The 72089-nt window shown below is 36.7% G+C and overlaps 2 protein-coding genes and 1 long non-coding RNA gene across 3 annotated transcripts; 1 reads left to right on the forward strand and 2 right to left on the reverse strand.

The window, feature by feature from the left end:
- Positions 1-19789: 19789 nt before the first annotated feature.
- On the reverse strand, positions 19790-22680 carry LOC117340359 (circumsporozoite protein-like). Its single transcript, XM_033902120.1, has 4 exons — positions 22626-22680; positions 21337-21515; positions 20620-21101; positions 19790-19796 (listed from the first exon to the last, which is right to left on the reverse strand). The coding sequence occupies exons 1-4, from the start codon at positions 22678-22680 to the stop codon at positions 19790-19792; spliced, it is 723 nt and encodes a 240-aa protein (XP_033758011.1).
- A 1664-nt stretch (positions 22681-24344) lies between these two features.
- On the forward strand, positions 24345-29359 carry LOC117340847. Its single transcript, XR_004535485.1, has 3 exons — positions 24345-24555; positions 28014-28130; positions 29088-29359. It is a non-coding gene; the product is annotated as an uncharacterized LOC117340847 (long non-coding RNA).
- Positions 29360-40075: 10716 nt separating this feature from the next.
- On the reverse strand, positions 40076-57444 carry LOC117340848. Its single transcript, XM_033902623.1, has 7 exons — positions 56937-57444; positions 50339-50500; positions 49571-49713; positions 49255-49323; positions 48546-48656; positions 47572-47643; positions 40076-41938 (listed from the first exon to the last, which is right to left on the reverse strand). The coding sequence occupies exons 2-7, from the start codon at positions 50496-50498 to the stop codon at positions 40823-40825; spliced, it is 1671 nt and encodes a 556-aa protein (XP_033758514.1). The 5' UTR covers positions 50499-50500; positions 56937-57444; the 3' UTR covers positions 40076-40822.
- Positions 57445-72089: the final 14645 nt, after the last annotated feature.

Raw genomic sequence — 72089 nt, forward strand, 5'->3', positions numbered from 1 at the left:
AATGACTAGAACAAAATTCAAAATCACATTGCTATATAGTATTGCAAGAAAAATACTGTAAGTGCAATATATTGCCCACCCCTACTAAGTATTGATACTGTGTATGTTACTATGTATCTGTTATACAATATTTCATAAACAGACAAATTGTCATTAATACAAAATTAACAAAAGGACAGGTCAGGGTGGACATGATCTGCTCGACTGAATTCAACCAGTGGTACCGAGTGGTACTATATAAAGGCGAGTCTGTAGTCGAGGACTCTGTCAGACAAAATCGTTAGAATGGGGTTTCAACTTCCTGCCCCCTCGCCTGCATCTGCCAGGTTTGCATCTCCGCAACATGCCAGGCGGAACGGTCTACCTGCCTATCTGAATATTTCAATTTTTTATTGGATTCCTTTTCACACTGTCTTTGCCTGCCAATAAACAATCCGCACAAACAGGCAGAACAACACGATACTGTTTGAGCAAGTTGGCATCTCGCTGTACTCCATCAACAGCGCAGTGACAACACACGTCTTTCCTTGTGGCAAATCCTGTAGCATAGTATGCAAATTCGATGTGGGTGTTGCAGGCTAGTTGCAACTTGACGAACACCATACCTTGCAAAGCATCACCTGAAATTAAATAATGATGGATACTTCACAGTGAAATAATTTGCAAATGCATACTATTAAAGATGAAATCCTTTTACAATACATTTAATTTATTAATTTTGAGCTTAAAATTAACATATACCTACTAAGTATTAAAGTATTAAATTTTGATTATTAAATATACTTCAACTTGTCTGCCAGTTTCCTGCAGGAGGTAATTTGGGATTAAATATTTACCATCTGGTGTCAGTAATGCCCCACACGAATAATCATGCCTTTCTAGAAGTCTCGTCAGGCTCCTGGACTCCCTCAGTGATAGCTGCTTTTTTGCATAAATGCAGCGGGGCTTTCTGCAGTCAGTGCAGGTGACGGTACGCCGTACATTCTGTGCAGTTAGCTGACTGTTCTTGGTTCCCTTTTTAAAACAACATGCATATATTTATTATAATACACTTACATTATACATACCAGTATATCAAATGCATATATTTATTAATTAAATTCAATTAAAAAAAAAAAAAAATTACTGCTTAAAGATTTTTTTAAACATTCTTTAATTTGTACATTATGTCCAGACATTCTATTTCAAAAATAAAATATTAAATATTGATTTTTCTTTCTGCATCAAAACAAATACTACATAATAATTATATTCTTACACCATTAAAACAGATTTAATATTATCACTCAGTGTATAAAGGCTTTAGGTAACTTTATTAAAATAAATATAACACATTGTCGAACAAATACCTGAAGCTCCTCTGCCACTGCAGCTACAGTTTTGTTTAAGGCAGATGGACGATCCTCATCTGTGGTTGCCTGGCCAATCACTGCCTCCAAAGGCTTGAAGTGGGCTTTGTCCTGGGACAGGACAGGGTCTGGCACTGCAGGTATTTCGGTCTGGGGACATCGTTTTGGTGTACAGCATGTAGGGTTTTCACACTTTCGTATTTGAAACAAATACTGTCGCTGGATGCAGTGGGTTTTCAGGAACTGTTGATAGTCTAAAATATATAAAGATTTTATATGTACAGTACAGATCTATACCAAAATGTTTTTATTTATAAATAAAGCAACAAAATGGGGAAAAATTACCTTTAACAATTTGAATTAATACTTTTAAAAACATAAATCGACGTCATAGTATTAAAAGGTCGTAAGTCAATCCCACTGGTGGAACTTGAGAAGTTCAAAATGTGAAAAGTTTACGCACGACAGACGACGCACGACGACGGACGAAACACGATGACAATAAATGTTAAGTATTCTTGCCAACAAAAATAAAAATTTCACACATTTAACCATATTATTAGGTCATCTGACCTGAAAGGTCAACCTAATAATATGTGTGAATGTGAAATGTGTGAAATTTTTATTTTTGTTGGCAAGAATACTTAACTTTTCAGATATACAATGTACCTTGTTTGGGAGACAGGTCCTTCTGTGTGTATTTTCCAGTCATATCTGCTGGTCTATATCATCCCGGATCTGGTGCTCCACCGCTTTAACTAGTTCGTCACTAGAGGCATCCCGACATTGGAATGGTGTTCCTTTTAGTGATAACCTCTCAGTACGTTCTCGCAAGACCGAGATAATCGGTTGCAGTGATTCCAGCCATGCCGGTTTCAGAGCTGGGACTTTCTCAGATTTCTTTCTTATCTCCGCCATCGAGTTCGCGCTTCTCAGAACTTGTTCAATGTCCCCATCACATTCTTCTCTTGCAATGGCTGCATTTTGGAAAGCCAGGTTCAAGGTAGACATGATCCGCTCGACTGGATTCAACCAGGAATGGCCTGGGGCTGTTCTCCCTGCCACAAGCAGGTCCAGATCTAGATTTTTGAATAAAACTATTAGTGACAGCTTGACTGAGTGGTAGGTGAGTCTGTGGTCGGGGCCTCCGTCAGAGAAGATCATAAGAATTGGGTTTACCTCCTGTCCCCTCGACTGTAACATGGTTTGCATCTCCGCAACATGGCGGAACGGGCTACTTGCCTGAAAAATTGCGTCCTTGTATGTCACCGTCACCGAACCTGTGTAGAATGACCCATCCCTTTCCTCTGGAATCGCTACATTCAAACACACGGATGGTGTGATGGACCCTTTGCTTGAAATGTCGTGATCAAGGGCAGAGAGCTGGGAAGCAGCGGGCACAATGCTCTTTTTCCCTCGGACGCCAGTAGTCACATGCTGCCCGGGCTCTCCCAAGTCAATCTTTGATTTATCATCGATGCTGAGGAAAGTCACGTGGTCTCTAAACTGGTGTGCAAAGTGACGCATGTATTAGTACTGTGCTGCGCAGTAGTGATCATCTTGGTGTGAAAGTCTCGGTTGTCGCGTCTGTATCTTAAACTGTAATGGCACCTTGGACTTGTATAGCTTTGCTGTGTGGAGATATGCATTTTTTGGTGCAAAAGCAAACAATACGGAAGACTCGCTGGGAATGGGAGTGTCTGGTTCCAGCACCTTCTTCACATCTTCAATGAGGTCCCTGACTGAGATGTATGCTGACATGTGCTCAATATTATGTCGGCGCTCGTCTGCAGCACACATTTCTTCAACTTTTGCTGCAAGGATGTCATAAAAAACCTGAAACGTATCACCAGGTCGTCCTTTATTCAAGTGGCGCATATCCAAAACAAGATCAGAATTCTCAGAGAGCAATGCTTGTCTCACCCTTGCATCCATTGCGGGATTTTGGTCTGAAGTGGCATCCAACGTAGTCTCGGCATATATGGCACGAAGTACATGCTTTGGAATTGTGACATCGTGAAGATTGCAGTACCTGTGAACAAAATCCGTCCTCATCCTCCTTGTGTGGTATTCCGGTAACCTTGGTTTTAAGTGATGTACAACTTTAATTGCCTCATTCATCACCCGACTCAGACCCCTGTCTTTAGACACTTTCCAAAGAAATATGGTGGCACTACAAGAACCTCCTGGATCATACCGCAGAATGTTAATAGGGAAGGATAGTTGGATGTGCCGTGTAAAGATAAGGCGCTCGAACGTGTTCCGGAAGGAGACTGAAGCGTGAATTTCCTCGTCAAAGTAGAGATACTCATAAAAACCAAGCTGGCCAAGGATAGAATCCAGCTGACGGTACTGATTTGGAACTGTGTCGACTGCTTCTACTTCCTGTAAGAATGCATGCTGCGCTACTTCCCTGACCGGATGATCCAACCGTTGCCTGTGCTTTTGTTCTTCATTGGACTTCAATAAAAAATCAATGTATGAACTCATACATAGGGCAAATTTACTGAGGGTGTCCTTCATCTTTCCCCATTGTGCTGTATATGGAGATGCCAAAACTCCAAATAGTATGGAGCTGTGCAACCTTAGGGATTCTGCAGATAGCATTTGGACCTTCTGCTTCTTCCGTTTGGGGTCATTATAGCCCGTGAAAGTGGTCAGGAAGCTGTAAATTAATTTGAAAACATATTTACTGGTTTTGACAATTTAGAAATTAAGAAAATTCGGTTTAAAACAACATTTTTTTTGTAAAATATTTATATGTTTCGGTCTGACACATATTATATTGTATTAGTTTTAAATTTCTGTTTTTAAAACTCCTAATTCTTCTTGGTTAAATATTTATTAAGTAAATAAACTCAGTGTTCTACGACATTACTAGTAGATATTCGTTGACTTGCATCTAATATTTCCAGTTGGTAATCAAAGATTTTAGTGTATATGAAGTCAAGTGACCTTTAGAGGGGGAAATTAAAATAATAACTTCTGGCAAAAAGGGGTCGATCCCTCTAAAACTTGAACTTGAGTAAGTCCTTATGACAAAGTCACATACCAATTTGCAGCTCAATATCTTTAAGCACAACGAAAATAAGTCCGGGAAACTGTTGTGTGACAGGACAGACAGACGGACGGAGAGGAAACCTATAGTCCCCCCGTTTTCCAAACAGTGGGAGACTAATAATCTTGAGTTGCAATTAGGAAACGATGGTAAAAAAGCCAATGTACCCTTTGAACATTTTCTTTTGAAAGTCTGAGTCAATTAAGATTAATAGTATTTGTATAATACGCCCGTCGATACACATCAGACCACAAATTGTCAAATTAAAGTACAGAATTTAATTAATAATTAAGTCGTAAATTTTAAAACAATCGGTCGACATAGAGATCCAAATCTTCAGACAAGGTACCTTCACTATATTCAAATTAAAGTCCATTTATCATTTTAATATGTGCATCTCGGTTTCTTCATAGGTTCTTATAATTATATATTAAAAAGGACCTCTCTTTACACGATACATTGTACACCCCCCACCCACCCTTCGCATGTTAAACCTTTAAACAAAGGACGAAAAAATTCTAAAACTCCGACACAGTAGATACACATTAATATTAAAGTTGATGCTTCAATATATTGATTCAAACTACTTTTTAAAAAAAAATATCAGAGAACAATAATACACTGAGGTTAGTCTTTTGCATGTTTACATTTTGTAGGCTAACCTCTACCACAAAATGTGACTTACCTGTGAATTTTTGCCCTGTAGCATCCTTGTGTTTCGCAAATTTCGACAATTCGGTCGCTGACGACATCAGGACACTGAAGGCGTTCCTTTTACTAGTACTAGTCGGGTTACTCTCGGATTCTGTTGTTGTGGTAGATTTGATCACTTTAAAAGTCGCATATTTCAAAGTGTTGTCGAGGTTTTGGGCTACCTCGATAGCCTCATCCATATGGGGGTGGAAGACAGTGATCGAGTTTTTTGCCGCAAGAGATAACTCAACCACATCTGTTTTCCCCGGCAGTGACGGCGAGTGTGTGCCGGTATGTAATAGCTCATCAAGCACTTCATTCCACGTGTCCCCGACACCAAACTCCATAATATAGTTGTTCTTGTTATGTTTATGCATATCTGGTTCTCCTTCATACACCAAACTACAGCACAGCGATACGTAATCATTGCTGACTGCAGCCAACTTTCGTTTTAGCGTAGCGACGTCCATGGCGGCTCCGAGCCCACAACGTGAGCAAGGTGCTTTGCACGCTTTAACAACTCGCTATTATAAAGCGTTTGAGCGACGAAGAGTCAAAACTAAAACCGAAACGAATCCGGTAAATCCGGAATCCGGAAATGACGATTTATAAAAAAAAAAATGACCGAAAAAAACGTAAAAAAATAATTCCAGCGGGACCATTTTTTTTGGGTAGGGCGGCAGCAGCAAACAATTTTTTATTTTAGGCCTAGCAAGTATTTAGTGGCACTGTTGGCCATTGTGGCCATCTTGGATTTCTGACCGACCCAATAAATAACAACACTTGGTCTGGACCATCTAAGGATAATTTCTGGTAAGTTAGAGCTGAATCCCACCGGTGGAATTTGAGAAGAAGTTTGAAATAGGTGTTGTTCAGGAAAACCATGATTGCGCAATCATGTTACAAAATGACCGCCATTGCTGATGTCAAAGTTTTTACGAGGCCGAAAAAATAACAACACTTTGTTGGCCCTCCTTCCTTGACAACCTCACCCATTTCCAGCTCAATGGCACCAATGGAACTGGAGAAGAAGTTTAAAACGTGTTTTCAAGATGGTTGTTATGGCGGCCATCTTGGATTTCAGACCAATCTAAAAAATAACAACACTTGGTCGGGATCATCTCAGGCAAGTTTCAGCCCAACAGCACTGGTGGAACTTGAGAAGAAGTTTAAAATTTGTTTTTCAATATGGTGGTTATGACGGCCATCTTGGATTTTTGACCGACCCGAAAAATAACAAACAAGAGGCCCAGGGGCCTTAACGGTCATCTGACTCTAAATTAAAACCCTTATATTATTGTAGTATGTATTCTCTGTAGCAAGTATATAGTGGCACTGTTGGCCATGGTGGCCATCTTGGATTACCTGACCGACCCAATAAATAAAAACACTTGGTCTGGACCATCTAAGGATAATTTCTGGTAAGTTAGAGCTGAATCCCACTGGTGGAATTTGAGAAGAAGTTTGAAATAGGTGTTGTTCAGGAAAACCATGATTGCACAATCATGTTACAAAATGGCCGCCATTGCTGCCATTTCAAGGTTTTTACGAGGCCGAAAAATAACAACACAATGTTGGCTCGCCTTCTTTGACATCCTCACCCATTTCCAGCGCAATGGCACCAATGGAACTGGAGAAGAAGTTTAAAATGTGTTTTTCAGATGGCGGCCATGGCGGCCATGTTGGATTTCAGACCAATCAAAAAAATAACAACACTTGGTCAGGATCCTCTCAGAAACATTTCAGGCAAGTTTCAGCTCAATAGCACTGGTGGAACTTGAGAAGACGTTTAAAATGTGTTTTTCAAGATGGCGACTTTGGCGGCCATCTTGGATTTCGGACCGACCCGAAAAATAACAACACTTGGTCGAGATCATATCAGGATCATTTCAGGCAAGTTTCAGCTCAATAGCACTGGTGAAACTTGAGAAGTTTTAAATGTGTTTTTCAAGATGGCGGCTATGTCGGCCATCTTGGATTTCGGACCGACCCGAAAAATAACAACACTTGATCGGGATCATATCAGGAACATTTCTGGCAAGTTTCAGCTCAATAGCACTGGTGGAACTTTAAAATGTGTTTTTCAAGATGGCGGCTATGGCGGCCATCTTGGATTTCGGACCGACCCGAAAAATAATAACACTTGGTCGAGATCATATCAGGATCATTTGAGGCAGGTTTCAGCTCAATAGCACTGGTGGAACTTAAGAAGTTTAAAATGTTTTTTTTTTAAAGATGGCGGCCTTAGCGGCCATCTTGGATTACGGACCGACCCGAAAAAATAACTACACTTAGTCGGGATCATATCAGGATCATTTCAGGCAAGTTTCAGCTCAATAGCACTAGTGGAACTGGAGAAGAAGTTTTAAATGTGTTTTTCAAGATGGCGGCTATGGCGGCCATCTTGGATTTCGGACCGACCCGAAAAATAACAACACTTGATCGGGATCATATCAGGAACATTTCAGGCAAGTTTCAGCTCAATAGCACTGGTGGAACTTGAGAAGAAGTTTAAAATGTGTTTTTCAATATGGCGGCCATCTTGGATTTCGGACCGACCCGAAAAATAATAACACTTGGTCGAGATCATATCAGGATCATTTCAGGCAAGTTTCAGCTCAATAGCACTGGTGAAACTTGAGAAGTTTTAAATGTGTTTTTCAAGATGGCGGCTATGTCGGCCATCTTGGATTTCGGACCGACCCGAAAAATAACAACACTTGATCGGGATCATATCAGGAACATTTCTGGCAAGTTTCAGCTCAATAGCACTGGTGGAACTGGAGAAGAAGTTTTAAATGTGTTTTTCAAGATGGCGGCTATGGCGGCCATCTTGGATTTCGGACCGACCCGAAAAATAACAACACTTGATCGGGATCATATCAGGAACATTTCAGGCAAGTTTCAGCTCAATAGCACTGGTGGAACTTGAGAAGAAGTTTAAAATGTGTTTTTCAATATGGCGGCCATCTTGGATTTCGGACCGACCCGAAAAATAACAACACTTGGTCGGGATCATTTCAGGATCATTTCTGGCAAGTTTCAGCCCAACAGCACTGGTGGAACTTGAGAAGAAGTTTAAAATGTGTTTTCAAAATGGCGGCTATGGCGGCCATCTTGGATTTCGGGCCAACCCGAAAAATAACAACACTTGGTCAGGACCATCTCAGGATCATTTCTAGCTAGTTTCATGTTAATGCCACTGGTGGAACTTGAGAAGAAGATTGAAATGTTAAAAGTTTACGGACGGCGGACGACGAAGCACGATGGCTATAGGTCATCCTGACCCTTCGGGTCAGATGACCTAAAAATATATATATATATATATATAATATATATTGTTCGATTCGGTTTTGTCTTTCTGAATCCATTATTTATCCCAATACTTATGACAGATGGGCAAGACGGAATCGGACAGTGTCACTGAGGGTGAGGTAAGTTCCGGATTCCAACAAACCTGGCATTCACTTAATACCATATATTTGAAGTCATTTCGTCCCACGTTGCATATAGCTATTTACACGCTGTGCCGAAATGGTTTGCTTGAGATGCAAGCTATGACGAAATGGTTGCTTTAATTTCATCGACAAATAGACAATTCGCCCGGAAAGTGACATACACATATCTCAAAGGTCATCAGAACGTGACCCCATATGGGATGTTGTTCGATGTTCATCTAACGTAGTGAGAATGACAATCTAGATTTTAATTAGATTGTCTAAGAAACATGTTTTGTTCTATCAGATATATATGTATGATTACTTTGATCATTATCATGTGTTGACTACTTGTCAATATTACGTATATATTGTATAAATGAAATTACCTATATGAAATTATATATGATTGTAAACAAAGTATTTCACCTTTTTATGTTTTATGATATGAAAAAAGTTCACCGATTGTAAATGATGACCCGAAACAACTTTGAAAACAACACATGACTTTCTACTGCACTCTTTTGCAACTGATGTTTCTTAGTGTCGTTTTGGATTGCACATCGCACATATAACGGCAACACCGAGACAAACCGACCAACAAGTTCTTCACGAGCATGGCCAACGTCTACGTCCACATTTCTAGATTGAAAGATCTGCAGTTCTGGCAGAAAAAACAAAACGACAGCTTTCGCGTATCAATTTGACGCACTTGCAGCATATTTATTATTGCATATTGGGCACGGAATCCTGAATTTCTCCTTATTTGCTGAGTGGGACGACTGGTTCGCCCGTTGTCAGTATAATGTGACCGGGTGGGGTGTGCTGCTGGGTGTCTTCGGCAGTATGCTTCAGTGAGGTAGCACTCTAAATCGGCAAAAGATCCGGCCTATCACAAGGAGACTTAACACGAACATACCGCAGCCTCCCAAAACACACATACGCACTCGCTACCTGCATGCATGTCGCACGCACGGGAGGCCGTCCTTAAATGACCTTAGCTGTTAATAGGACGTTAAACAAAATAAACCAAACCAAACCAAACCTGAATTGCTCGTCTTCCTTTATTGTTGATATTGTTTGGTGTTTCAAGCTTTCTTTTTGCAGGATAGGTATGGTGTAAAGATAGTGAAATATTCATTAAAGTGTCATTTCTTGTATTAACTTCAGATCTAGAGTTACGTGTGTTTTCACATCTTAATATCCGGATATAATGACGGATAAGCATCCGGATCAAACCTAGTGGACTAGTAGAGTACTATACATTATCATTACATCCCCACACTTAAAGTAATTAACTTTAAAGTCGCCAAACACAAAGCATAAAATGGACACTTTCACAACATTATTATTTACTAAATTTAAGCAATTAAATTATCATTTACCTAATGATAAAGACAATTATATCCTTAACTCAGTTTTAACCCAGTCCATGTAACATTAACTCTTGAAATAAAGAAAACTGAATAGAACTATAATTATCAGTGTTTGTTTCATTACAGTTCATAATGTAAACATAACTCTTATCGTAATTCCTTGATTCCACGGAATACCGATATGATTACACAGTTTGAATTAATCGATCAGGTCTTCTCACAACTCTTCCGGAACTGGTTCTGAAGCACGATCCAACTGGTGCCTGGACACTAGATGATGTTTTGGGTTGAATTCTAGTGTTTGATGCAAAACATACTGAGTTAACACGGTACGAGACATACCAAAGTCTTTAAAAATGGTAGTTGCTACTCCTGTTTGGCGCTCAGCATATTTGGAGTGGGACGACTGGTTCGCCCGTTGTCAATATAAACACACATACGCACTCACAACACGCATGCATGTCGCACGCACGGGAGGCCGTCCTCTATCTTCTTTTTTCTGCCAATCCGTCCTCTATCTTCTTTTTTCTGCCAATTTGAATTAATTAATTAATTTAATGTACATCACCAATGAACAAAGTAACACATATTTATCAAACTACTATATAAATAAGATTGCAAATTCATATAAAATGATTAAATATAAATGTGTATGTATACACATTTATATTTACATAAAAAAAAAAAAAAAAAAAACGATTTAGATGTGAATCCTCCGGGGGTTTCCATGCATAATACGCCTTAATCTTTTATGGTGATTAATACCGCCCTCGTAACAGGTTATGGCGTCATCTAACGCCGACTCTTATTAAAGTACTTAACTCTTTTTTGTTGTTATCCTTTGCTCCAGGAGTCTATGCCTCCTATCGCTAAGACTGGTGTACTGGGATGGGTTGTGATGTTGGCACAGCCAACATGTTGGTTACCACAGGATACCTAGAATCGAAAGGTTTTTAGGTCATCTGACCTTCAGGTCAGGATGACAATAGTCATCATGCTTCGTCCGTCGTCGTGCGCCGTCCGCCTTGCGTAAACTTTTCACATTTCAAACTTCTCAAATTCCACCAGTGGGATTCAGCTCTAACTTACCAGAAATGATCCCGAGATGGTCCTGACCAGGTGTCGTTATTTTTCATGTCTGTCAGAAATCCAAGATGGCTGCCATGCTGAAAAACACATTTTAAACTTCTTCTCCAGTTCCACTCGTGCCATTGAGCTGGAAATTGGTGAGGATGGTAAGGAAGGAGAGCCAACAAAGTGTTGGTATTTTTCGGCCTCGTAAAAACTTTGACATGGCAGCCACGGCGGCTATTTTGTAACATGATTGGGCAATCATGGTTTTCCTGAACAACACATGCATTTGAACAAATATTTGAACTCTCCCTAGCTTCCTTAATTCCCATCGGTGTGTTTTTCTTTCAGACAAAACAAAATGTATCCATATAACAATGCTTCTGACATCTGGACATGTGGTGATTTTGTCAAAGAACAAACTTTGGATTTTCTACACATGCAGACACTTTTTCTCTACAATATTTGATCAAAATCACTATAGGATACTTTCTACCAAATTTGGTTCAAATGAGACAAAGTTGATTTTTTTGGCCAATTTCAGCGCCACTAGTGGGGATGTTTTCTACTCAATTTTTTTTGTATTCCTAAATTTTGTAGACCTTCCCCTAGAGACCCTAAATATCAAAATGAAGTCTATCCGATTGTTGGTTCATGAAAAGAAATTTTTTAAAGATTTCCTAATTTTACTCCTTTTTGGGGCCCCTTTAAAAGTCACACCCTTTTTATTCGCAAACTTGATGGGGCTTCACATGGGGATACTTCCTATCAAGCTTGGTTAAAATTGGCCCATAGGTTCTTGTGAAGTTGGAAAAGTGAAAAGTTAATGGATGATGAATGATGCACGATGACAGACATGACTGCTACATGTCACCATGAGCCTTTGTTTTTTTTGTATTAATTAATATTTAATAGTTGTGTCTTTGAAAATAGTTTTGGGATAGTCCTAAGGACACTAGAATATATCTTACACAGCGCCAATACATGTTGCTATCAGTTGGTCCGTAATAGTATTGCAGCTCCTCTCCTTTCTGAATGTATCTTGTTGTAAACAAGCAAAAAAGTAGCTCTCCATCATGCTTAAACATTTTCATCTTACAATTTGCTTTCTTTTCTGTAATTGAGTCATTTACCAGTTTTCCATAACCTTCTTATCAAACACAATAACACATGACAATGCACATTAACCACATTTACATGTCTTTGAAAATAATTTTGGGATAGTCCTAAGGACACTAGAATATATCTTACACAGCGCCAATACATATTGCTATCAGTTGGTCCGTAATAGTTTTGCAGCTCCTCTCCTTTCTGAATACAAGCAAAGATGTAGCTCTCCATCATGCTTAAGCATTTTAATCTTACAATTTGCTTTCTTTTCTGTAATTGAGTCATTTACCAGTTTTCCATAACCTTCACAATCTACATGGGATTGAAACTCCAATCCGAAAACAGGAATACCATTTACAATATCTGTCACAATGTTGCACATAACATTACATTGCAAAACACAACATGACAGATGATGGACCAAAGAAATCAACTGACAATGGTGATCTAAAGTTATTTTCATTACCACTAAAACCCTATGTTTTTCATGTTAGAATGGAATCAACCAACAAATTATGGCAGAAGCAAGATATGATACACAAGAAACACTAAAGATATTTTAAAAGACTCCATAAAAAAACATGTACGGTAAAATGTCCCTTCTCCTGGTGTGGGGAATCAATATTTAAGCAGACATCAGCAACACTTTCACTATAGACAAATCTTGCAGACTAAATTGTCTGAAAGTTTCATAAAGTCAATGTTTAAAGTACCGTATTGACGCACCTATAAGTCTACTATCAAACTCAGGGGGAAAATTTGACAGTCAAGTCAATTGACCCATTTATAAGTCATCCCTGAAGTTTGGTGGGGAAAAAATGCTAAAAATCATGCGCATTCTGATGTATTTCTAAGTCTTGAAACACTTATTTGCTGTCAAACGGACTTAAAATTATGAACTTAGAATACATCATAAACAAGAGATCCCAGAGGGATCTTGGCATCCACCATGGAAAGTTTTACATCAGATATATGACAGACTATTCTTTTTCCTTCTTTTTATGCTTTGAAATTTAAAGCAGGAATTGTTCAGCAATCTCTCTCACAAAACAAGTGGAACATTCACCACAAATTTCAGAAAAATAGTGATAATAAATATCAGATACTCGAATTTTGGCGCACCGTATGCGCATTTCGAAAAATAATTCCATGCGTGTGTTGAGTGCGTAGGTATGTTTTGGGAGGCTGCGGTATGTTCGTTTTAAGTCTCCTTGTGATAGGCCGGAACTTTTGCCGGTTTATAGTGCTACCTCACTGAAGCATACTGCCGAAGACACCCAGCAGCACACCCCACCCGGTCACATTATACTGACAACGGGCGAACCAGTCGTCCCACTTGTATGCTGAGCGCTAAGCAGGAGCAGCAACTACCATTTTTTAAAGACTGTGGTATGTCCCGGCCAGGGGACAGAACCCAAAGCCTCCCTAACAGGGGCGAACGCTCAACTAAAGGCCAAAAGTGAGGCAGTGTCAAGGGAGACGTTAGGAAGAAGAAAGTTGTAGAGAAAGAAGAGAAAAGATAAGATACCAAATTTAGTCGCCTCTTACGATCCTTAAATGACCTTAGCTGTTAATAGGACGTTAAACAAAATAAACCAAACCAAACCAATGGTGTACTTAATACACAACACTGCAAATTGCCGGTAACACGGCAAGTTACATTGGATTCAAATATTCGATGTAGAAGGTAGAAGTATTGAAGTGATGGGAAAGATTGACGAGTAAATATGGACTTCGAAAGATTACCGATAGTGCCAGTTTGTCCGCGCTATTTTTAGATTGTACAACATACTAAATCCGGAAAAAATATAAGTGGCCTAATTTATTTACTCATTATTTTACGCCACTTTGTGTGTAGCTTTTCTTAGAAATATCTTTTAATTGTTGTGTTTGCTTTATTAAATGGAATATCACAGTTTAAATGTATCCGGACATTTGACCCGGTCGCTGGTTTGTGTGTCAGTTTTGCCTTGTGACCCGTATGTTCATCGAGACATTTCACCCATCTTGTTTACCGTCGTAGACTTTTTTTTGGTGATCGTAATATACCTGATCAGAATACTATGCAATGTGATAATTAGATATTGGTAGCTATTTTCAGAGATGTGTGCTGTTGTAAAAATGCAAACGATGCGGTTAACGTGGGATTTTTCCCACGCCGTTAGGCGGCAGGCTTCTTTCAACACTTCGTGTACGGACGTACCTGTTTGGCCTTGGGTCAAACAAAATTAAATCACAAACACACCGGAGTAATACCTTTACTAGAATTTGCCAACAGTGAACTAGGCAGGTGGGACATTCTTTTCTCATTCAACAAAACATTTCCGTTTATAATTGGCCTGAGCAGAATTACGAACTCGAAAAGATCGATACCATTACCAGTACTAACGTTAGAAACTCAGTGGTGACATTTTACAGCGGTACTTCGCCGTCATTGATGATTTCTGATTGTGTAATCATACTGCCTACAAACAAGCATAGATATATATATCTTTTTGAATAGAATAACACCCCGTAATAATGATATACACAATAGCCTGATGCTAACAAACCGTTTGAGATCTACGTTTTTCAAAGCCAGCTAGTTTTCATTCAATGTCGTTGTGATAAATGCCTAATTAACTGGGATATCAACACTTTAATTTGTATTATTTTATGATTTGACATTTTAATCTAGATTAAAACACCTGATACACATGAATTTCATTTTTAAAAAAAGTCTTTTTTTTTTGGAAATGCAAATTTTATATCTCAAATCTAGATTGTTAATGAATTCACGAAAATATAGTGTACAGAAAAAATAAAAAAATATTATCATTCAACAATTAAAAGGCTGTAAGATAGTAGTCATGTTAATTATGTGTAATTTCTACATTAATATAATTGATTGATTGTGTTTAATGGTGCTACTAATTAATATTGTGTGTACTTATATGCCTGCTTTGTAGTCTTTTTCATAAAAAATAACTCGGTGTTGTGAAGTGTAACGTGATTATAATTACCAGTTTGGCGGTCTCAGGTAACGGAATTTGCACTTCACTTCCAATGTCAGGTACCTGGTATGGGGCCGCCGGCATCTTTTCCCAGGTGTTGTAACATTATCCGATACTCTATGTCCTTTTTCTACTGAAGTCGTCCATTCTGAGATCTTTTTACTAGTAGAAGATGTTCTGCATTTAGCACTTATCTCATGTTTGTGCAGTTTAAGAGTAGGCACAAAGTCAACATGTTTCGAGTCTTTCGACGGTTTACCAGTGACAAAATGGACTGAACACACCTTCGTGTGCCCAGTAATTCTGAAAGTTTTTTCGTCACGCTGACTGGCAACTTTCCACAGTCTTCTCCGATGTGCATTGACACGGAATCTAAAGAACGACACTACTGAATTCGTTGATCTACGGTTACTACATCCATATACAGAACAATGATCATGACCGCCCATTACATAGCTTACAGTAGGGTGATTTAGCAGCTATCACCTCCCCAGCCTCCCCCCTAGATGGGAGAACAATGCATGACACAATGAAATGTATAGCGATCCCTCACAAGTGGGGAGGGAATGTGTTAGTGGGGAGGGAATGTTTCAGGAATGTGTCTTAAAATAAACCTAAGTGGGGAGGGAATGTTTCAGGAATGTGTATCTTTAAATAAACTTGACGTAAAAAAAACAAGTTGTAACAGGTACTAAATGCAGACAAGTGAAACGGATTCCCCCTAGTGAGGAGGGAATGTTTCAGGAATGTGTCTTAAAATAAACGACACGTTGTAACACGTAAAAGAACAAGTACATATATAGAGCCAACATTTGAAGTCGTCACCAATGGCTCAAGAGATCATCAATCGTATGATCAGAGAAGATTTAACACTGACGAATATATCTCTGTCGTCTCAGTATTTCACAAGTCATAGTGAAGAAATGTTTACCAGTCACACAGATTAGGTAATTAACCTATTGCATACCAAGATAAATGTCGATTATAGCAGATGTAAAGCAAACTGATCATTTTAATATTTTATACATCAACAAGCTGTGAGAGATTAAAGGCAAAAAAAAAAACCCCAAAAAACCAAAAAAAACCACTGATGTATATCGAATGTATTTGTGTAGCTAGTTCAACAACCTCATTAGCAAGGTGCAGTTTGTTTTCACACTCCACCGCACAAAGTATCCTTTTATAAATCCAATATATCATGGAACCAGTTAGCAGTAAATGGAATCTTATTACACCGTTTCTATATCCCCATCAAGATACATTTTTTTCCCGCGGATCCACAATGTAAAGTATATTTATAAATCCAAATAAATCATGAGAGCGGTTGACTGTGAATGGAATTTCTTATTACATCTGCTTCAAAACAACATTTAAAAAGAAAATAACAATTTATGCATTTAACAAGATGTAATAAATGAGTATGATAATACAGTAATTTAGCATCTTAAATGAACATATTACAATTGATTAACATGATATTACCTCCAAAGTATTAGTTTTAAAATCATCTAAAATGACATTAACAATGTAAAAAGCTATAAAACATGATTGTTTACACAAAGATTTAAACACATAAATATATATTTTTTTTCAAATGGAGTATTCATCAGTTAAGTATCAAACGAGCAATTCTTTAAAACTTGACATGATCAATGAGTATTTTACAGCCACATACTGACAATGTATGTAAACTTTATAATTGATAATCAATATAAACATATAAATATCTACACTTTTTAGTCTAGCAGTAATCAACAAATTTATATGTAATTCTCAACCTTCATTAATTTTCAAGGAGGATTTTAAAAGATATTAGGTACTCATTAACAAAGTATTGAAGCCATATATCACAATAATTGGCACAAATCTTTAAGTTTCAAAACTGATAAAGGATGTGGTGCATGGCGGCCCACGGCCGAATATTATTTTATGCATGATATTATGATAGACTTTTACCAAATACATGTCATTTTAGACACTAAAACGAAATTTGGCAAATGCTGTATACGCAGCGCCACCTAACATGATTTCTGTAAACAATGTGTACCCTCCCTTTTAAATTCAGTATATTTCTCGTACAAAAGTACTTGATAAATTTCATATTGCATTGATAGTCTCATGTGATGTTATATTTTATAAAAACATGTGTGTTTAGTATGAATTTGTATAATAGAAAGTGTAATTACAGCTTTTTTAACAAAATTATCAGTAAAAAAATTACTTCCTTGAAATTTTCTTTGATTTGTTAAGTAGATAAAATGTAATAATCGTTGGAGTACTATCAAATTTTGCTTTTAAAAAATATGTTTGCATATTAATCTTGATACACAACCAAAAAAAATCATCAAAAATTACTGGATAACAAAAGATTTTTGCTTACAAAGAAAGGTCATGAAGTAAATTGTAATAAAAACCCAAGGGTTAAAAAGGAGCACCCTGTCTAACACAAGCAGTAAAGTCTGGTTGGATTTTTAGCGTTTGCCGCAATTTTTCAGTACTTTTGGTACTTTGATATGTTGTCCAAAATTGGGGGTGTATGCATTTAACATAATAAAATCTTGGCATATCCAGTAATTCACCAAATAAATTTGTTTCATTAAATGTTGATGAATATCCATAGATTATTTCTAACCGGAAATTTTGATAGTACTCCATTAATAACTTTGTGGTATTAGACTTTAAATGAAAAGTTAAAAACAATGATTTTCACAAAGAAGACATCAAATTAGGCTGAAATTTAATTTTAGTGTCACGGAGCGTGATGATTCATATACAAAATTAAACCTTAAACAAATGGGGTGAATTTGTTTCACAAATAGGAAATAAAAATGTGTTATATAATAATTAGTGGTCAAAACATTAGCTTCTTATGCAGTTAGATGGGGAAATAATGAAATCACCAAAAAAAGAATATATACATTGAGGAATGGAAATTAATTCCTCCCACATAATCGGGGATATTATGCTTTTGACAAAAATATGTTTCCGGGAAAAAAATCGCCGTGGGCCGATTTAGCCCTCCTATGCACCACCTCCTTTATAAATCTATACTAGTTAACTTTTTAAAATTTTAGTAATATTCACAGCATTTGCAATATTTTCAACCTTAAATTCAACAAAATGTCCACTTTACCATGACACTATTAAATGAAATCATACAGAAAATCTTAAATTTTGAAAAGTATATGGACAAACCATTAACAACGGTGGAGCTCTAACATAGACAAACCATTAACAATGGTGAAGCTCCGACATGGAAAAAAGCTTAACCTTTATAAAGGTTCAACACGAGTATCCAATAGAAACATGTATGCAAATGTAAAAACTGACCACTAAGAACTAACTACTACTACTATCTTATAATATAAAAGTATTTCTCAAGAGAAACTGACCACTTTGAATATTAAACTTCAAAATGATTGACATCATCATCATCATAACACTAATCCTGTGTGGATATTCTATAATTATGAAAGTCTACTTAGAGTGGCAAAATCGCGAGTTTAAATCAGCGATTACTCAACAGAGACACTGAGTTAGGGATGACTCTAACAGATCTAACCATCCTGAAGCAGAGAAATACGTTTATGAACCCACCACCATATAGTATGGAATATGGTGGTGAGGATTTTGAACACTTGTCTGACATTTCGGACTAATAGGTAAGAAACCATCTTTAATTACTATTCAAGTTGTTTGTATTAACAGTATCAATGTAATCCTTTTCAATTTTACTTCTAAAATTGAATAACCAGTAATGATTTGCATAAAATTGTTAGGAATGTTCGGATTTAACTATCAAAAACAAATGAAAGTTAATATTTCCATCATTAGACTGGAAATGTAATGGTATATGTCTATAAAAACAATTTATAGAAAAAAAGCATTGTAATTTAGAAAACAACTTTGTGATACAATGAAATGAGACATTGACCTGAAAAGGTTATGGACAGATGATCACAAGAAGTTTTCATGTATGGAAATACTTTTATAATATCTTTAAAGTCATCGATAGAAGAAAACCGGTTTATACCAGTAATGATTTGCATAAGATTGTTAGGAATGTTAGGATTTAACTTATCAAAAACAAATGAAAGTTAATATTTCGATCATTAGACTGGAAATGTAATGGTATATGTCTATTAAAACAATTTATAGAAAAAAAAGCATTGTAATTTAGAAAACAACTTTGTGATACAATGAAATGAGACATTGACCTGAAAATGTTATGGATAGATGATCACGAGACGTTTTCATGTATAGAAATACTTTTATAATATCTTTAAAGTCATCGATAGAAGAAAACCGGTTTATACCAGTAATGATTTGCATAAGATTGTTAGGAATGTTAGGATTAAATTATCCAAAACAAATGAAAGTTAATATTTCCACCATTAGACTGGGAATGTAACGGTATATGTTTATAAAAACAATTTATAGAAAATAAGCATTATAATTTAGAAAAGAAAATAACTTTGTGATAGATTTATATGCAACTTTCTAAGATAATTTCTTTTTTTGTGTATGCCTCCTGTAGGGGCTGAAGTCGAAGAGGCTGTCTTCCGACCCTCTCAAGAATTCCCCTGTAGGGTCAGTCCTTAATAGTTCACCTACAGGCTCTACAGGACTAGCCGCTGATGGAGTAGGTTCAGCCATTGGTGGTACCTGAATGGTTGATATCTCCTGTAATGCTATGCCATGATCATGCTCTGAAATCATACAACATCCATCATATTATATCGTGAACAAAATTTAAATCAAATTATTTTATTAAATAAAATACTGTTCTTACAGATAAACTGTGCCATTGTATTGATGCTATATATTATGATACCTTAATTCCGAGGTCTTAAATTGTACGGTTGACGCCTCCTCGGCCTTAAATTATACTCAGGCCTGCGCTCTATCCTCGGGTTTTGTATCTCTTCTTGAAGGGGTGGAATATTAATTATATGTATGAGAAATGCTATTACTATATCTGAAAATGAAAAAAAAAATATATATGTAATTACCTCGTTGCCTCCTTCTCCATCTACAGATGTAGCAGGCTGATAGGCCAAGTATCACTATTACAACTAAAAGTAAAAATTAAAGTCAATGTTTCACTCATTGATAATATAAAGAAATTAAAGAAATTATAAATGATTTCTTTTTTCAGAATATAGATTTCAAGAAAAATTGTTACAATAATTTGTTTACAAATATAAACTAGAAATGTGTCTGAAAGATATAACAGTGCTCACAAATACTGTAAGGAGAAAAAAATATGATTAAGATAGTGCAGCTGCCAAGACTCGAACCTTTAACCATCTAAAGCACAGCGTTCTACCATTAAGCTAAAGGATAATTCCTTACAAATCACACTTGTAAAGCGGCCTAATAAATGTACATCTTCTACAATTCTATATATATGTATTGGAGTTTTTCACACTGAAAGTGGTTACATCAGGAAGTCGACACATACTACACAAATATAATAGTGACAGCTTTGCTAGAGCTTACACTAAAATACTATACAAACTATAAACTTACACAAAATCCAAGGTTAGATTGGAGGATGGTACAAGGTTAGTGGTGGGGCTAGTGGTAGGGTTAGAGTTAGACTGGAAGGTAGGGTTAATATAAGGGTTAGAGGTGGGCTGAGAGGTGGGGTTAGCAGGATTGGTAGGGTTAGAGATAGGCTGAGAGGTAGGGTTAGAGGAAGGGTTAGAGGTGGGGTTAGCAGGATTGGTAGGGTTAGAGATAGGCTGAGAGGTAGGGTTAGAGGAAGGGTTAGAGGTAGGCTGAGAGGTGGGGTTAGCAGGATTGGTAGGGTTAGAGATAGGCTGAGAGGTAGGGTTAGAGGAAGGGTTAGAGGTAGGCTGAGATGTGGGGTTAGTAGGATTGGTAGGGTTAGAGGAAGGGTTAGAGGTAGGCTGAGAGGTAGGGTTAGTAGGATTGGCAGGGTTAGAGGGTAGTTGGGAGGTAGGCTGGGAGATGGACGGATGTTGTGAGTCGGATGTTGTTGTTGAGATCTAATAAGAATAAAAGCAAAATGGAAATTCGTTCACAAATGATATGTCTTAATAAAGTTAATGATTATAATAAGGGTTTGCTTTTCATTCTGTCAGAGTTCTATCAACTGATCATATTTTCTTTAAAATAGACATTCCATTTGTTATTCCTATCACATACATATATCAATCACTAACAATAGTGTCTAAAGTTTGATTGTAATGCTTTAAGATCAATATATCAAAACATTCTTACACAAATCTGAACCTTGTTGAAAAATATCTTCACGACAGGGTCAATTATGAGGTTGCTACAATCAACACCAGCCCGAAAGAAGACAATCTTCCGCAGTCTTTTCTGCATCACATCTACCCTTAGTTTGTATGTCGACCTCCAACCAGAGATTCTCATCACAGGATGAGGCCATTGACGCTCTATAATAATAAGAACACTTTTATTGAAAGATGATGTCACATTCAGTTGATGCTACTTTTACATATAGATCTAACATGAATCAATAATTCGAACGAATATTCATTAGGTACCCTAATTGTTATCCATGCACATTGCTTGCCTTGTAATATGTTTAAAGCTACCAATAGACGGAGATTGTTTTAATATATTCCTCATGTTAATAGGCTTATATAAGCTAATATTCCAGCCGCCTGGGAAACATTTGTCTCCCCAATGTCTCTATTTGCGCCTGATCTCTATAATTTCTAAACAGAAAGAAAAAGTGAGTATTTAAACTCAACGTACGCATTACCGTTCCTTTTTGGTAGACATTTTGAACCAGAAATATAATCGATGTGATGCTCAATTCACAGTGGAGCATTTTTTAATAGAATGTTCCGATTTCAAGCACATTCGTGATAAATACTTTCGAGTCCCGGACATGAAAACCCTTTTCAGTTCCGTGGACTCGAAAACAATATTTAGCTACTTGAAAGAAATCGATCTATTTTATAGACTTTGATGTCTTTTACGTTACTGTCTTTGACGTTCTATTTATAACAAAGTTCACATAATCTATTCGTACATATTATTTCATATAATATATTCGTACATGTATATATTTTACCATTTTTAACCAACTTTTTTATCATTATGATCTAAATATACAATACGGATGCTTTTAAAAATGACAAATTTTATCTGATTTTAACTTTAAAAATAAAACTTGTTAGTATATTGTTTGGCCCTAAATGACCCTAGTTGTCGATGGGCCGTAAAACACAAACAAACAAATGCTTGTGATGTGAGCCTATACAAAAGATTTTCATGAGTTGTACAGAGTTAGATCCTTCTATCAAGCAATCGTCTAGTACTATTATCTTATGTTCATCAGTAGTAGAAGTCCACTCCTCAAACTGTGTTTCGTCAAGTATTCCCTTGTATTTCTTTGATATTACGTTTTAACTCATCAAACATGGGTTGCCATGTATCGTAACAAATCATAATCTTTGCTACTGGTTGGCTAAACAATTGATCGGCATGTTCTAACATTTGTTTCATCAAAAACGTCTTTCCACTTCCAGAGCTACCTGCTAGCTGTATCGCTGCAGGGCAGACAATTGGAATCGGACTGGTCTGTGACATGGTTCAAGAATGAATGAGTGAAGTATAGATACTTTATTGATATTCTGAACAACATGATTGGTATCTATCATCAGTTTGAAAGCAAAATGAAAAAGAATTATTGATGTAATCATATACAAAGTCATCGTTACGGATATAATTATCGCTAAATACAATTAAGTAAATAAAACAAACAGTATTGTCCACACACGTTAGATCTGGCACTCTATAATCGTGTTACGTTCAAAGATGTGCAGTTTTGAAGCATGAAGTATTGCGGTGAATGACCATAGCTGTCAAAAAATTCCCTTTTCGTTGCAGATTCCATATAATATGCCACCCAATGTTGTCCGGGTTGATGATTTTCATCAGTATTGACAATGAATCCTGTAGGAAATCGTTTTGCATGTATTGGTGTGTGATTACGTGCATAAACATCTATATTCAGATTTGTAGCCCACCATCATCAGATGGTGGGCTATTCAAATCGCCCTGCGTCCGTGGTCCGTCCGTCCGTCCGTCCGTAAACAATTCTTGTTATCGCTAATCCTCAGAAAGTACTGAAGGGATCTTTCTCAAATTTCATATGTAGGTTCCCCTTGATGCCTAGTTATGCATATTGCATTTTGGGACCGATCGGAAAACAACATGGCCGACAGGCAGCCATCTTGGATTTTGACCATTGAAGTTTGTTATCGCTATTTCTGAGAAAGAGCTGAAGGGATCTTTCTCAAATTTCATATGTAGGTTTCCCTTGGTGCCTAGTTATGCATATTGCATTTTGGGACCGATCGGAAAACAACATGGCCAACGGGCAGCCATCTTGGATTTTGACCATTGAAGTTTGTTTTTGCTATTTCTGAGAAAGTACTGAAGGGATCTTTCTCAAATTTCATATGTGGGTTTCCCTTGGTGCCTAGATATGCATATTGCATTTTGGGACCGATCGGAAAACAACATGGCCGACGGGCAGCCATCTTGGATTTTGACCATTGAAGTTTGTTATCGCTATTTCTGAGAAAGTGCTGAAGGGATCTTTCTCAAATTTCATATGTAGGTTTCCCATGGTGCCTTGTTATGCATATTGCATTTTGGGACAGATCGAAAAACAACATGGCCGACAGGCAGCCATCTTGGATTTTGACCATTAAAGTTTGTTATTGCTATTTCTGAGAAAGTACTGATTGGATCTTTCTCCAATTTCATATGTAGGTTCCCCTTGGTGCCTAGTTATGCATATTGCATTTTGAGACCAATCAGAAAACAACATGGCCGACAGGCAGCCATCTTGTATTTCGAAAATTGAAACTGGTTATCACTATTACTAAGAAACTAATGAAGGGATCTTCCTGAAATTTCATATGTAGGTTCCCCCAGGTGCCTAGTTATGCATATTGCATTTTGAGACCAATCGAAAAACAACATGGCCGACAAGCAGCCATCTTGGATTTTGACAATTGAAGTTTGTTATCACTATTTCTCAGAAAGCACTGAAGGAATCTTTCTCAAATTCCATATATAGGTTCCCCTTGGTGTCTTAATCTTAAATTTTATATATAGGTTTCCCTTGTTTGAAAAGTACTAGAGGTTTCTTCTGAGTTTACACAGATTAGTAAGACATAGAAGAAGAGAAAAGTAGAGAAAAGATCAATCTGACATGGAACCTATGAAGAACATTCAATGGTGGGCGCCAAGATCCCTCTGGGATCTCTTGTTCATGACGGGGTCACAATCGATGACGCAACGAAGTTGATTGGTGTTCATGGTTTTAAAATGTCTCTTGCAGCGTTTATTTCGAAATAGCCCGGATATGCAGCATAGACAATGCAGCTGATGGTTTTGGATAGTGCACTTCCAAATGTAACCTCCACTCTGACGTTTCCTTGTTTTAGCAAGGTAAGATATTGACTCCCCTGAGATATGGCTTCTAAGTTAAATGTGTATAAGGAGTAGCCGCTTGAAATGTTCTGTCAATCGATATCTAATCCATGGTTGGATAACCATTGTCCTGTTGTTTTAAAAATGTTCCTTAACACGGGAATGGTAGTCTGGCCTGTGGTGGCATTGTAGTCCAGTTTTAAGATGTTACCACCCACTGGTAATCCGTCTACATAGAGACCGATGGATGTTACATTGAATGGTTGGAAGAACCATGGGTTTTGATTGTATGCTCCTGTAATAGCGGTTGCGTCAACAAAGCCCACGGTGACAAAATTTGGTCTCATTCCTTGAAATATGTTGTCAAACGTAAAACTGGTCCCTCCGGCAGCGAGAGTGACATGTTTCAGTACACTTTCTGTATATGGATATTTTGCAGTAGTTGTAGCTAAGGCTTGACTCTGAGCATAGATGACAGCAGGGTTAACTTTTACTTTAGCAATGCGTAGCCTTATATCTTCAAACTCAATCTTATAGTTAGGATTTTGTGTACCAGACAGTAGGCAAAACTCTGGCTTTGATCTGTACATCTTTACATTAACATTTACTTGATTGAGTAGATATCTATCCATTCTAAATAGATCGTGAAATATAGGGCCTTCCAAATCGACAACTTTACCACCTTCAAATAACTCAGCTCTTTCCAGTAAAGCTAAATTATTTCCAGTCCTCACGTCTGTATCATCCAATGCTCCATTGGTATCTTTACACCATAACTGCGTTGCTAACTGTGATACTTTAGCATCCTTTCCATACTTCAGTAATGTTTGAATGTATGCCTTGTATGCATAATTAGTCATTGTAGACACTACAGTTCTTCCCTGTAATGTGACATCTACTTGTGACAACAGGGCAGGTAACAATAAATTGACGGGTCCTACTTCTTCTGTAGAGCTTATGGCCGATCCGTCACCCTTTTTAGGTCACCTGAGACGAAGTCTCAGTTGACCTATTGCAATCGCCTTTTGTCCGGCGTCGTGCGTCGTAAACAATTTACATTTTCAACTTCTTCTTAAAAACTGCTGAACTAAATTCAATGAAATTTTACAGGAAGCTTCCATGGCTGAGGGTGAACCAAAATTGTAAATTATATGGTCCCCACCCCCCAGGGGCCTGAGGGGCGGGGCCAAAAAGGGTCAAATTGACTAAAATTTCAAAAATCTTCTTCTCTACTCTCAGATATGGTAGAATCAAATACTTTTCATAGATGGAAGGGTCTTAAGGTGCTTTACCAAAATTGTGAATTTCATGACCCTGGGGTCTCACGTTTGCCCCTGGGGAGGGGGTAAACTTTACTATAGTTTATATAGGGAAATCACATTTTTGACTATTATTTGTTGGATATCAATTGGAATTCATTCATTTTGGTTCAAATTATCAGCATTGGATGACAGTTTGATGGTATGTACATGTTGGCCCTGGTTGACCCCCAGGGGCTGGTGGGCGGGGCCAAAAAGGGTCAAATTGACTGAAATTTCAAAAATCTTCTTCTCTACTCTCAGATATATTAGAATCAAATACTCTTCATAGATGGAAGGGTCTTAAGGTGCTTTACCAAAATTGTGAATTTCATGACCCTGGGGTCTCACGTTTGCCCCTGGGGAGGGGGTAAACTTTACTATAGTTTATATAGGGAAATCACATTTTTGACTATTATTTGTTGGATATCAATTGGAATTCATTCATTTTGGTTCAAATTATCAGCATTGGATGACAGTTTGATGGTATGTACATGTTGGCCCTGGTTGACCCCCAGGGGCTGGTGGGCGGGGCCAAAAAGGGTCAAATTGACTGAAATTTCAAAAATCTTCTTCTCTACTCTCAGATATATTAGAATCAAATACTCTTCATAGATGGAAGGCTCTTAAGGTGCTTTACCAAAATTGTGAATTTCATGACCCTGGGGTCTCACGTTTGCCCCTGGGTAGGGGCTAAACTTTACTATAGTTTATATAGGGAAATCACATTTTTGACTATTATTTGTTGGATTTCTATTGGAATTTATTATAACTTGGTTCAAATTATCAGCATGGGATTACAGTTTGATGTTATGTACATGTTGGCCCTGGTTGACCCCCAGGGACTGGTGGGCACGGCCAAAAAGGGTCAAATTGACTGAAATTTCAAAAATCTTCTTCTCTACTCTCAGATATGTTAGAATCAAATACTCTTCATAGATGAAGGGGTCTTATGGTGCTTTACCAAAATTGTGAATTTCATGACCCTGGGGTCTCACGTTTGACTCTGGGGTCTCACGTTTGCCCCTGGGTAGGGGGTAAACTTTACTATAGTTTATATAGGGAAATCACATTTTTGACTATTATTTGTTGGATTTTTATTGGAATTCATTCTAACTTCGTTAACGTTATCAGCTTGGGATGACAGTTTGATGTACATGTTGGCCCTGACTGACCCCTAGGGGCTGATGGGCAGGGCCAAAAAGGGTCAAATTAACTGAAATTTCAAAAATCTTCTTCTTACAACCCAAATAAGGTAGAATTAAATACTCTTCACAGATCGAAGGGTCTTAAGGTGCTTTACCATAATTGTGAATTTCCTAGCCCTGGGGTCTCGCGCTTGTTTTATTTGTTTTGAAATTCATTCCTTCATTCAAATTTACTGAAATATTTCAAAAATCAGGTGACCGTTAATTCCATACCATTTTGACCGGAGACGACAAATTCCATAGACATCGGTACATCTTGATAGTAAACGTTTTCGACAGCCTTCTGTGTCTGTGTAGGTGGTAATTCAAAAAGTTCCAGTTGAGCTTCTCTAAAGAAATCTTTGTTTATTGCAGCCATGATGATAATAAGTCGTTTTTCTTTTGTCTTCCCTTTTTGATATATTTCTTACATTTTTGTATGTGCTTACGTTTTGGCTTTTTCTTAGTCTGTTTCGTGGTTTTTAACTTCTTTTGCTTTCTTAAATTATGCTTGATTTTTCTTGACGGTTTTCTCTGAGCGGTCTGCACCCTTCGACGTTTCCTGTTAGAATGAGTTTTTGTCAATTTTCTTTTCCTCTTTAATTCTGCCGTAGCCTGATCTACAATTTGTGATGGCGATATCATGTTGACATCTAGGTTTCGTGTTGGTAAGGCTTTCTCTCCATCGCTGCTATACTTGTCATTGGGAATGATGAATTCGTTAGAGTCACCTGATATACTCCCTCCCCGCTGCGTTACCTCATGTGTCATGTTATCTGTATACGGATTGATCTTGCCATCAGTAACCTTTCGATAATACTGCAACCACTTATCCACATTGGGTACGTATAGGTTAGATACATTCATGAGTAAAAAGGGTAGGCTTTGAACTGAAGTGTTATCGTTGCTGGCTTTTTCAAGAATGAAGCTTAGTTCCCATCACTACCTTTTATGGATATTTCTATATCTCTAATATCCGATTTCTTTACAGGAACGTACTGAGGTGTATCAAATGTTTGACTCCAGTTTGCAATTTTCTGAGCTTTGACCATGCGAAGTACATTTTCCCTCTCACCGTCAATGATGGATTCCCCAGCAAGATCGCAGTGTATGTATATATTTTCTCTCGTTTTTGTATTACTCGCCATTAGAGAAATGTCTACTAATGCTACATTCCAGGTACCGTTCAGAGTAATGGGCGATTTCAGTTGACATCGAAAATGGTATGGTTTGTTTTCAGGGAAGAAGTCGAGATTCTTGTCACTATTAATTGTTATGTAGTGTGTCATGTTTATCTTCAGTGACGTCTTTGATATCTTTCTCGGGAATCCATTGGTTATATTTGGAGGGCCACCCTTCGAATTGGACAAACCTCTCATTCTGACCTCTTTTCTTGCGTTTGCGTATTTTCTTTTCGATAAACCATAATGTTTGTCCGTCTTTATCGACTCGTTGTAATTCTGACTGATAAAAGTTTCCTTTGATAGTATCCCCTAAAAAGTCTATTAATTGATATAGAGGCATTGGAAATCTTGTGTGTATTTTGAATATTTCTGAAGACGATTGTTGTTGATAGGCACGTTTAAACAGTTGTTTAGTGTGTGAAATACGAACCAAACTTCCTATTTTGAATGCGTATTTGTTACGTTTAGATAGTTTGTTTGTTTTAAGTCTCTTTGTCTTCTCTGTTTTTTCCTTAGGTACATATAACCAAACAGGTCTGCTTGGTTGTTGTCATTAACATCTTGTGGGGGTATCCTATTGAGGGAACTGTGTGGTGTGGCATTGTATGAATGTACAAATTTCTGTACTTGTAGGTTCTAAGTTTGGTAAAATAGCGGAATATCATGGTCTTAAATGTTCTGTTTACACGCTCCACCATTCCTGAATGTACTTCATTTTGTGTAGTGAAATAATGAATGTCATTTTCAAGGCACCATTTTTTAAACCAACGATTATCATATTCTTTACCTTGGTCAGAATGAACTTTTTTAGGCATTCTTCCTCTCTCGACTATTTTCTTGAAAGCTTCTAATACTTGTTTTCCTGTTTTATTTTTTAATAGGTTCTACCCATAGAAAGCGGCTGAAAACATCGATGACCATCAACAAGTACTTCACACCAGAGTTTTGCTTTGACAATGATGTCATGTCGAGTAAATCTGTGTCATATTGCTCAAATGGTTCTCCAACTTCAATGCGTGCACGTTTAAATGAACGTTTAACAGGTTTTTGAAGACTGTAATCGTCAAGACTTTGAATATATCGTCTAATTTTATATAAACCTGGAGAATTGTATCCTTGTGATTCTAGTACTTGATGTACTTTTGTTGGACTTGAGAATGTCTCACCATTATTAAAATTATAATAAATGTCATCCACTCTCTGTTTTTCTTCTGATGTTAACATTATCTGTAACAAATTAATGTGAACATCTATGTCGTTATGATGGTATATGAAATAGAATAGCGTTCTTAAATACTTGTTCCTTTACATACAATAATTTTTTTAACAACCATGCTGACAAACTGTTAACGTTTACATTGAGATAACAAACACAGACTGATGATTAATATATTTAATACATACTCAAGTTGTCGACTCTGAAGTCTCCACATAAATGAACACAAAAAGATAAATGTTATTATATAAAACGACTTTCTAACCGATGTATTGATTGAATCATTTCATCAATCTTTATTCTTCGTTGTAGTTCCATATTTCTCCAGTCTGTGGTTAACACATTTAAAATATAACTGTTTCTAGTATCATCCGAACTTTCCAGCGGCTTACTTCTTCTATAAAATGTTTTACCATGTTAGATGTTTCATGGTACAGGTGATAAGCATATACAAAATTAAATTAAGAGTCCATTTTCTCAAATTAAATAAAGAGTCCATTTTCTCAATAACTGACTGTGTATCATCCATATTAGTCTAAAACTTTCAGTCTGACGAGGTCTTTCTTCACAAATTTTCAAATTCCTCCACAATCAATTTTAAATTGATAATGTCTATTTTTTTCACCAGCTTCAAAATTCTTCCACTGAAATGTTGTTTCACATATTCTTCACAACGAAATCGTTCATATCCCATCAAATTTTGTAGCATGTGTGAAGGAACACTGGATTGAATGGTGAACTGACACCATAGATTATCCACTTCTATCCGGTTGACGGTTGACAAGGCTTCATCAAAATACAGATCCACTATGATATCACTATCAAGCATGACACAGTCATGTCATTCCTGGTTAGCTCGACCCTCCACACATCCTGTGCATACAAACAATCTTGATATGATTGTTTTAACATGTATTGCGTAAGCTAGACAAAAAGTTTTTCACAATCCTTTTATAGGCTTTTTCCTCGATTTGATTTCTCATATAGGAATAAAGTCTCTTCTTGGATGTATCCATTATGAACATATTTCTGCACCTATGTGTTCGTTGAATATAAATAACAGTCTTATATAATCACCGTCGATAGAGTTGTCTTCTTTCCATAGTCTATCCAATATGTTAAAGAGTTCGGCAATATGTTCAATTTTTATTTCTTCACCATTGATGTAAGACCAACCTTCATCTATTAGTGAGTCAATGTCGCATGAGTGAACCTTATAACGTTTACACTCTGAGCAACTACAATGATTATCACCAAAATAAAAATCAATACCTCCCATGTTATGATAATACCATTTGTAGGTATACACAATCATTCGACCATCGTCTATGTTCGGTTGTGATAGAATCGTTAAATGTCCAGGATCCTAATTGTACATCGCACATAAAACAGGTGACTTTATCACTTTGTCCTGAATAGAAAAATCCGTTTTTAGCGAGCTGATTCGGAGTTTGGATTATTTGTTGTGGCCAGTTTACAAACGTTTGTAGTCGATCCTCACATTTAATCATAGACTGATGTATTGGTCGTATGTGATAATGACGGATACAATCTGTTACAATATCTGACATCTCATTGAAGTAGAGCACAGACACACTGTAAACTTTCCGACAGAAACAGTATCTTCCTAAAATAGTCTCCAGTTATTTGTATTCTCTTTCCATCTTCTCTTAAACAGATCTTCAGCTCACCTTTAACTCTTTTAAAGATGACTTCTTGTGTAATCCCTAGACGGCAGTCTACCTTACTGTGTGATATACTTGTTAGCGTGAGGTCCTCCGTGACTATCCGATCGATGATCGCTTGAGCCATTGGTGACGACTTCAAATGCTGGCTCTATTTATACACTTGATTCTTTAACGCGCTACAACATTCCCTCCTCACTAGGGGGAATCCGTTTCACTTGTCTGCATTTAGTACCTGTTACAACTTGTTTTTTTACGTCAAGTTTATTTAAAGATACACATTCCTGAAACATTCCCTCCCCACTAGGGAGGAATGCCTTACATTCCTAACACATTCCCTCCCCACTTGTGAGGGATCATTGTGTCATGCATTGTTCTCCCATCTAGGGGGGGGGAGGGCTGGGGAGGTGATAGCTGCTAAATCACCCTACTGCTTACACGTTAACCCTAAGCCTCCGCCATACTTTCTCGCTTGCCCCCTCAAATGCAAGTAACGGACAGTCACGCGAGATTTCGCTTAGCGTCCCTGTCGTAGTATAGGTTACGGCGCATGCGTACTTGAATGTGAAAGTGGTCTATTGTATCGTATTGTGGTTCGCCTATATGTGCTAGTGCGCATACTTGTGTATAGTGTTACCGATTAAATATGGAAGATCTCTACAGTCGTGGAGTCAGGAGTGGGTTGATATGTGGTGAATGTCTCTACTATTCTTTGAACATAAACATTGAGTCTTATTTACTCTGAAAAAAGCTATTTGTGTGACCGTGAGGTGAGGCAATGTGGTTCCCGCGTTTTACAGACCCGTGTACGTTCGCAGTTCCGATTTAAGCGTAGCGTTTCCGTAGCACTTCCGTAGTGTTACCGTAGCATTACCGTACCATTTGCGTCCACTCACCGTCGCATTACCGTACCATTTCCGTATCACTTCCGTAGCGTTTGCGTAGCATTACCGTACCATTTCCGTACCATTTCCGTAGCATTTGCGTTTGTCTATTTTCACTCGCAAACCGTCTCATAACCGTTCGGTAAAACTTTTTGCGGAATGTATTTTCTCGAAACGAAATTCGATTAAAAATACTAACAGAACGTCAAAAAAGAAATATAGCGATAGAAAAAAAATTTTAAAATGAGGCGAGAATTAAATACATGCGGCTAACAATCTGTCTGTGTATTTGTGTTAAAAATAATAACACACTCATACAACGTGTTGGGTCAGTCCAGCGATCAACAAGTGTGATACAAAATGGCGGATCCTAGAAGTCGACGCATTACGATGGAGGCAAAGTTGAAGATCGTGTCAATGAAGACGAAATCAGGGAGTGAGATAGCCAGAATATTAAAAGAGAATTTCAACATCCTGACAACAAAGAAGACCGTCAATGTATACCGCAGACGAATAAAAAGGACTGGAATGTTGGAAATTGTGAGGTAAGTCGGCCCACGCCACAATGATTTGTCTTAGAAATGACTTGCATGTACATCATTGCCGATTGAGAGGGTCAGAATACATTTGTTAATTAAGTCCTCTGTATTCTTGACTCGTCGAAAAATGGGACATAGAGCCTATTTGAGCATGATACAACATCCAGGACCAGAGGTCACTCACAGAAACTAAAGAAAAAACAATGCAAAATAGACATACGTCAATAGGCCTAGCTACTCCTTTGGATTTAGAATTATCGATGTATGAACAGTCTATCTGAAGATATTATAAATTCTGTAACGATACGGGACTTCGAGATAGGCTTGGATTAACATTGGGCAAATCTGGAACTTGAATATAATCATTTAGCTAGCTAGTTACAGACCAGGAAGTACTAACTAATGTTTGATTATATATTATTATAAGATTCAAGATATGGACATACCAATGCCTGCGTCCATTAATTATCCTATAAAATCGTATAAAATACTTCGCATGATAAAAAACTGATATGCCTAGGCAGTTATATTCAGCTATTATAGCTATATAGGCCCCCTAGCTAGAGAGGATACTTGTGTCGAGTTTGATTTGTGAAATAGCCATTAGGCTTTAAACTAGGGAATTTAACCTATTTAATTAAAAAAAAAATATTATAGTATTTTTTTTTTATTTTGATGTGTCTCCAGCCATCATTTAACCAATATACAACATCAAACTTTTTGGATGGGTTCTTCATTGAGAGCAAGCGAAGAAAATAACCAGAAGGAATACTGATGATGAAAATTATATACGTTTACTTGTTTTTTGTCTATGTGTACATATAATCCCAACGTGTATCTTGTTAGCACATATGGCACATGTGAATTGAATTGCGTCTCATAACTATACATAACATATATCTTTTTACTTTGACATTTCTTTGAGTGGCGTTTTATATTATTTTCTTATTGTTTTGGCCGATGTTTAGAATCTAGTTAAATACTTATTTAATGTATGTCACCCGTCAATCTTATTTAGATTTAATTTCCCAAAATCTGTAACGACACAGTGAGATATATATGCACACATTACAGTACGTGTACACTTGGCATGGTTTTCAAATCCTTGTCTGTCTGATCGGAATCCCTTACTATATCTTTTTGACATAGATTTTCCTCATTAAGTAATTCTGATATGTAATTCTAGATGCTATTATTATAATCTATACTTCTGTCCTATCAGCTAGGACCCTACAATGTAAAACAATTTTGAAAAATACAAAATATCAGGACATAAAATGCTGAGGGGGAAATTTACCAATAACAGTATTGGAAATGGACTAGTATCTTGATTTTTTTTTTTGATAATAGGTCATCTCCGGCATTGAAAAACCGACAGCTTGTGAAACCATTGCACAAGAAAATCATCAACATGTGGCTAAGCCGAAACAGTGAAATGACCAGCCCAGAATTGCAGAGGAAGTTTCATTCCACTTTTGGATTTAGTGTCTCAACAGCACACTTGAGACGAATCAGAAAAGAGTTGGGCTGGAAATCCAGACATGTGAAATATTGCCAGCTCATCAGCAACAAAAACAAGGTATATATATTTCTTTACTATCAAATTCTTGTCACTGCATATATAGATTAGGTCATAATCCAACGAGTCATAAAACCGAAAGTTTGGTTTGGTTTGTTTTTGTTAAACGTCCTATTAACAGCCAGGGTCATTTAAGGACGTGCCAGGTTTTGGAGGTGGAGGAAAGCCGGAGTACCCGGAGAAAAACCACCGGCCTACGGTCAGTACCTGGCAACTGCCCCACTTAGGTTTCGAACTCGCAACCCAGAGGTGGAGGGCTAGTGTTAAAGTGTCGGGACACCTTAACCACTCGGCCACCGCGGCCCCCTAAAACCGAAAGTCTACACATACATGGTTTACTAAAAATTAATGTTTTATTTTGTAATGTAGAAGTTTATTAACAATTATATTTATTGTAATTCATATTATAACAATAGACTACTTGGACATCTCAACATGATCCGTAGTTACATTTACATCCATTGCGATTACAGATGTAAGAGTAATTATCAACGAAAGAGCTGAAGATCACAGTAACAATGTGTACATTTTTCACTTAACATCAATTATAGAGCTTTTATGTATTTGAAGTTGTAGCATTATTTTTGTGACTTGAAGTGAGAGGCCTTCTGTGTAAGGACCTAATTTTTATGAAAGCTGACCCCAAGGATCCTACCTTGGGCTTGGCAGTCTTCCAATGTGTTCTTTTTCTAGGGAATAATGTTTTTGCACCCAACAAAATATGTAATCTTAAGTGTGCTCTCTGCAGGATGGAAATTATATATTTCAGGTGTAAAAGGATAATCTTACTTTGATTAAATTGATACAGAAACTAGCTGGACTTTCTTTAGATTTCTTCAAACTGTTTTAGGTGGTAGCAGTTCATACATACTGTACATGAATTGAAAATTAGATAACATCAGTACATGAAATTGTATATATATATATATGTATCTGTATTCTTATTTTGAATCCAACCCATCTATTTACAGATTAATAGATATAACTTCTGCATTGAGGCTCTCATCAACTTGGAAACTTTTAGCAATGTCATCTTTGTGGATGAGACCACCGTTGAGATGTCTTCTAATGGTAGAATGTTTTTCACCCAGCATGGGCCTTCAATGAACAGACTTCCTTCAAAGGCTTCAAAACCAAAACACGCTTACAAGGTACGGAAAGACAATTGATATGTTACAAACATATGGTTTGTTTATTATTTTTTCATTCTATAGGAGATAGATAGGATGGGGTTTTGTTATTATGGTCAGTTCAATTAAATAATCCAGCCCTCTTGCTTGTTACTTATAGCCTTTATGAAAGTCATATATATTGAACTTATCTAAAATATGGATAGTAATGCATGTGCATCAATGATATATGCACCTATGATCTTCATAATTATGAGTAATACTTGAACCTGAGAAAAATCATTTAATGGTTTTATTTTTATCCCTCACTTTCGGGGAAGTGGGAGATATAAATTAAGGTTTGTCCGTCTGTCTTCTCACACTTTGTTTCCATGCAATAAATTCAACAAATATGAACAGATTTTCTTCAAATTTGGTGACAAAATTAAACACCTTGAGGGCTTGCAAATTGGCTAATTTGTCAGATATTTATTTTGCAGAGTTAAGGCTCCCTGAACGCCTTGGATATCAATTCCAAAAATTAGGATATTATCGTATTATTGAAAAGATACCAGAATTCTGAATATTGTTTCATATTGGATTAATCCCAGAATGATATTGTTCCTTCAATACACAGTTCGTTCTTAAGATATAAATTTTACCTTTGGATTCATTTTATTTTTGTATGCACATATTTCTTTAAATTTACAGGTCCATGTATGGGGAGGAATATCCTACAGTGGAAGGACTGATATATGTATTTTCTCTGGAACAATGGATTCTGTTATTTATCAGAGTATTTTACAAGATAACCTACTGAAATTCACCGCTACCAATTTCGGAGATGATTTCAGATTATACCAAGTAAGTTAGTGATTTGTATATTATGAAGCCTCATTAAAATAAATTAAGGTATTCTATATTTGATGACGGGTTTACAGCTTTATTGCATAAATCTGATGTACAGCGCACTTCCCTTCGGTTTCTGTGACTTTAACCTAAAATATTATTCTGATTATTAAGGAATTAATTATTTCAAGAGTTATTAGTCCCATACAGGTAAAACTGTGTGGGACTCTAGTTTTCTATGTCGTCTGTCTGTTCCGCTGTAGTTTGTCAGCACTTTAATTTATTCCATCATTAATTTTGATCAAATTGCATACTTTTAAAAGATGGGTTGTCAGATCAACTTGACTCCAGATTAAGGACACTGTTGCTATTTAAAAGAAAATCATAGTTATATGGGTCCTGTAGGGGACATGTCAATATGGTTAGTTCCCTTTGTGAATATAATATATAATATTTGTTGTATTAATTATTATCTAATAACTGCAGAGTTTGGTTTTTAATGAGCCAATATTATCTGAATGTTACGATTATTATTTTTATTGATTATTGATTTTCATAAAAATGTTTATAATTATAAGCTTGCTGAAGGAATTTAACCAAATATAACATGAGTTGGCAAGGATAGTGTAAAAATACTTTTCCCTTTTTTTGAAAAAAATAAAATGGCTGCCAATGGGAGGTTACTCAAAAGTCTAAATTCAAACATAATCGTGATTCAATGAAAATTTGACTTTAGATTTGTGACATTAATACATAAATAAGTTTTATTTTATTTATATATATTTTTTTTTTCAAACAAAAAGCTGCCAACAATGGCTTCTGATTTGATGAAATACATTCATATCATCTCACTTTGAAATTGGTACAAGTTTTTTTTTCTTTAATTAAAAAAAATACAGTGGTTTGGTCTTTATTTAAAATAATTGAAGACTTTAATAGTTACAATACGTAATATTGTTCGAATTGAGTTTTCACTTCAAGCAAAGCATTGATTACAAGTGAGACATTGTTTTTGGCATTTAAATGAGGGACTTAGTTATTCAGTTAGAACCCCTTGCTTGTTTCAGTTGTTTTTTTTTTGTTCATCTTGACAGGACAATGACAGGAAGCACACAAGTAAATCAACACAGGAATGGATGCGTCAGAATGGAATTTTAGACAAAGTTATGGTGGTACCAGCATCTTCCCCAGATTTAAATCCAATTGAAAATGTGTGGTCTGCAATGAAGGATCAAATTCAGCGTCATGTGAAACCGAAGAAGAAAAATGAACTGATCAGTGGCATCATAGATTTCTGGAAAGGACTGACACCCGAGAAATGCCAACGATTCATTGACCACGTTCACAGGGTCATACCTCATGTTGTGCTGAACAGAGGGGGACCAACACAGTTTTAAAAAGTGACAAGTGTGATATATTTATGCCAGTGTCCGTCATCCTTTTGTATGCTGTCAGTCAACATTAGCTTTAAATAGCTACTTGTCATTAAATACTGAATGGATTTTTATTCAAATTTGGTCAGAAAGATCCTTAGGGGAAGAGGAACAGTTTTTGCATTAATGACGATCTGACCCCAAAGGGCAATATCTAGAGGGGTGGGGTCCAATATAGAGGAATGTTATTTCTTTTAATTGCTTCTAGGCATAAAGTTATTAAATGTATTTGGGGGAAGGGGGAACAGATTTTGCAAAAATGGTGACACTAACCCTCTTGTGGCCAGATGGGGCGAAAAGGGAAAATAAATATCATTTAAATCGCTACTTGCCATAAAGTACTTAATTGATTTTAACCAAATATAATCAGAGATATCTTTGATTAAAGGGGAACAAATTTTGCTAAAAATGGTGATTCTGACCCCATTGGGCCAGTGGGGCAGGGAAAATTGTGGTAAATCCTTTAAGTCCCCACTAGTCCGAAATGATTAAATGGATTTTGATGAAATTTAGTCTGAAGCATTATGTGCAAAGGAGATCTAATGTTTTATAAATGGAAGGTATATAGGAGTCCCTTGTGGGTGGAGAGCGGTGGTACTAATTGGGGAAATGTTGTAAAATAGAAAAGAAAAAGATGCCGCAAAAAGGGTAGAAAAGTAATTGTAATGTAACTTAAAGTATTTTGCCATGAATACTGAAATATCCAGGTGAGAGATGCAGACCCTCTGGGTCTCTTGTTATATCTCAAGAAAGTCATTCTGCAGTGTTCCTTCTGTGTTAAAGGGAAATTAAAGACATTCTTCAGTGATGGCTGAACTAGTTAATTGTTTCAGGGTAAATGTCAATAAAATTGAGTTATGACATATCAGTGTTGAAAGTTAAACACTGTAGAAAAATTGCTAATGATACTACCAGAGCAATAGATATTGGTGATCTTAGATCTAGAGATGTTATAATTGGTCTCTTTCTTAAAGGTAGAAATAAACATGAGATAAATTTACATGTACCAATTTCAATTTTGATATATACTGAAACGAAAAAGAAACGCAACATGGAAAATTGTGATTAATTTTGTATTAAATATACATATCTGTATAAAAATCGCGGAAATAAACATGCACCCTGCCTAACACCCATACCAATCTTCAAAATCACCCAAGTGTGACTAGAGACCTATGCACTTCCGGCGCGGTAAAAACATCAAAAACCGTGCCTGTACAAACATATGCGTTCTTTTTTCATTCAAACCAGTATCAATTCATCACTAACATTGAGCCACATCATCGCCAATACTTTTGCAAACAATAATTCCTTTTACAATTATGCCACGGTTATCAAAGGTTGATAGAGGACGTGCTATAGCGATGCTTCTGGCAGGGAACACGCAACTTCACGTCGCTCGACAATTCAGAGTTCACAAATCGACTATTAGTCGATTAGTTTCACGTCTTAACGCAACAGGAAGAGTCGATGACCAGCCGAGATCAGGACGTCCACGCGTAACGTCGCGACGTCAAGACCGGGTTCTTAGGTTGGCACACCTGCGTAACAGGAGATTAACGGCCGCTGAAACGGCAAGGAATACGATTGGTAATCATAACCGTCGAATTCATCCCCAAACAGTGATCAACAGACTGCGTGAGGCTAATTTGCGTGCAAGGCGACAGTACGTTGGTTTACCACTAACACCGCAACGTCGAGCACGTCGTATGCAATGGGCAACGGCACATATGCCCAGACGTTTTCCTATGAGACGTTGGAGGTCTATGCTCTTCACCGATGAATCTCGATTCACGTTATTTCGAGCAGATGGCCGTCAACGTGTGTACCGGCGTCGAGGCGAACGTTTTGCTGACGCCTGTGTTTTGGAACACGACCGATTTGGGGGTGGATCAGTTATGGTTTGGGCGGGAATCTCCCATGGTTTGAAGACGCCTTTGGTGATAGTCAATGGGAATTTAACGGCCGTACGCTATCGGGATGAGATCCTTAGGCCCCATGTTGTGCCGTTTGTTAGGCAGCATCATCTAACCTTTCAGCAAGATAACGCGAGACCACACGTTGCAAGAGTCTGTAGAGACTTTCTTGCGACACAGAATATTGTTCCTATAGATTGGCCTCCATATAGCCCCGACCTGTCCCCAATCGAGCATTTGTGGGATGAATTAGACAGAAGAATTCGAAATCGCCGTAACCCCCCAAATACCCTCCCTCAGTTAGCAAATGCACTCGTCCAAGAATGGAATAACATTCCAATACGGAAAGTCAATGCCCTGATGAACTCAATGCAACAAAGAATTAGAGATGTGATAACTGTTCGAGGAGGACACACACGATATTAGGGCACGGTTTCAAAACTGCTGCCATTTCAACTTGGATTCACGTAGGGTACTACCAATCATGACCTTCTAGCAAAGTGACCTGTTCTTAAAAATCTCTAAACATTTAAAGGATGTTACATCAATATTCAATATTAACTATTACATATGAATTTTAAACATAATGCTCACAAGTATTATTTTATTAAACCTACAATTTGAAGTTGCGTTTCTTTTTCGTTTCAGTATATAAAAGCTTAAGCAGGGCTTGAATCTCTGTCAATCAGTTCATTAAACCTTAAATTGTGATAATGTTCAAATTACATGATTTACTTGCTATGGATAATTCAGCAACAATGAAAAAAATCATTTGAAAGAGGGGAGTGGGAGATGCTTTTTTAAAATACTGTAGAAGTCTCACCCTTTTTGGAGTAATTTATTTATAAGATTGTTCATGTATTTGTCCATGTTTTTAGATAAACAAAACAACGGAAATATAGTTAATTATACATTTATTCTCAGTCATCAATTATTTGTATTGCATACAATTCTGAACATATGCATTCAAGATAAAAGATTTATAAAAAAGGACTATCAAAGCAAACTTCTCTAGTCATGATTAATATATGTGTATATATATCAAGCTAAGCTCAAATTTCTTAAATATGCTCAACAAATTACTATTTGATCTGCTCAGCATGTTTTTTTTTATTTCAAACAATTATCATATGAAACATAGAATTATTGGGATTTTTATAATAATAATCAGTATTACGTGACTTTGAACAACTGGCACCCATGCTTATCATGGCTACATACAATGAATCAATAATATATAAATAAGTTGAATATTTAATTGTACTAAAAAAAAGAAACAAAGCGGTCATTTTAAGAATGTTCATGCAAATAAATATTTATGCACTGCACATTGTCTTTAGTATTTTTTTCCCATTTTCACATATTTCGAAGTTCCAGTTTCCAGTGTTTCCAATGAATCACTGTTGTTAGTCTTGGTGACTAGTCACTGGTGATAAATCCCTGGTGACACAACGTGTATTTTCCAAGGAACAAAGTGGACCTCTAGCTGCTGACACTTTCTCTCTATAGGTGATATTTCGTATCCCTGTGTTAACAGATGATACGGCGTACCTCAGTTCTCCAGCTCCATAAATGTCAAGTACGCTGTGCTCTACAGCATGAGCTCTCCTTGGCGATATGGCTTGGCGTCCCCGATTTCCATAAAAATTCCTGCCCCGAAGTTCATCTCGTTCATAGATATGCCTAGTTAATCTCCAGGCAAACACTCCGGATGGTGTGTTGCTCCCTCTGAGTTCCTGGAATAATGCAGGCTTGATCCGGACTTCTGCATCTACATTGATACCTGTCATATCCTGGGCCGAGTCAATCTCCACCAATGCACCAGATCCACAAGGGATCTGGCATTTGGAAACTTTTCTGCGTGTAAGGAATGGTGGTGAAACTGGAAGTGCAGTGCTAGGAGTAGCTTCCCCAGATATGTAATCTGATGATGCAGCAATAAGATAGGAATCTGGGTGTTCAGGCATTTCTTCCTCCTCGGTAGCATGTGTGGGTGTGATATCGATTACTGGCAGAGTATTTGATTCCTCACTATCTGCAGTTTGTGGTTCCTCAAACACTATCGTTGGGTTCACAGCCTGAACATTAATGTCTGTTGATTCTATAATGTCATCATCCTCAAGCCTTAAAAAGGTCTGGATGTCACCTAGGGAACCCCTTCTATCAAGTTTCTCCAGAAGTGAGATAATCCTAGCAAGATGATTGTCTTTAATATCACTGACATTCTTAAACAATATGTCCATCTGGTTGTTAGGTAGGTCGTCAGTCGATGTACTTTGATGGCAAGTTGGCCTGCTTGGAAAGTCCATGACATCCTCTGGTGTGATGACAGTGACAGTGTCAGTCTGTGTGGAAATGGTTGACTTTCCATTTACATGCTGCTGCAATTCTTGATTTATCAAATCAACCTGGTCCTCGGGCAGATCATCAATGAAGAATGGGGACCGTTGCGGCACTGCTCTTCGCTCGGAATATTCTCCCGCTCCCTGGAAGTGCACCACAACTTTCCTGCCATTTGTGCCCTGCAAGAATTGGAAAATAGTATGTTTAAGGCATATTGAAAGCATAGTCAACAAGGATGGATATTGCAACAGCAATACAAAGTCCCCTGCCTGACCCAGGAGTGCAACTATTCATTTCCCATTTTTAAGCTACGTACCAAGTTTCGTTAAAATCGGAGTAATACTTTAGGATTGTCCGGACACACCTCAACCAATGAGAAGCCGGCGGCCATTTTGAAAAAGTTTCATACGAAAAGAAAAATTGGGATGCACAACTAAATGTTATACTGATCATGTATACCAAGTTTCGTTAAAATCGGAGTAGTACTTTAGGAGGAGTTGTCCGGACAAGTCTCAACCAATGAGAAGTCGGTGGCCATTTTGAAAATTGGTTTTTCGGGAAAAAAAATGTAGGATGCACAACTACATGTTATACTGATCATGTATACCAAGTTTTGTTACAATCAGAGTAGTACTTTAGGAGGAGTTGTCCGGACAAGTCTCAACCAATGAGAAGCCGGCAGCCATTTTAAAAAATGGTTTTTCGAAAAAACAAATGTGGGATGCACAACTACATGTTATACTGATCATGTATACCAAGTTTCATTAAAATCGGAGTAGTACTTTAGAAGGAGTTGTCCGGACAACTATTGCGTGACAGACGGACGGACGGACAGACAGACAGACAGACAGACAGACGGACAGACGGACAGACAAACAGACGGAGGGTAAACCTATAGTCCCCCCGTTTTTCAAACGGCAGGGGACTAAAAACAGACAAAAAACCATGCCATGCTTGAGCTACTTCATTATCAAAAAACCTTTGACCTTGATGGCCCAAATGCTTGAAAAAAGCTCATGGACCTTAAAGGTCACGTGAGTTGTGTGCAATTATCAATTCTTAAAATGAAAAAAAAAGCAAATGAAACCTGAACTTGGTGTAATGCATAACTAAAGCTGTTGTTTTGTTTACCAAGTGGCCATAACCCAGTGAAAAAATCTGACAAAACTGGCATTCTAGCTTATCTGAACTGTGGTTAAGTTGTTAAACCGTGACACTAAGTTTGAATAAAAACCATTAACATTTGTTTCGGTTATTGCAAGGAAACAGCTTCTTACATAAATCAAGGGACCATAACTACGCAAAAATAAGTAAAGACAACACTGGTAATAACCTGTAGTAGAGCCCTTATGATATAAAACCTTATCGCTTTTTTTCCCTTTAAAATTCTCAATTATCAAGTGTTTATGTTTCACAGTAATGAAAAAAAAAAAATCTTTGAATAACAATTTATGGTAGTTTTGAATTTTAGCGAAAAACATTCTTCATCGGCAATATCCAGTCATTTTTGATGACTTGTCCTAAAAACCTTGCACACACCTTCATATGAGCAGTTTTTTTTAATTGTAATTCCCAAACAAATCACTTTGACAGATTTTTTTCTTACTATTTTTTTTATCATTTGACCTTCAATGAAGGTAAAGGTCAAAGATAAATATAACAGTTGTAGCCAGTCACACATGCTATCTGTGTGCCAAACAGTCCGCCTTCATGTTCATACATAAAAGAACAGAAACATTTTATGTTCCGATTTTGGTGATGTTTTAACTTTAGTGTGAAAAAAATTTGCTTGTTGTACTACAAAGGGCAATAACTCTGTAAGTAGCTGTCATATAATTCCCAATTACTTTGTATGATATCTTATTAGTCTCCTACCAGTGAAACTGGGGTGTCTATAGGTTTTGCCTGCATCTGTCTGTCTGTCCATCCTTCCGTTCGTCCGGTATAAGTTTTGGTTAAAGTTTTATAATGGCACACCATTATATAATGGCACACCATTCACTTAATAATGGTATAAGGATGCTGATTCTTTGCTTAGAGGTTATTTGAGTGTGTGGCATTACTTTTGTATGGTCAAAAATGAAAATAAAAAATATTTTCTTTTTTTTTGGAAATGTTTGCCATAATATGAACTTAACCTTTATTGCTGTATTCTTGAGGTTAAAGTTTTGGTTAAAGTTTTATAATGGCACACCATTCACTTAATAATGGTATAAGGATGCTGATTCTTTGCATAGAGGTTTGTTGGATGTGTTGCATTACTTTTGTACAGTTAAAACTGTTGTTTTTTTTTTTTTTTGTAAATATTTGCATATTATGGCCTTAACTTTTTTCTCTGTATTGAATGCTTCACTGATATGAGATTCTTTTGGAATAAAATCAGTGTACTACTATGCTGTGCAATGCAAAGTCATGTTTATATTTCAATCTAAGGCTGTTATTACACATTTCAATGTAAATTAAAATAATTCACTTTAGATTCTTTTACTCTGTATACAGTAGACTGAATATCTTTTAGGGGCTAGTGAGGAAACATCATTTATTCAACCCAATAAAATTGGATTTATACATTGTTTGGATCGAACTTATTTTCATAAAATGATCATGTTTCACTTTTGGCTAAACTTTTTTTACTCAAATTTGGCTAAAGGTTTAACTTGGGGGCACCGGTAGGGGACATGTATTGGTTTAGCAATACTCAAAGAATGCTTGTTGACATTAGGCAGCATACAAATTTTCATCAAACATCATATTTACGCAAGATATCACGTTGACAGGGTTAAATAATAATATTATTACAAAGACCAATAAGTTATTGTTGAATAATTCGGATTTTCAAACATGTCTGAAATCTTATTGATATTACACTGCATACAAAGTTTCAACAAAGTTGGTTGATATTTACAAGTAATCATATTCACATGGTCCAATAATAATTTTATTACTAAGGGCAATAACTCTGTAAGTTACTATCGAATAATCCCCATTTCTGATCTTGTCTAAGATCTAACTGACATAAGGCTGTATATTAAGTTTTATCAAAATTGGTTGATATTTAATCAAGTTATCATGTTCACAAGGTCCATAATTATATCACTACAAAGGGAAGTAACTCTGTAAGTTACTGTTGAATGATTCTGATTTTTGAACTCATTCAAGATCTTATTGATATAAGACAGCATACCAAGTTTCATCAATCTCGGTTAACATTTAAGAAAGTAATTGTGTTCACAAGGAAGAGTTAACGCACCATGACAGACAAAAGACCATCGCGATATGTCACCATGACGTAATTATCAACTATTATATTACTATTTATACTTTAAAGTATGTTGATAGTTATGCTATTTGCTGTCATATTTTGTTCATGATGCAATGAAATACAGTATCACAATGCTAACATAAAAAGTGTGAAATATCCACTTCTGTCGTGAGCTGCATCATTGTATTATCCTGTTTACGTGTACCTCTGTCGCTGACTAATTGTCATTATCTGCTAAGCTATTGTGTTATTAAAGATATATATAACATTAAGTCACTAAAACAATTGAAATTTTGTGATATATACGTCTTTGATTATGTTCAATATAACAGTTTGTTCTCCATTTTTCTGAACTTTTCTACTTAACTGTAGACGTATTGATTTTAACAAATAAATTATCACAATGATGAAATATTTCCATATTGTATCCTAATTATTTCAAGACCTGATATGCATCAATAAGGTAATTATATAAGACAGTTTCATGGATGAGCGCTCCAGGCCAGGGCTAGCCACTGAGCTTGGTGGTCAGGGTTACAATGTACTGCTGTCCAGGTAAGGTAGTATACAGCTAGCAGTGCTGTGGTGTTGCTGTGTGATAAAATAGCCCGAGCCAAATCTCTAAAAATTAGTCCTTGTTCAGAGAAAAAAGTCATTTTCTCCAATTTTAGACACTGTCCAATATTTCTAGTACCGACCAGGAAAAATAGTCAAAATTGAAGAATAATAGGACACATCACTGAGTTTTAGACAGTAAAGAGAGAATTAGAGAGTATTCATCTTTTTTTAGACATTGAGGGAAATAATAGACACTAGATAGTGTCTATCACAGAAGTATTAGGTACATTTCACAAAATTCGGCTTGAAGGCAAAAAACTAGTGTGTGAATTTCATAATTAGATATGTTTCTGAAAAAAAAATGGTCTGTGCTATGCTAAATTAGTGCTTATTTGGTAAAATTGTTGAAAAATTTTAAATTAGGAGAAAATATGAAGAAGAGGCCCATGGGCCTTAACGGTCACCTGAGATTTGAAATATTTCAGTTAATTTGATTGACCCTTTTTGAGCCCACCCATCAGCCTGTAGGGTCAGTCAGGACCAACAGGTGTATACCATCAAGCTGTCATCAAATGCTGATAATGTTAACAAAGTTCGGATGAACTCCGATAGAAATCAAACAAAGCAAGCCCCAGGGTCATGAAGTTCATAACATTAGTAAGCACCATAAGATACTTCCATCTATGAAAAGTATTTGATTCTGTCTTAATTGGGTCTTGAGAAGGAGAACTTTAAAATTTCAGTCAATTTGACCCTTTTTAGCACCGCCCATAAGCCCCTAGGGGTCAGTCAGGGCCGACATGTGTATACCATCAAACTTCCATCACAAGCTGATAATGTTAACCACATTAGAATTAATTCCATTAGAAATCAAACAAATAATAGTCAAAAATATGATTTCTCTATATAAACTATAGTAAAGTTTACTCCCTCCCCAGGAGCAAACGTGAGACCCCAGGGTCAGGAAATTCACTATTTTGGAAAAGCACCCTAAAACCCTTCCACCAATGAAGAGTGTTTGATTCCACCATATCCGAGAGTAGAGAAGAAGAAGATTTTTGAAGTTTTAGTCAATTTGACCCTTTTTAGCTCCGCCCCTCAGGCCCCTGGGGGGTAGGCACTATATAATTCACAATTTTTGTTGACCTTTAGCCATACAAGCTTCCTGCCAAATTTCAATGAATTTGGTTTAGGAATTTTTTTTATTAGAAGAAGAAAATGTAAATTGTTTACGGACACACGAAGGACAACGCACGACGATGGGCAAAAGGGGATTAGAATAGGTAATTTGAGACTCAGGTGACCTAAAAAAAACTTGGACATTCATGTCTCCTAGTTCAGGTGACCTAATAAAAGGGTCATGACTCTGCTGCGTTGATCATTGTCATACAATTTCAGGAAGATCCCATGGAAACTGAGCACATGCATAGCCAGTCAAAGTTCACCAGACTAACAAGCTGATTCCAGTATACCTCCCCCACCCCCAAAACTTTGATGTGGGTAAACAATTGTTATTATTTAATGACCACTGGTTTCTCATCTATCTCAATCATGATAAGAAGAAATAGAGGATATCTAACAGTGTCTTCAGTAATACCAAATACATTTCATGAGTGGGGCTAATATTTTGATATTTTTCAATTAGTTTCCCCTGTCCAGGTGCTGACATATATGTCGGGCTTTCTGATTGGTCAATTATTTTGGTATTTTCTAATCATTAATTTGATTGGTCAAATCAGCAAAAGTGATATTTTTCACTAGTGAAAAATATGATATTCTTCACTAGTGAAAAATATGATATTCTTCACTGTTGAAAAATATCACTTTTATAGAATGAATAATTTTTGATATTTCACAGGTAAAAATGTAATAAAGCTTGTTTTTTATTTATTTATTTTTGCAATATCCCCCCCTAGTAAGGGCAAGTTCATACAAAAACCAAAATTACCAAATATGTATGGAGGTAATGTGAACCATGAAACGATAACTCACCTGCTTCTCTGTCTGGTTCCCTGCTAATGCTGTTGTTGTTCTGTTCTTTTTGGGAAGCGTTTTCCTTGCAGTCTGAATGAAATAATTTCATAATGTATTAGGAATGTGAGAGCAAAGTTCAGAAAGCTTCCTTAATTTGTTTCCTAGAGCCATTAGCAATAACAAATCCACAACTGTCAATAATCAATATGACAGCCTATCAGGCTTGTTACTATCCAATAAGTCCCAAAATACAATACAGTATATTTAACCAAAGGTCACTTTCATGTTAAATATTTGACAATTGAAATATAATGACTTTGATTTTTTTTTATATATTACGTATAAGCACAACCAAGGTTTAGCATGCTTCTTGCAAGTTTAAGGGATTCTATCATACATGTTAAGTCAACCATGACTTTTGTGTCATTTATATTATCGCTATGTATGGCACATGTATGTGCACTTTTCACTCATCTAGGAATCAGCATTTCAAAATGGAATTTAAGGTTGGAAAACTATAGACCGCAGGGAAAGCATGTCAAAACAAGTTATAGATTTTGCAAACTGGATCAAGTTACTGTGACCTTGACCTTTGACTCTGGAAAGCATTTCCCAAACACGCACATTCTCTGATGATGCACTTTATGAAGTTTGAGATACATCAGATCAGTACAGGTATATTCAAGGTATTGCAGGAAGAAAACTAGCGGCCCATGGGCATTAACTGTCATCTGACAAAACTCTGACAGCAGGGACACACCTCTCAATGCAGCATCATTACTATAAATTGTCTATACACAACAAGGGGTACACCAAGTCTCATTTATATAAATTATGATCGTTGTTCCCTTATGATTGATGGGTGTATCAATGGACTGACTCACAGAGCGATTGTATGGCCAACCATCAGAGGATTCTTTGCTTGAATTAATGACCTATGCTTTAATCAACCAATCACAGTAAAATTTATGAGAACAAATTTGAATTCTTACCTGTGTTTTTCCTGTTTTTTTCTTTGTGGCAGGGACATTCTTTTCAGCTGTAGATCCTGTTTTTTTCTTTGTGGCAGGGACATTCTTTTCAGCTGTAGATTCACCGAGTTCCTGTGATCAATGTAAATAACATCTTGTAAGATCATGATCAAACTTTATCAATGAAAACTCCCAGATAAGATAGAACATGGTTTATCCATACTGCTTACATGTTTCAATTTGAAAACTGACATCTTTGTGAGTCCCCACCCCATACATAAACTTCTGACCAAATTAGGTCCAATTCAGATCAAAACTATAGTGAACCTATAGCCAAAGTTTCAATTTCCTATGATTGATAATGTAGGGCATAGGGCCTGGACTAGATAACAAAAAGATTGATGTACATGAATGAAGGCGCTAGAATGCTGACAATATGTTATCTTAGAATAGTATCAGTGACCTTGAACTGACAATCCTGAAACTTCAACATCTTTTGATTTATTTATAAGTGATCGAAGTTTGATGAAGTATGGTAAGGAAAGAAGTACTTTTGATTGCAGACAATAATTTTCTTAAATATATTCAGTATTTATGGTGACCTTGACCTCATAACCCATAAATTGACAGAAGGATGCATGGACATATAGCTTGTTTTCATTTCATCTAATTCAACTATCTAATGTACATTTTTTTAAAGCAGTAGTATCTTCCCTTTTATTATTCCTACCTCTCTGTTCTGAGTCCTCTTTCTCTTTGGCACTGGGGCACTATCAGTTGGCACAGATTCAGCTGATTCCTGATTAAAAAAAAAATAATCTTAGACAAAGAAGTTTCAATCAATAAATAATTTTCTTTACAGTGTAACATTATATAACATTTAAGCAAAAATATTTCTTTACCCAGCATCACTTAACCCGTCACAATAAAATGACAAATGTATCTTGTTCATGCTTTTTAGCAAATATTGAACATATGGAAAATTAATGGACTTTCAACAACATTGTAATAAATTTTCAGAAACAAAAGTTTGGTCTTTTACATACCTGTTCAAATACATCATGAGGCCAAATTGTCAAATAGCCACCAAGTTCCCTGTCTCCTCGACTAGCTTTCACTCTGTCTAGTTCCAACCCTCTATGCGACATAGACCAGTCATCTTCATATGTGTTGAGGTATGAGTTAGAATCTGAAGCAAATGCAAATTTCATTACACTACATGTATAATTCATAATATTTATTCACAACAAAGTATTGTCGGGATGATAAAGCCTCTCAAAATTTTATAGATCTGCTGAAAACCAAGATCCTGGGACAAGATTAAGATCAGACAGACTATAGCTCTATGCAGTAAAATAATGAAAGTAAAATCAAATGGATGTTCTAAAAAAGGTCATGCTGATTTAACTCTACCAAGTTCGAAATATATTGCTGAAAAAAAGTAAAAAAGTAAATCTCCACATTAACCAGCACTGAGTATTGCCTAGCATTTTTACATGTCCCCTACCGGCCCAGCAAGCGCTGACATTTTATCAAAATAGCCAGTGACCTTGACCATGACCTTAAACTTTAAACTTGAATTCATCAAGATATTTAAACCTATGTCAGCTAGTACTAAATGATTATTATTAAACAAAGAATGAAGTTTCTAGAGTGCTGACAAACTTTAGCAGATAGACAGATAGCGAGAAATATAAAACCTCTCTCCCCTCCCCAAAGTGAATAACAGAGGTCATTAAAGTTGTCAATATTATAATGATATATATATATATATGCAACTAATATATTTTTTGAAGTAGTGCTTTAATGATTACCTGACACTTCAAGGACCTCAACTTTGTGTGATGTTTTCTGCCATACTGTTGTACACACCAAACCTTTCCTGATTGGTTCAGCATCTTTATTTTCAAGTTTTGTTGTCTTCAAGATGGCTGTGCATCCATCTGTGTCAAAAAGCACTAGAGAAAATGCCATACCTAAAAAAAAGAAGATAAACAAATTAATATTTGCATGAAACAGAACTGTTGCCAAGGGCAAACTCATACCCTTGTATTATCTCTATTTAATAGCTTACTAAGGGCAATAACTTATCAAGTGGGAATACAAATGTACATGCATGTATATATATTGAAATTATATGTTTCTATAAAATGATGTTTTTTAGTCTCTCTGATTGGCTTAAACGATGTCATGTGATTTCTGATAAAAAGTCATATTGACCATTCATGCAAAAAATACTGGTAAAAACTGCTGGTGTTTCTTAAGTACATGTACATGTATAATAGATTAGCAATCATGGCTTACCTCCCCTTGGTATTGTCCAACAAAAGCAAAGAGAGTTTAATCATGATGTCATTAAAAATGTAAAAATGTTGTTGTCAGGATGTGTGTTTCTTAAGATAGATTAGAAATAGTGAATTGCCTCCCCTTGGTATTGTCATGCAATTTCCATTTCTTTGTATGCCAATGGCCATGCAAATATTTTTGAATGTTGTAATTCTAGGACTTGTGTAGGGAACCTTTTTTAATTTTTTACTTTTCTTATTTCATGGTGTGAAAGTAGATATTTTAAAACTGCTTCACATTTAAATTTCGAAGTCATAACTTGTATGTGTACATAATTCCTCATGTTTTATTTCCTTTCCTTTCTATTAATCAAAACAGTTATTTTATAATTAAACTATTATTGCCTTTTGATTTCGGTCAATACCTGGCTTATCAGAAGGCTGTATATGAAGTTTTTTAATTGATCCATAATTAAATTGTTCTTTCAGGAAATCTGACAAAGACACACACATACATATATATATATATATATATCAGTGTCCAGCAAAGACAGAAAAAAAGTTAAAAAAGCTTAAAAACATAACTTGTAAAGCATAAGAGCTTTCATTTCTCCTTGGATGTTTTATATAATGTACATACTAATTATGATGTAATATCTCTAGAAATTATATATGATACCAGTAGAAATGTCCAGAAATAGGGAAAACAAAAAAAAAGTTGTGCAAGATAGTTTTTCTTGGGTTTTTTTCTGTTACAGAACTGTAGATAACTAAGATATTTTTTTCAAAACTTCAGAAAGCTGGAGGGCCCATTGACAACATATCATAGGGATGAAATTACATTTCAAGAAACTAGTAGAACTGTCACCAGGACGGCTAACTAATACTCCGCAATCCGCATGAGTCGATGGACAACTGAACTGTTATTTAGAGGATAACTAAGATAACCTGTGCATGCCTGTATTTTTGAAATTCAGAATGGCTGGAATATGTATAGTTCATATTAAAGAGATGAAGTCGTAAGTTTTGTTGAAATCAGTCAGGTTTTGGAAGAGTTGTCTGGACAATAAAAGTGACCATTAACCATAGCAACAAAAATTTGGAATTAAACAGCTGCACACACATCTGCACAAGTTCCCTAACATTCTCGTAACTGCAGGTTTCCTAATATTCCCGTAAAGTTTTGTGAAAATCTGTTTTAAAATTTAGAAATTGTCCAGAAAAGAAAAACCTATGAATAGTGACCAGTAACCATGGCATCAAATTTTTTTGAATATAAACAGCTGCATGCACATGTCATTGTAGAGGCATAAAATATCACAACTTGTGCACGGACAAAGACACACAAAAGTACAAATTTATCAATGGAATTTATATACATGTAGAAGTGTTTTTTGTCCTGGTGGAGGGAGGAGGGGGGGGGGGGGGGGGGGTGTGTGTTCTACACTCATATAAATCATGCTGTCAACATTTTACTGTAAATCATACGGATATCATTGTGCCAAGTTATTATGCTTTAATTTGTTCTTTTCATTTTCTCCACACTCAAGTCAATATTCCTTTACACAAACCCCTAAAACTTTGTTGTATTGGGGATAGGGATCGTAGTTGTGGGGAATATAAAATGTCTCTGTCAAAATGGACAATCATGATAAAATGATAAAAGAATACATGTATACAAAGAACTTTGAAAACTTGATGGACAGAATGTTGTAAGAAGTAAATATATTTAAGTAGTTCCAATGAAAATGTATAAGTGTTTGTGAGGTTTAATAGTGCATACTAGTCCATGTAGCCTGTATATAGAGTGTGTGTATTATATATATATCTATAAGCTTATATATATATAATTAAGGCTGCCATTAATTCATTTAAGCCATCTTGCAGACTTCTACCTCAATTATTATTCCAGTTGGTTGTTTGCATAACTTTGGTGTATATTTCAAATCAATTTTCTCTTATTTACTTTTTGTCGGAAAAACACTGCTATACATTTTGCATGTGGGAATTTTAGACACCTACAATGAATTGCTATTGAAGAATATCTAATTTCTTCCCTGATTAAACGCATATTGTAACAAAGTATATTATGGAGCACAAATCACATATAATATACAAATGTTAACATTTCCCTTTCATATTGTGATCAATAACCTATAACTAATCTCTGTGTGTTTCAAGGAAAGGGAGAGATTAATGATATATGATGATTGATTGTTAAATTCATTTCACAAATATTAAAATATGCAGTATTACTGCATACAAAATCATGCTTTTTAATGCATTTTGTCAAAAATGTTGTTTTGAACAGAAGACTGTGTATCTATCTACATGTTTATATATATAACATGTCAAAATTTAAACAATATTCAGTGCATTCTTCATATACTCATTCCAAACATTATTTCAGAAATAAATATACCTGATTAATTTTTATAAAGATTAATACAGTAAATTACAGTTTTTAGAAAAATAAGTTGCACTTATAGAAAACAATATTATCTTTACCGTGCTATGGTCTATCTAATCTTTAAGGACAGATGACTGTAACATGCACTGGTCAGGTGAAAGGGCTCAAATGGTCTGAGGAACAGTATCACACAGGTAAACTCAGGAAGTGAGACTTAATTGTCAGCAAACAACACAGTATGCTGTACACAGGTTAACTAATGATTGTGACACTTGACATAAATTGGACCCTGGGGGTTAAATGGGGACAAGTACACCTGGCCGACATAAATTGGACCCTGGGGGTTAAATGGGGACAAGGACACATGGCCAGGTGTACCATGTGTAAGACACAAAAGAGCTAGACTTTTTAATTGATTTAAATAACTGTTTGTATCAAAATGATGTTTGAATACAAGTCTATTAATAAAGATTTTCAGAATAACAATTATCACATAAACACAGAGAGCTGCTACATTGCACATCATGTATCATTTTAAGTATATAATTATTGATATCTTTTGTCTTAGTAGTGTAGAACTATTTTGATTTTAGGAATGATTAAAATCAAATAGAAAATATTTTTTTTTTTTTTATACCTGTGCAAACATTTGACATTTCACCGTTGACACACATGAAGCCATTAATGATATATTTCTTTTCGGGAGAATACAACATCAATGAAAAACCTACCAAACACCTGTCTTACAGCTTATTGTTTATGTAACAGCTGGAGTAGATGTTGTTTGAACCGGTTGTTTACATTGCAGAAGCCACTTGTGACTGAAGTCAAAAATGCATATATGTATGTGTATAACTTGATTTATCTTAATATAATTGCTTAAAACATATATTGAAATTAAAAAAGAAAATTAATAAGAACAATTAATATCAACTTCTTCTATGAAGGGACTTTTGTCCACTTTTTGATTATAGTGTGAAGGGGCTTTCGTCCTAGGTGCTAATGTCCGAGGGAGGCTAATGTCAAAGGGGGTGCTTTGTCTGTACAGACTGTATGAATCTATGTAGCAGTATTTTTTTTATTTTCAAAATAGTCCATGTAACATTTAACCATTCAAAATTCGATAATGTTTTGGACTTTTGCATCTTTTGATTTTTGACCAAAAACCTAAAATATAAACAAATTTTATTTTTAATTTATTTTTTAGATTTTTGAAGAAATTAAACTTTCAAAACTATTCAGCCTTTTAAGATTTTTAGGTTTTTGTTCTTAACACTCATTTTTGTTTTGGGAAGTTGAAATTTTGGACAGATTTGGTATTAGATAACCTTATTTTACTATTGATTAAACAATATTTGTTTAAAATGAAATGTTTAGAAAAAGATATCAATTTAATAAGTTTAAAAAAACATATACTGTTTGAACTGAAAGCTCATAAGCTGATGATAGTTAAGCATAAGGCATACCGAAACAATGTTGAGTTACAAAATAATCTTGAAAACTGGCTTAACATATGATTTTAATGATTTTAATATCTCTATGATGTGGTTTTATTTAATGTAACAGTTTTGTGCTGACAATTTAAAGTTCAGGTCTATACTTTTATGTGTATATTGAAATTGTATATTGTGTAATCAAACAAATTAGTCTGAGGCTGCAAAAGAAAATCCCTTTGTTGGAACCGGTTGTTTACATTGCAGAAGCTACTGGTGACTGAAGTCACTTATACATATATGTAGCACTTGATTGAACTTAATGTTATATTAATAAAAATATATATTGCATTTTTTTTTAGATCAATATAAAAAAAAAATGTATATATTTTTTATGAAGGGGCTTTTGTCCACTTTTTGATTAGTGTGAAGGGGCTTTTGTCCTAGGGGCTAATGTCCGGGGGGCTTTTGTCCGTACCTCTCAATATCACCATGACTGCAATAGTTACAAATCCTATTAATTTTATCTGTCATATTAAACCATCCTCTAATTTCCATCCTCATTACTTAGGCAATTTCTTTAATATATTGTGAACAAATTGGTGTTGTCATATGCAGCTTAAGAAAAAATATTGCCTGTAATAAATTTGTAATCTACAAATTTTTTATAATTTATAAAGTCAAAACACTCTTTATTGAATATGTCACACATTCTATTTCTAAGAGTGATTAATGCCTTCACTTTCATTTTTGATACAGTGTATCTTCTGCTTGGGTACAGCTTAGCTCAAACTAAATATATATTGGGGTAAAAACATAATGAATTAAAAAATGTAATCAAATTAAACTGTTGGAAGATTATTTGAAATATGAAAATCAGTACAAGAAACATTGTAGTTCCAATTCATATGCTGATTGATAGTATTGTATCGATAGACCACAAGTAACTTGCCAAATACATCTTTTGCATGTTCCTGATTTTTTTATCTCCATAGCTTGTAAGAATCTTCTTATCATAATTAATGCTATCATAATTATTCAAAAACGTAATTTGTTTCCAGTACAAGGTCTGTGTTAAGTTAATTCATATAGGTTATATTGATGAAAATATATTTGATGTAAAGTAACAAATATAGTTCAGCAGCTAAATTATAAAGATATATGATTGTACATGTGTATAATGAACACAGGTAAATAAGTAACACTGATATTTGAAAATTATTTTTTAAAAGTTACATAAGAACATGTGTTTGTTTGTTTTTAATGTTCTATCAAAAGCCAGGGTCATTTAAGGACATACCAGGTTTTGGAGGAAAGAATGAGTATCTGGTGAAAAACCACCAGCCTACGGTCAGTACCTGGTAACAGCCCCACGTAGGTTTCGAACTCGCAACCCAGAGGTGGAGGGCTAGTGTTAAAGTGACGGGACACCTTAACCACTCAGCTACCGCAGCCCCCTTAAAAAATGTCAAGTACTGGAAATATATCAAGTCCCCTTCGAGTTAACAAAGTGTCGCCATATAAGTTTACATGTACATAGCTGTACCTGGCATGTGTAATATGAATAAGGGCCCAGTTAAACTTGAAGCCTAAATTTTGGGTGCACTCATAGTTCACCTGGAACTTAAAAAGTGCAATTTGTGTAACCTTTAGTCTACACTCATCTTTTCTTCACATGGATAATACAAATAATGTAAACAATTCTGCATAATTAATTGCCATTTTGCATTAATGCTCGACAAGATATGTTTAAGACATCAGAAACTTCTTGAAAATATAATCTGTATAGATTTAGTAAATGATAGATATCACTACAATATTATGTATGTAAACATCAGGGCTCGTTAAGTAGATGTTTTTACTGGGTGGCCTATTCGGCTATCAAGTCATAAAATCTGGGTGCCAATTGGAAAAAGTTAGTCGACTGGCCTAGTTGTCTTAATTAAAAAAAAAAAACAAAAAAAAATTCTTTAGATCAGTATAACATTTCTCTGTCACTTTTCCAGCTGTGAATGTCATTTTAGCATTGACTGAAATCTTTAAATCGGTCCATTTGTTCAAAAGGTGATTAGCTTAATCACTTGATTAGTAAAAATTTCATTTCTCAATTGTTGCAAACCTGTGATTATATCATCTTTAAATTATGCCAGTTGGAAGAGAATTAAGAATTACAGATTTTCAGAAAGTTTTCTCATAACGTTAATAATTAAATATTCATCAACAAATTATATTAACATGTTAGATGTATTTGACAAATTGGTTCTAAGATGTGTTTTTTACATACCGTTCACTGCTGACACTGATGTTCTGGGGAAAAAAGTGACACTGCTGAATAGGCGTGGAAAGCACTACTTTGTAAGTTTTTATTCACGGACGGTCGGGTCCTTTGTTTCATCATACGTGTGGGACGAATCTGTCATTAGACGAAATCCGGATAGTGGCGCCAACCTGTCTGGCTATCGTTGTACCTTCAAAATCTCTCGTGTATTTGTCATCACATTTTTACACATTATTTCAGCTCTTGTGGTCAGAACACCAATTCAAGTCCGATACAGACACTGGCATGTCCGATAAATTGAAACTATCTGTGCTGAAGTATTTTAATAATCAACGCTTTTTTTTGTTCATCAGGTTAGGGTTGACGATATTATACCTTGAATATTAGACCCATGCCTCACTGTCGTTTCTACTTTCGTTTTCGTAACTGCATTGTGGGTAAATCGTTCGCTTCGTCTAGGTTCCGCTTTTTATAAGAACCAGACGATTTATTCAGAAACGGTCGAATATTTGTGAGCGCCAACCGTAGCATTTCCGTAGCACTTCCGTACCATTTCCGTAGCATTTCCGTAGCATTTCCGTACCATTTCCGTAGCATTACCGTACCGTTACCGTACCATTTCCGTAGCATTACCGTACCATTTCCGTAGCACTTCCGTAGCGTTTGCGTTTATGACGGAACTGCGAACGTACACGGGTCTGTACCAGTGAGATTAATATTGTAGTATTGACAAATAATCTCAGTGATATAGCATGCCCAGGACAAGGGTTTGAACCCTTGGCAAGAGATGTAAATGACTATGTCCATGTTTTCAGGTCAGATGGGAAGAAACTGGCAATAACAGTGAGATTGATTACAGCGATAATGATGTGGACTATATATATGATAACGATTCTGGGGAAGATGACAACACCAGTGAAGAGGGCAGCAGTGATGATGAAATAACCTTTAAAATTAATGATGACAGGTAGGCAGCCAATCTAAATAAAGGTAAAGTCTTCAAGTATAGTATAAAGACCATGACGGTTTTAACCAACATTTGTTTGCAAGTTGTATGCCTTGATAATTAATGCATACATACTGAATTAATAATAAACTACTACTTCTCTTTCTTCTTTTCAATAACCATGAGGCCAAGGGACTTGATATTAGGCCTGTATCATGCTTGGATGAAGGGCTACGAAGTTTTTTTTTTAAATGAAAGACCTTGACCTACATTCAAGGTCACAGGGCTCAAATATGCTTATACATTTAAGTGATTTCTTCTCAATAAACAAAGAGGCCAAAGGACGTGATATTGGGCTGGTAGCATGCTCAGACAAAGGACTACGACATTTGTTCAAATGAATGATCTTGACCTACATTCAAGGTCCCAGGGTTCAAATTTACTAAACTCATTAAATGACGTCTTCGAAGCAATGACCAAGTTGCTCAGGTACTTGATATTGTGTCTGTAGCATGCTAGGGTAAAGCACTTCAAAGTTTGTTTAAATGACCTTGAGCTACATTCAAGGTCACGGGTCAAACAGGCTTAACTCTTTAAACAATGATTTGTCAAAAGTGTTTAAAAGACATGGCTAGAATCCTGGTATTAGGCTAATAGAAAACTGGAATGAAGGACTAGAAAAATCACATGAATAAACCTTTATTAGTATTATATAGCTTTTATTAGTATCTGCATACATGACCTACTGATCAACTTCAAAGTTGCTGTAGATTCATATGAGCATTACAGGCATATTGGTTTTTGGATTTTGCATAAGTGGTTGCTGTCCATCACTTAACCATGTAAAGCATCGCTACAAGTTAACTCTTATACGTACTCATTCAAATCTTGCTGTCGCTACCGGAAGTGAATGCTGGGTAGTCCTATGGGTATTGGATCACATCAGACGTCAATTAACAATCTTTTACTGCTGTGTGATGCTTAATATTAAATGGAAGTTTATCGTATGGAACAAGTAGAAACTCTTTTACCAAACATTTCCTTGGAAATACGACAAAATCACCAGGCAGAATCATGGAAATACACTGTTGATCGGCATATGTGAAAGTAACCGTGCAGTCAAAACATCGGGGTTTTTTTGTTGTGTAAGTATTTAATGTATTTCTAATCTATTTTGATGATAAACGTTACTCAATTACATGTATTTTATCGTTTTTAATAGTTTTATTGTGTTTTATTCGTCAACAATCGCACAAAAACGAAAGAAAATTTGAGGCCGCCATTTTGTTACCTATGTAAACAACCCAGCATTATACGATTGATTCTTTGAATTAGACAATTTTTCCAAATGAAAATGCTTCTGGTACGTAAAAAAAAATATTAATCAATACTATATTTACAATGCTTATTATTTCTTAAAAACATATCTTCCGTGTCAATTCCTACGTATGATTATGCTGAACCAGCGAGTACTATCAACTTCTTTCAAAATGCTTTCTGACAATTTGATCGAGTCGTCACAAAAGAACAAAAGCATGTTTACTGCGACAAGTGTAATCGTCATAAAGGAAACGGGAACGGGTGACGTGTGTAGTTGTCATAGGTACGGAAAGAGTTAATCAAGGGATAAACACAATTCTGATGTAGAAGGGTCTTTCCCCACCCTAAAGGACTTAGTTTCTTTAAACACAATCATGTTGTAAAAACAATCCCTGAGGTCTTTATACACCCTTAGAGAGTCTGGACTATGTTATTTCTTTAAAGCAGTTCAGATCCCCGCGCTATAACCATATAGAGCATTGTTCAAGATTGACAAATAACGCTACGTATTAACAAATTGAACATGAACATTATTTTGTCGTTTGGTCACCAGATGGGGGAGAGGATATGAATTGCTTTAGCAATACCCCTAAATGTGCTTGTTAACAGTGAAATTTGTTGCTTTATGTTGCTTAGCATTAATTTCCCTAAACATCTTCTAAAAAGAAGGTGCAAGTGAATCTTACGTAATGCCAAACATTGAATTGTTTTGAGTATTCGAATTATATTACAGGCAATCGAGTTAGATGGGTTGAAAGAGACAATAATGCAGTGAAGGATTATATTAGATCATACATAGACGATACTTCAAAATCAGATAGAACAGCACCCCTGCCTGGTAAGTCTATAAGATATATAAGGTACATGTCCACACTTCGGACACAAAATTTTCGTTCAGGTTTATTTTACCTGTAACCCAGGGCTGCTTATGAAGCGACTACGGTAATCACAACTGGCCTTATATGCCCAGGGCTATTGAGCCAGAACTCTCATTGAATCCTCTTGTAACACCGTCATGCTTGATCGCAGAAACCTTACTGGCTTCCAAACAGGTTTTGCTGGTGATATACTGCATTGGGTATTTAACGAAACTGAAACACTGTTTTGTAAGATTCCTGCCCTGCAGGTAGGGCGTAAGAATTGTACCTGCTGCCCCCATTGCATGATCGTAAGAGGCGACTAAACATTGATCTACTGCAGTGAAATATTACACTACTTTAGTATGAAGTATTGTACTAATTCAGTAATTTTAACGAACAAACTAATACTGATGCTATCAGTCTAAAGTACAATTTTGTACACCTATATAATAAGTCTATTTTTCCTAGGCGATATAGGTACACCGCATACAGACAGCTTGTTCGATGGTGTTGGGGTTTTCTTGGGAGGAATGTTCCGAGTCCCACTTCCTGCCTGTGCAGTGCATGTCATAAGACAGACTTTCCAAAGTCCTGAAGGAGAAATAGTGACTGGCTTCAACTATGCTGATGAGTGACTTCATTCACAACAGAAACGGGACTGTAGTGAAGCAATAGCTTCCTGTTTTGATGGACGGCAAAATGTACTGCATAATGCATGAGGCGGATCCATAAGGCTGTCCTGTGAGTTCTTAATGGTGGTGGGTTTTACCTTTTCCAGTGTGCTTTGTAATAGCTCATGAACGTAACCTGTGAATAAAGATGGGTAAAAAATTAAGATTGTTTCATCATTTGTTTAGTGCCCAATGTTAAAAAAAATCCATTGTCACATAAAGAAAATTGTATATTGATGCATTTGGTTGCAGATTATGGTAAAAGAGAAAAACACAAGCTAACACGCAACATGCGTGTTAATACTTTGGCACTTTAGCGTTTAGAATATGGTCAAAGGACGAAAATATCGGCGTCTTCAAATAAAGTTATCAAACTACGCAGAAATACGACCGTGTAGGCCTACTGCCCGCTTCCCGTTATTTGACGGTCGCAAGTGTTGATGAGAAGGGAATTTCCTGGTATGCGAGTACCACTATTCTGATTGGCTAACAAATATAGTCAGTGGCGTGCAATGGCCAAGGTCGAACCGACCGCAAGTTGGCATGCTAGGCCTAATCTATCAACCAATGTCGTCATCTAGGCCTAAAATAACAAATTTTATTAGACGGGAATCGTTAACAGACGACGACAATGAATGTGGCGAATCTATCCAGCGCCTTGACGTTGCCAAATCGGAGGGCGGATCATCTGAAAAACACTGAAAAAGTGGATACACGAACTACATGTAGACAGCGGCTATAAACTAAAACCTGATGACAAAGGGAATGACTGCGTTTGCATGATATGGTACGAAGTGTGTAAAGCACACAGCACCGATATATCTTCATCGGTAAGTACATATTCATTTGTGATTTATTTTGCTTTCGATTCCCCATTAAACACTTTTTTCGTCAATCATGAATGAGTGAAGCGATTGAGGTGTACTTGAAGAGTCTTCGCTGTCTTAGCCACAATGACAGGGGGTCCTTTCAGCGATAGCCGTCGTTAATTCCAAAAAATTCGATCGTCGTGTCTGACGTTTCAGCGAGTCCCCCGTAGGGGAGATAACTAGCTCATTTCATTGGTTTACTGTGTCTTGACTTTTTCCAGAATAGATTAATACACATGTTATAAGTATTTTTGTTCCTAATCTTGAATTGATTTGGTATGGTTTATTTTGTTTAACGTCCTATTAACAGCTAAGGTCATTTAAGGACGGCCTCCCGTGCGTGCGGCGTGCATGCGTGTGGTGAAATACATTCTTGGTTTGTAATTAAACTTTTCATTTTGTATGACAACAGAGTAATTAGCTTTTACATTTAATTTACAGCTTGTTACTGGCAGTACTAGAGTGATGAAAGAGGCAATACAGCAGCATGTTAAATCTGTGGCCCATCAGAAAGCCATTGATACCAAAATAGCTAATGATCTCCGGGCTAAAAATAAATCCACACCTATTGAAAAAGGATTTCAAAAACTTGATGAACACAAATTTTAACAAAAATGGATAAGTTGTTTAGGACGGCCTATTATATAGTTAAATAGAAAAGGCCTTTTACAGATTTTCCTGATATCTTGGAGTTACAAAAACTGAATGGAGCTAGTGAGATAGGAGATTCATATTTCAATGATAGGCAGCCAAAGGATTTATCTCGGAAATTGCTGGCTGCTACCATGATGATCTCAAATATCAGATATGTTAGAACCGAGTCAAGCAAAGCAGCAACCTTGATATTTTTAAAATCTTCAGACATGTGCATAAATGTTGTGATCATTACAGTTAAACTTTGGACATTCTGTGTCAAAACTAGTAGTATTGTCTGAATCGATATCGCAAGATTGTTCACCAGAAAGTTCAGTGTCCACTGCAGATTTTAAATAAATTCCACATTTAACACATTCAAAACTAAATAAAAAGGAATGTCAGACTAGAATGTAGAACTATTATACACTCAGTGAGTATGCTATTCTATTTGAACACATTTCATATATCATAATAAAAATCAAGTGTTCAGATCAATCCAGCTTGATGATCATGACATGGCACAGCATGAACAAAGGAGACATGAACCATTCTTAAGCTATAGCTATTTGATAGGATATCTCTTCATGGATTCTTTTCCTTGTGTTTTACAACTGGCACACAAAGGAAGCACAACTCGGAACTTTTTCAGATCTGGGTCCCTTGTAGCATTGTCGTCAGATGCACAATAGCAGCAAATATTCTGGTTTATCTGCACTTGCTGGGGTTCAGCTGCATAAAATGGAAACTCTATCGGTGAACGACAGTCCATCTGCATACGGACACACTCCAGAAAGGAACGATTCACCTGAAAATATAAACGACACTTGCCTAATATTCAATATGTACATTTTACAATATATGAGTATTATTTAATTTAACACCAGTATTTTGACATGAGTTTTTCATAATATGAAAAAATATACTTGTAGGATATTAGTAGACTTCAAAATTAACTACCGTCTGGTAATATTTTTGCACCACAAGAGTAGTCATATTTCTCCAACATACGCTTGAGACTGCGACTCTCTCTGATGGTGAGCTTCTTCTTCGAATATACATCTAGGTTTTAGACAGTCATAACACACAGTAACCCTTCGTACACTTTGAGCTGTTAAGCCGGCATTGCGCACACCCTATCAGAAAGATAAGTTTTAAAATATATACATTGTATATAACCATGTATGAAACTGATTTAACATATCAAAAAGAATGAAACATCAGAAGTAGATTGTGGAGATTGGCATCTAAATTAATTTGAGATGTAGTATGATCAGCAATGTGTTTACTATTTTCAGCTTTAGTATTAACTATAACAATTCCATACCTGAATTTGCTCTGCAACTGCAGGTCTGGTGTTTTGTGAAGAAGGCCTGTCCTTATCTGAGGTTTCTTTACCAAGCAGGGCATCAAGGGTTGAAATGTTGGTTATCATTCTCCTGTAGCATAGGGTCAGGGATCCACTGGAAATGGCTTCCTCGTCTGACAGTGCAACAATTCAAGTTACCGCACTTCTGAATCTGGAACATGTATGTCCTTTCTCTACAATGACTTGCCATGAACTCTTTATAGCCTGTAAAAATATCTACAAAGAAAAACATAGAGATTGATACAAACGGATATATGACCTACAATTCACATTCTGACAAGGCGTATATCTTTTTATCTGACATATCTTTATATGAAAGGACAACAGTGATGACAAGGTACCAAGCGTTTTGACCTGCAGTACAAAACATGTCAATACCCCTCTGTCAGATAATTTGGATATTGTAAATTTAAATGATACATCTATTGAATAAATACATATTACACCAACTTGTTTTCTTTGATAATTGCTTGTCAAGGTATTGTCCTAGCGCCACTTCTGGAACGACTTGCTGAACTGTTTCCTCAAAGTGCTTCACATCTACTGCTTCCGATGCTTGGTGAATGGCAAACGATTTTCCTTTAAGTTTCAACCTCCCTGTACTTTCCCCTAACAGTTCAATCAGCGTATTTACTGCTTCCATCCATTGTTGGTTGCTTGTGTACGGATATCCTTCATGGTGCAAGCTGCCTTGAGTGCATCTTCAACCTCTTGGTTAGTGGTTTCTCTCATAAGTGCAACATTCTGTAAAGCAAAATTGACGATCGACATAATTCTCTCTGCAGGTTTCAACCAGCTGTGACCAGGTGCAGTCCTTCCTGCGACTAGAAAGTCCAGGTCAAGTTTTTTGAAAAGCACAATGAGACTGAGCTTCACAGAGTGATAGTTTACTCTGTGGTCAGGGCCTCCATCTGAAAATAGCATGAGGCATGGAGGAACTTCTTCTTTGTTGTAACATTGCTCCAATCTCTGTTGCATGGCGCCATGGAGAACTGGGTTGGGAAATGGTATCCTTGTAGGTGACGTGAACACTCCCCCAGTAAAAAGACTCATCCACCTTTTCAGGAATATCCACCTCCAGGCACACAGATGGTGTCAGGGAACCCTTGCTCTGCATATCATGATCCAGCGCTGATAGTGAAGAAGGTGTAGGGGTCACCGATTTCTTGCCTCTAACACCAGTGGAGATTGCAAGTCCAGGCTCACCAAAATCAACTTTTGCTTTGTCGTCTATACACAAAAAAGTAACTTCTGTGTTTGACAGCATACTGACTTAAGTATTTGAAAAGTGCTGAGCAGTAGTGGTCATCCATGTGATTAGTTCGGAGTTGTCTTGTCTGGACTTTAAACTGCAATGGCACCTTTGCCTTGTACAACTTTGACACATTGCGGTATGAATTTTTAGGTACAAATGCAAAAAGCACAGTGCTTTCACTTGGGATAGATGTATCAGGCGGTACCTTCCCGGCAACTAGGTCAATCAAATCTCGCACGCTAATATATTTGGAAAAATGTTCAACACAATGCCGTCTTTCATCGGCAGCGGTCAGGTCATCAACCACTTCAGATAACTTATCAAAGAACAGCTCAAATGTGTCGTTGGGTCTTCCTTGGTTCAGGGGTCGAAAATCAATAACTAGGTTAGGGTCCTCGGAAAGAATGGCCTGGTTTATTCTTTCCTCTATTCCTTTGTTCTGTGGGGCTGTAGATAGCACGCAATACAGCAGGTGGTATCTTGACCGTGTTGGGCAGATTACAATATCTTTTGACAAATGACTCTCATTCACCTTGTGTGGTATTCAGGGAGAATCCCTTTCATACGTTCATACACTTTGATTGAGGAATTCAATATTTCTTTTTCCCCTGTCCTAAAGTTTTCCAAAATATGACAGTAGCCCCAAGCGATCCACCAGGATCATACCTAAGCATGTCAATTGGGACCGATACCCGAAGGAAGGAGTACCTTTGAGCAGTTGTGAGACTTGTTCCGTCAAATGTATGTACATCCTCCTCAAACATGAGATAGCTGTATGCATTACGTTGACAGAGAGCATCATCAAGATATTGATATTGCTGGGGAACAGAGCTCTGTGTTTAAAGCAGGTCGATGCTCCAGGCAAGTATGTGTAGCAATCTCTCGAACTGGATGTTCCAGACGCTGCTGTTTCTCGTTGGCTTCAGCTAGTTGTTTTTCAAGTCATCCCGAAACTTCCCCCAGGGACCAGTAAATGCAGAACCAATACGTTTAAGTATGCCTATACTGTGCTGTTTCAAAGATACTGCTTCTAGTGTAGGAGCATGCTGCTTCTTTCTTCTCCAGTTGTTGTAGTTGTTGAATTTTTCTCTGAACCTTTTGGTTTAGTTTGGTTTAATTTGTTTAACGTCCTATTAACATCTAAGGTCATTTAAGGACGGCCTCCCGTGCGTGCGTATGTGTGTTTTGGGAGGCTGCGGTATGTTCGTGTTAAGTCTCCTTGTGATAGGCCTGTGCTAGAAGAACAAGAAAATATTTCATATATCATATATGGTGGTTTATTTTTGTTTGATGTTGTATTAATAGCCAGGGTCATTTAAGGACACGTCAGGTTTTGGAGGTGGAGGAAAGCTGGAGAACCTAGAGAACAAGAGGCCCATGGGGCCTGTATCGCTCACCTGGTTGGATTAGACCAAATGTCGAAATAATGTTCATATTCAATTTGTTTTATTTGTAAAACTCTAACAATGCTATATATGGTTATAGTGTGGGAATCCGAACTGCTTTAAAGATTAATGAAGTCCAGACTCTCTAAGGTCTGAAAGACCTCAAGAATTGTTTATAGAACATGCATTCATCACTTTATGACTAGTAGCGATTTAAAGGAATTACCTCTATTTCACCTATTGGGCCCCGCCCCTTTGGCCCTTCGGGGGTCAGAATCACCATTTATGCAAAATCTGTTCCCCTGTTTCTGACCAAATTGGTTTCAAATCCATTCATAACTTGATGACTAGTAGCGATTCAAAGGAATTACCTCTATTTTCCCCACTGGGCCCCGCCTTTTTGGCCCCTTTAGGGTCAGAGTCACCGTTTATGCAAAATCTGTTCCCCTTCCCCCAAGGATGTTTCGGACCAAATTGGGTTGAAATCCATTCATAACTTTATGACTAGTAGTAGCATTTTAAGGAATTACTTCTATTTCCCTTATTGGGCCCCACCCATTTGGCCCCTCCGGGGTCAGAGCCACCATTTATGCAAAATCTGTTCCCCTTCCCCCAAGGATGTTTCTGACCAAATTGGGTTCAAATCCATTCATAACTTTATGACTAGTAGCGATTCAAAGGAATTACCTCTACTTCCCGCCCTTTTGGCCCCTTTAGGGTCAGAGTCACCGTTTATGCAAAATCTGTTCCCCTTCCCCCAAGGATGTTTCTGATCAAATTGGGTTCAAATCCATTTATAACTTTATGACTAGTAACAATTTAAAGGAATTACCTCTATTTCCCCTATTGGGCCCCGCCCCTTTGGTCCCTCGGGGGTCAGAATCACCATTTATGCAAAATCTGTTCCCCTTCCCCCAAGGATGTTTCTGACCAAATTGGTTTCAAATCCATTCATAACTTTATGACTAGTAGTGGTTTAAAGGAATTACCTCTATTTCCCCTATTGGGCCCCGCCCCTTTGGCCCCTCGGGGGTCAGAGCCACCATTTATGCAAAATCTCTTCCCCTTCCCCCAAGGATGTTTCTGACCAAATTCAGTTCAAATACATTCGCAACTTTATGACTAGTAGAGATTTAGAGGAATTACCTCTATTTCCCCTATTGGGCCCCGCCCCTTTGGCCCCTCGGGGGTCAGAGTCACCATTTATGCAAAATCTGTTCCCCTTCCCCCAAGGATGTTTCTGACCAAATTGGGTTCAAATCCATTCATAACTTTATGACTAGCAGCGATTTAAAGGAATTACCTCTATTTCTCATATTTGGCCCCGCCCCTTTGGCCCCTTTAGGGTCAGAGTCACCATTTATGCAAAATCTGTTCCCCTTTCCCCAAGGATGTTTCTGACCAAATTCAGTTCAAATACATTCATAACTTTATGACAAGTAACGATTTAGAGGAATTACCACTATTTCTCATATTTGGCCCCGCCCCTTTGGACCCTTTAGGGTCAGAGTCACCATTCATGCAAAATCTGTTCCCCTTTCCCCAAGGATGTTTCTGACCAAATTGGGTCAAATTCCAATAAGAACTTTTTGACTAGTAGCGATTTGAAGTAAATGTTTATTGTATAAACTTATAGACGAGCTGTAACCAGTCAACTTACACGTGATCTCATACTTTCGGTTTGCTTCGTGTGTTTGTTTACAATCCGTTATGACCTAGTTAGGATACACGTTTCACTACATACGGTAACTACTAGTTTCACAGGTCATATAGTCGACATGCTAGGGGCCTTTGTGGCCTATGTACATTGGTTCTTCATACAAATATAGTTTTGCAGTTATTTCCAGCCTCTGTGGCGTCTTAAGTATGTGTTGGGTGCCTGTGTGTCACCTTTCTAGGTATATATAGGTATATATATATCTTGGCCTTTGTGGCGAATTTTTACATTGATAAGCCTTGGTGGCTGATGTCCATATTAACAAGCCTTTGTGGCATATGAACTATACCTGTGTGGATAGTTTGTTAATATTTACTTGTATGTGTGTCTGGGACATGGGTAATTAGTAATGGTGTCATCATTAATCAAATAAATAAACAAATGTGACTTACACATTGTTATGTGGTTTGCTAGACAAATTACTGAGGTGTATGGTTATTTTGATGATTTCTACATTTGCATTGTTGAGTTAGGGCAAATAATAAATACTAATTACATGCAAATAGGTTACAAGTTTTTGAGGCCAACTTGTCTCTAGCTAGCTTGTTTTCCTGTCACAAAGTACATGTTAATATGTCTATACTGGGGCATCCAATTATATGTATTTTCTTTCTTTTTGAGCACAATGGCTCCTACTAGACGGGCCGCGAAAAACCACAAGGTGATTAACACCACAAGCACTGAGCGGGCAACTGAGGTCCAGATAGAACCACCCACTCCACCCAACATAGTCAGGGGCAGAAGGGCCAGAGGGGCAGTGGAGGAGGTGCCAGTGGTGATGGCAACGACAACGCCTATTTCTCAAACAGCTGTTCAGACACCATCAGTCTCAACTATAGCAGCTCAGTCTCAACTATAGCAGCTGAGCTATTCCAACTTATGAAGGCAGAAGGCATGGTGATGAGAGAACCACAGCCAGTGTACCATAGCCTGGGTCAAACAGGGCAATCAACCACTATAAGTGCCCCTAAGCAACAGCTGGGGCCTTCTACATCAGCAGCGCTTGGTGCTCCCGGACAGCAGTTGATACCTCCAGTGCGGACCACAACGCATGATAACGTATTGACTGAGAATTCGTTGCCACTGTCCGATATTGTTTTTGGGCCTGTGGCCGACAGTTTGACAGGTCCAGGCTTTTCGTCAGCACGTTCCACACATGGACAGTTGTCCCATGCCAGTACCTCAGACGTTGTTACAAATCTGACACAAGAAGTACGCTGCCTGCTAGACAACGCACTTACCGAGAGCTCTAAACAATTATACAGGAGGGCTTTTCATTTACTGTTTACATTTTTGCATAACACTATGCATGTTAGATGTCACTTGCCCATTAGCATTGATCACTTAGCACTGTTCATAGCTCATTTGGTACAATCTGGCTTTGCCACTTCTACTATTTATTCTTATGTATCTGCTATTAGTTATGCACACAAATTGTTGAATCATACAGATCCTACTCAAATTTTTGTTATACGGAAAATGTTAACAGGATTACAGAAGAAAGGTAAAGCTCCTGACACTCGCCTTCCAATTACTCAATCGATTCTTCAAAAGCTTGTTTCTTCTTTGTCAGCAATTGATCTCACCCCTTATGAAATCTTGGCTTTCAAGTCCATGTACTTGTTGGCATTCCACGCATTCTTGAGAATTGGGAAGATTGCTGCGGGCCAAAGTAAACAACCTTTTACAACTTAGCAACATTCAGTTCTTTAAGGTGGGGTCAGTTGCTTTTCCTACGCGTTTAGAAATCAAATTTGAGTCGTACAAAGGTCATTATCATACTGATCCTATGACTCTTTCCCTACAAGGGCATTCTGATAAGTCGTTTTGTCCAGTGTACAATCTGTATTGCTTTCTACAGACAAGGGGCTCAAAACCAGGTCCTCTATACATTTTTCAGTCGGGCAAACCAGTCTCCTATGCATACTTTACAAGAATTATGAAACGAGTTCTGTTAGCTTCTGGTTATAGCACTGACTCATATAAGAGTCATAGTTTCAGAATAGGAGCTGCTAGTTTGGCCGCAACCATGGGGGTACCTGAGGGTGATATTCAAGCAATGGGCAGGTGGCATTCGCGTGCGTTTAAGAAATACATACGTATACCAACTTTTTCTGCAATTTAGTTAGCTAGTGAGTTGGATGCATGGCATCTTCACACTAGGTTAACATTGAACAATAATGGTTTGATTTGCCTGCCTCCCATTTTACATAACTTAATACAAACTATTTAATGTTAGTTGTGTTTATTACATTAGAACCATTCTATTGTTGGCGTCATTTAACACGAGCTGATTATGAGTGAAAAAGTGTATTAACTAGCTAGACTGCAAAGTGGAAATAAGGGTCTTGGGATGATGCACCTCTGCTCCTTTTTTCATTATTTTATACACGGGGTATTACTGTGGTCAGTATACACCAGAAAGTTACATTTGGTTCAGTGCGGTTCTTCCTTAACATTTCCATGATATTCGTTGGACTTATCGTGTATAAGTACAATCATATGGGCATGGGGTGATGCACTTCTGCCCTTAGGAGCCAATGGACGTATTTGGAATAACCGCATATAGTAAGCTTACTAGTGACACTTCAGTGTAAGCAATGATATTTGGGATGGCTTATGCCATTCATACGAAACTGTTCAGTTCATGAGACACAATTTTGAACAATGTGCATTTCTTGAAGGGAATTTGGGATGCTTCAGCTCTGCCCTTCTCATGTAGTTAAAGTTATATATGTATGTAAATAATTGTATTACAAAGTTATTCCTCTGTTAATCAGTTTTCAGTCAGACTGCTTCGGGTGGGGGATGCATTTGTAATGTCACCGACCCATGGGTCACTGACATGACACTGCATGGTGGCTGATTTTCCCCCTCCCCTACAATAGTCATATATAGAAAGTTATCCTGATTAGGATAAACCGTGTTATGTAATGTTAATTTTCATTACATAAGGTTATGTAATTAAATATTTCATGTCGTTTTAATAAACGGCCATTTCAATCTATCAAAGTGTTTCTGTTCTTTGTGACTATTGGACAAGCTTGCAGTTTGACTGAAAGCGCAGTGTGGTAAAACAAGCAGCTGAGCATAAATAAACAATTAAATATTAATATTTAATTGCATTTATGTTAAGTGCTTGTGATTGTTGTATATTATGTATATTAACCTTATATGGTAATTTGACATCACATGACCAGAGTAAGACTGCGCAGTCTGGCATCACGTGATCATTGCGAGACTGCGCAGTACAGCTTTTGAGACGTCACTTTAGCGTCAGCCAGAAAAGGGAGTCAAAGGCCAAAGGTAAATGTGTTTTATTTGCATTCCCACCTCCTACCCCAACACCGCTATGGTTGTTTGGCCTTTGCATTCTCTTTTCTTACAGTTGACAATTTACTTTAGAAATCCTGTAAGACGTGTTCATTTATTTACTTGTTGAGAAATCTTTGTAAGATTTCAATCATTGATTCTTTTTTACTGTTGCGAAATCTTTGTAGATTTCATTCATGTATATATTGTAGAATTATGAGGATATCTGTTTCATTTGGTTAGGCAATCTTCGTAGGATTTTGTTCATTTTAAGATTGTTTTTCAAACTTATGTTTAATTTTAATGTTTTTCTATATTGCATTTACTGCTTTATTCAATTTAGTATGTACATGTCCATACACACCTCAAGTGGTATTCGGTTATAATTGAGTGAGTAAACACTTACCAGCTGGCCTAGAGCACGGATAAATCCTACCTCCCTCTTCTCTAGAAAGGGGAGAGGTTGGGGCAGCCCGCTCGCAGCACACTTGAGGTGTTACATGTTAAGTTTTGTACAATTTTTAGGTTTGGGCTGATTTTCCCCCTCACCTACAATAGTCATATATAGAAAGGTATCCTGATTAGGATAAACCGTGTTATGTAATGTTAATTTTCATTACATAAGGTTATGTAATTAAATATTTCATGTCGTTTTAATAAACGGCCATTTCAATCTATCAAAGTGTTTCTGTTCTTTGTGACTATTGGACAAGCTTGCAGTTTGACTGAAAGCGCAGTGTGGTAAAACAAGCAGCTGAGCATAAATATATTTATTTAAAAATGAAAATTTTATTAAAAGCATCAAAATATTAATATATGATA

This window comes from Pecten maximus, chromosome 13 (assembly GCF_902652985.1).
Source record: "Pecten maximus chromosome 13, xPecMax1.1, whole genome shotgun sequence".
NCBI lineage: Eukaryota > Metazoa > Mollusca > Bivalvia > Pectinida > Pectinidae > Pecten > Pecten maximus.

What these genes read in the sequence shown, in the direction of transcription:
- LOC117340359 (XM_033902120.1), bottom strand. Translation starts at nt 22,680, where the DNA reads ATGTCACAGACCAGTCCGATTCCAATTGTCTGCCCTGCAGCGATACAG. An exon ending in TGCAGCGATACAGCTAGCAG is followed by an intron (nt 21,516 to 22,625) that starts GTAGCTCTGGAA and finishes TTATTATTATAG; the next exon opens with AGCGTCAATGGCCTCATCCT. An exon ending in TCAACAAGGTTCAGATTTGT is followed by an intron (nt 21,102 to 21,336) that starts GTAAGAATGTTT and finishes TATTCTTATTAG; the next exon opens with ATCTCAACAACAACATCCGA.
- LOC117340848 (XM_033902623.1), bottom strand. Translation starts at nt 50,498, where the DNA reads ATGGCATTTTCTCTAGTGCTTTTTGACACAGATGGATGCACAGCCATC. An exon ending in AGAGGACTCAGAACAGAGAG is followed by an intron (nt 48,657 to 49,254) that starts GTAGGAATAATA and finishes CATTGATCACAG; the next exon opens with GAACTCGGTGAATCTACAGC. An exon ending in AAAAAACAGGAAAAACACAG is followed by an intron (nt 47,644 to 48,545) that starts GTAAGAATTCAA and finishes TATTTCATTCAG; the next exon opens with ACTGCAAGGAAAACGCTTCC.